The sequence below is a fragment of the Natrix helvetica genome (assembly GCF_964273705.1).
Source record: "Natrix helvetica genome assembly, chromosome: 2".
Taxonomy (NCBI): domain Eukaryota; kingdom Metazoa; phylum Chordata; class Lepidosauria; order Squamata; family Natricidae; genus Natrix; species Natrix helvetica.
The window spans coordinates 102,324,691-102,386,928 of record NC_138552.1 but is presented as its reverse complement, the minus strand read 5'-3'; the positions used below and the strand labels follow the sequence as shown (position 1 = coordinate 102,386,928).

General features: G+C 42.0%; 2 protein-coding genes across 5 annotated transcripts; one reads left to right on the top strand and one right to left on the bottom strand.

Annotated features, from left to right (window-relative positions):
* The first annotated feature begins 10,328 nt into the window (after nt 1–10,328).
* Nucleotides 10,329–61,365, top strand: SLC49A3 (solute carrier family 49 member 3). Of its 4 annotated transcripts, XM_081943507.1 has the most exons (12): nt 10,329–10,461; nt 13,508–13,667; nt 18,917–19,168; nt 39,453–39,611; nt 42,895–43,114; nt 44,993–45,069; nt 45,184–45,321; nt 47,261–47,377; nt 54,385–54,537; nt 56,186–56,343; nt 58,014–58,126; nt 60,198–61,363. In XM_081943507.1, the coding sequence occupies exons 3-12, from the start codon at nt 19,043–19,045 to the stop codon at nt 60,347–60,349; spliced, it is 1,413 nt and encodes a 470-aa protein (XP_081799633.1). In that variant the 5' UTR covers nt 10,329–10,461; nt 13,508–13,667; nt 18,917–19,042; the 3' UTR covers nt 60,350–61,363. The 4 variants fall into 4 exon arrangements, with proteins under 4 accessions (XP_081799633.1, XP_081799636.1, XP_081799635.1 ...); XM_081943510.1 differs by lacking the exon at nt 18,917–19,168 and having other exon boundaries at nt 10,330–10,461; nt 60,198–61,365; XM_081943509.1 differs by lacking the exons at nt 10,329–10,461; nt 13,508–13,667 and adding an exon at nt 16,180–16,305.
* On the bottom strand, nt 31,091–37,622 carry LOC309385723 (uncharacterized protein; the record flags this gene model as incomplete). The annotated part of the gene is made up of 11 exons (XM_081940422.1): nt 37,437–37,622; nt 34,682–34,965; nt 33,030–33,106; nt 32,744–32,825; nt 32,553–32,626; nt 32,349–32,412; nt 32,197–32,249; nt 31,952–32,015; nt 31,788–31,850; nt 31,448–31,573; nt 31,091–31,180 (listed from the first exon to the last, which is right to left on the bottom strand). The coding sequence occupies exons 2-11, from the start codon at nt 34,763–34,765 to the stop codon at nt 31,091–31,093; spliced, it is 777 nt and encodes a 258-aa protein (XP_081796548.1). The 5' UTR covers nt 34,766–34,965; nt 37,437–37,622.
* Nucleotides 61,366–62,238: the final 873 nt, after the last annotated feature.

The window sequence follows — 62,238 nt, the reverse complement described above, 5'->3', positions numbered from 1 at the left end:
ATGCAAAGAAGGAGTCTCATCTTCTGGATCCCAGGAAATTTGCTTCCTCTGCTGCTGCCTTCTGAAATGGCAATTCTCAAGCCATCTGTTTTGGGTTCCACCTTGCTAATATTCTGAAAGGCTTTGAAAACGTGGCTGTTCTCCCAGGCCTGGCAGTAGGTTGCTTTTTTTTTTCAAAGTCCCTGTGGGTTTTCTCTGGCGTGTTGTGTTTGTTTCTTCCAGACGTGATCTTTTATTTTTATCTTATTATTTATTCTTGACTCCTTTAAAGGGTAAGCTGCCTGGAGTCACTTTTAATCGAGCAGCCTCTCGTTTCTTTTTTTTTGTTTTTGTTTACTTAACCGTCTTAACGTACACAATTAACAAAACAATATTTGATTTTTTAAACATTTAAAAATAGAAAAGAGACAACTCCAAGCAAATTAAATAAAGCTTTGGTTTCTAGTTCAGCAAGCGGCCTTCACGTTTAATAAGATAAATAAAGTGGAATGCATTAAAAAGATCTTCAGAGTTGATTCCTGGTTGATTTGTTAGTAGATTAAGTCCGCAAAGGTTCAATGTGTCAATGAAAACTCAATCCTCCAAGGCCAAAAGTATCTTAAAAAAAAGGTTAAATCCTGGCAACTGGACCAAAGTTTGTTAATCTGAGACGTTTCCATACTCATCCAGGTAACGGCACCAGTCAAAATAAGACACAAAGGTTAAGTATTTCGAAAAAGAGGATGTACTTGTTTAAGCCAAACACGTGTACATATAAATACAAAGGAGAAATTAAATCAAACACCTAGCAAAGATACTTGTGTTTATCAATGAAAAAAAAAAGATTGGATGGGTAACCCCCACCTGTGAAAAGCTTCCACTTCAGGTATCACAAGGTTCTGCATTCCACATGGAAGGAACCAGAATAAAATTACCTTTGTACTTAAGGAGGTTCTTATGGGAGAAGGCATCTTTTCAGCTACTATGAAGTGAGGTCTATAAAGGGATATATTTTTTCCCACAGCAGCGTTGGAAGGCTGATGTAAAAAAAGAGATCCATCCCAGCTGAGACTGTGCCCTTGTGGACAAGGGGCTATCGAAACTACAGTATATACCAGCGATGGCGAACCTTTTTTGGCTCGTGTGCCATAAGTGGGGGGAGCGCAGGGGGGTTGTGTGCGGGCATGCCGCACCCATAATGCAATGCACGACCCCCAGTGCGCATGCACGCACTACAGGCACTCCCCCTCCCATTTTTCCATGCTTTTTTCGCCCTCCTCAGGCTCCTTTATAGGAGCCTGGGGAGGGCAAAAACAGCCTCCCCCGCCCCCCCGGATGCCCTCCGGAGGCATCAGTGAAGGCTTCAGGGACCGTCCGGGGGGGCGGGGGAGGGTGTTTTTGCCCTCCCCAGGCTCCTATAAAGCCGCTGGAGCCTGGGGAGGGTGAAAAATGGCTTTAAAAAAGGGTGAACTCAGCTGGCCAGGGCGTGCTGGCCAGCTGACGGCAGCGCCTTGCGTGCCCTGACAAATGGTTACACGTGCCACCTGTGGCACACGTGCCATAGGTTCGCCATCACTGGTATATACCCTACTATACTGCACCTTCATGGACCTACTCATAACACCTCACCTGATAAAATACCCAGGAAACACTGATCTCTTTGATGTACAATTGCTTTTATCAGATCAGCGCAATGCAGTCTCATGAATGTAGCTAGAGTTTGTTGTACCATCTCCAAAATTAGGCAGACTTTGACTACCCATTGGCAATGAACTAATTGTAATACATTATATTGCCTTTTGATCCATCACACCCTCGGGCAGATGTTCAGATTGCATGTGGCATTTTTATCCACTTTTTATCGAGGCCTTCCGAAGGACCTGAGATAGGCAGAGGTGGATGTTTATGGTGTTAAGAGGTATCATCGCAGGATGTAAGTTGTTCTGAGTAAAGCTGCCTATTGCAATAGAAGTTGTTGTTGTTGTTGTTGTTGAAATTTAATGCTTATTTTTAATGTGACTATTAAAAAAAATGCTATAGGGATATTTTTGTCACCACCCTCTTAAACCAGCTCCTTCTGTGGAAGCCAGTGCTAATAAGCCTATCCTATCCCAGTCAAGATCCTGATAGCAATATATTGTACAGTGGAACCTCCAGTCATGACTGTAATCCCTTCCAGGACTTGGGTCGGCACCCAATTTGGTCGTGGTCAGAAGCGTTTGTGACCCGAGGTTCCACTGTAGGTCCCCCAGGAGCATTTGAACCATCTTCAGAAACTGTGCCTATGAAGTTACATGCGTGTGAGTGTTTTGTTTTTAATTTAAATCCCAAAGAAGTCAGCATCTTATGAGGGATAGGGACAGGGTCTTCTACTCAGTGGAGTATTCAGTTTGAGACAGTACAATATTGGAATTTACTGAGATGACACCCTACATCTGAGCCCATGTGAGTTTGCTGTCCACATGGATATTAGGATCTCCTTTCTAGTGTGAATGCCCCGGATTTCAGGCAAAAAGGCTAACTTGGAAGCAGAGCTGCATGGCAGAGAACACTGCATCTTGTTGGGTGTTTAGAGCTTGGTTGTTTTCTTGCAGACATTTCATTACCCAACTGGGTAACATCATCAGTTCTAGGTTGCATAAAGGATATTAAACTGTCTTCCAATACCTTTCCACTATTCCTCGTCTTTCTCCTCCAGTCACCAGTTGCTTTGGTCTGTCTAACAGTGGAAGGGAGCCACGTCTGTGAAGACACTGAGAGTACACCGCTTCTAAGATCCCTCCTGACTCCAACTAGGGCATGACATCAATATGATTTATTTTAGACATGGTTTGATTTTCAAAAGTGCAGATCTGGGCAAGGCAAATTCAGCTGCCATTAGTTATAGCACAGAGAATACGATAAGTTGCTGATCAAAAGCTATTTGGGTGCGAAGGCAGGCCCAGAAGCGTTGCCATACTGTGCGCTTATCATCTTTAAGGGAAGTAAAAACTGACTTGGAACCTTATCTGGAAGCTGGTAATTGAATGTATTTCAAGTGCTTGTCAAGTATGAGTCATTCTATCCTTAGAATGCAATCATCCTCTGCCATATTAGTATTTGATTAAGGGGTGGAGGCTTAGCAAGCACCTTTGGCTTACCTGGGGCCATCCAGTGACTGGGGAGAATGTTGAACGGAGGGCTTTTCACACTGTATTTGAATGTATCTTGTCATTACAGTGTCAAGAAGTATGCCAATTTGAATTATTGTACTCGTATGTCCACAAGGGGAACAAGGAACAATTGTTAAAAGAAGAAAAAGGGGGAAGAGGGAAGGGGGAAAGGGGAAGAGAAAAGTTAGCTTTTTAAAAGCTTGCATTTTAAAAATTGAGCTGTAATTGAAGATTATAACAGGAGGGGAGGGGAGGGGAGAGGAGGGAAGGGAAAAGTTAGCTATTTTAGAAACTGAGTTATGGGACAAAACATATAGTCATTATTCTTCCCCTTTGGGGGAAAAAAGAAAAGAAAGTTACATCCTAGATTTTAGTGCTTTTAGGCAATGAATGGACTCTGCTATGACTGACTTGTTTATTATCTGGAGAAGAAAGTTATTTGAAGACCTTTTCACTTAACAACAAAAGCTACTCTGGTAGAGATGACATTAAAAAGTAAAGTTGTTTTGTGCTGAGCTCAGTTCTTAGTGATAGTGTGGAAACATTTGATATTTATCAAGATTTGATGACAACAATAACTATCTGGGAAATGGTTTTTCAATGCTCTTTTTGGAGTTTTTAAAAACTTCCCAGTCTAGGCTACAATCACTTCGACAGCTTAATTTTTTGCAGATCCATTGAAGTCTCGTAAGTACTGCCATCCAGCTAACTGGGATGTTATTCCAGCCCCTGCCTATATTCAGAAATCTGGTTTGAGGATAGCCATGAATAGGTGATGGTGTATTTCCCCCAGAAGAAGAAGAAAATAGGAGTAAAGTTAGGAATTCTTAAGATTCCTAATTCTTTTTTTTTTTTAAGAATTGGTGATTTGTAATCTGAGTTGCTATTTTTATTCTAATAGATATGCATACAGGACATCATTTTAGAATGTATCTTGCCGGAAACAGAATGATGGCTAAGAGATGGTGATGATATCTGCAAATTTATCAAGTTTTCCCTTTCATTTCCCCCTAAAATTAATTGTTAAAATTATGAACACCCTGGGCTGAGGACAGAGCTCTGGAGGATTTCACTTGGGACACCTTTCTAAGCTGATACAGAACCACTTGCAAGCATCTTTGGAACGTGACTCTTGCAAATCCCAAATTATGGCATCTATTAGATATTCATTCCTCTTCATCTCCACTCCACTCATCTTATGCAAAGAGATGAGAAGAAACACAAACCAAGGAGATGATTCTAGGTTGTCTCTCTCTTTGATAAACTTCCATTGGTTGCTTCTTATCCTGCCCTTGTATTTTGGAGAATAGTTTGACCCCTTCTGTGACATCCCCTCAAGTACTAGAAGACTGCTGTCAATACTATCTTTGTTATACTATATATACTTAATTCCCGCAATTGTTCATCATACAGTTTAGTCTCCAGTCCCCTAATCATCTTTGTTGCTCTTCTCTGCACTCTTTCTAGAGCAGGGGTGTCCAAACTTGAGAACTTTAAGACTTGTGGACTTCAACTCCCAGAATTCCCCAGCCAGCAAGTCTTAAAGTTCCCAAGTTTGGACACCCCTGTTCTAGAGTATCAATGTTAGATCGGTGCGAATGCAGCAGGCAAGAGTCGCTAGTGATTTCAGCACTTTTTATTTCCAGCAAAATGTGACTGCGCTCTGCCGGCTGGGCTCCCAGAGCTCGCCCTTTAAGGAGCTCCAGACAGACCAGCCAGCCAATGACAGCAGTTTAAATTAACCGCGGTTGGGACAGCCAATCCACGGTGAGCATGACAATTTATGTAGATTCTAGCCAATCCGCGGCGAGCATGAAAACTGATGTAGATTTCTGACGTACATCCGTACGTAACAGTCAACTTCTTTTTTGCATCATGGTGACCGATCAGGGTGGGCTGCTCCAGGTTCAGGCCCCGGGTTCAGGCGATCCTCTAGTGAAGATTCTGTGTGGTTCGATGAACCCCCCACTCATGGCTGGCTCTGCCCCCCCCTCCTCCCAGGAGTCTCCACGCAGCCCATTTTGGGTGCCAGGTAAGTACAGGGCCCACACGGAGGCTTGGGGAGGGTGAAAAACAGGCCTCCCAGAGGTTCCAGAAGGCCAGAAATGGGCTCGTTTCCAACCTCCAGAGAGCTTCCGGAGCCCTGGGAAGGCGAAAACGCCCTCCCCTGCTATGGTGCAGGAGGCTGACTAGGCCACACCCACCATGGTCATGCCTACCCAGCAACCCGTCAGAGAACCCATTGCTAAAATTTTTGAAGCCCGCCCCAGGATGCAATATTCTAAGTATTGTCTTACCAGTTCAGTATAAAGCAGTACAAACTCTTCACGTGGCCTTGATACCATCCCTCTGTTGATGTAGCCAAGTAACATTCCTATTCAGCAGCAACTCTGAAGTTTCTAGAGGAAGCAAATTGTCCATCCACATCTGTCTGGGATGGTTAGATTAGCTATAACCTTGATATCTGCTATTGCCTGTTTTGTAGGCCTCAGAAGAGAAGTAACTGAGAGTAGGTTTACCTCTTTTAGAGCCTTGAAATCCTTGAGGTTTAAAGATGAAAGCCCATCAATGTCTTCAGTGTCCTTAGGAGGTGATGATCAGTAATGGTAGGACCACGTCTCTGCTTGCTTCTAACGACAGCACATATATGCCCTGGAAGCATCTGTTTTCTTCTGCTTTCCCACAATGTTGCCTTCATCTCATCTGCAGCCTATGAAGCCATCCATGCTATGCAACTGCTGCTACTGTAGTATTTTCTCTCCCATTCTGATACAGTCTAACTATAGCCAACAATGCCTAAAATGGGTTAACTTTCTAGGGCAATCGGGTGATTGGGAGCGATTGAGGACAGGGCCAAAAGAGGCAGAATAGGAATCAGCATGGGGACAGCACATAGATTTTGTTTCTGCAGACTCAAAGTGGGTGGTTAGCACTTTAAACTCAACAGCAAAGAAACAGCCCACTTACTGTTTGCTGAGGGCATCTCATAAGCAGCTCCCTGCTGAGGCAGACTGAAGCATCCCAACATGTTCCAGTATGAAAAATAGTGTTTTCCCTGAGAAAATGAAAAAGCCGCAATCTGACAACCCATGAGGGATGAAATGAAAAAGGATTAGGTTTGAGGCAGTTGGGGGGGGGGGGATCTCTGTGACTAGCCATTGTCTCCCAGATCTGCTGTGGAACTGTTCCTTTTGTCTGGTTCCTGAGCTCAATGTATATTCTGCAGTGTTGCTGTGGCTCTGAGGAAGCCAGATGCTTGGCTTCTGTTCCACAGCTGCTTCCCTTTCCTCTTTTCTCCCTTTTCATAAGATTGGGTAAAGGACTGAGCTCAAAGATAAAGGATTTCCTTTTCCAGTCGTATCTGACTCCAGGGGCAGCGTTCAGCTCCATTTACAAGCTGAGGGAGCCAGCATTGTCTGAAGATATTTCCGTGCTCATGTGGCCAGCATGACTATCGCTGAGGCACAGGGAATGATGTTGCCTTCCTACTGAATTGGTACCTATTTATCTACTCCAGAGGTGGTATTCAGCAGGTTCCGACCAGTTCTGGAGAATCAGTAGCGGAACTTTTGAGTAGTTCGGAGAACCGGTAAATACCACCTCTGGCTGGCCCCGCCCCCATCTATTCTCTTCTCCGGAGTCACATCTGATTGGGAGGAAATGGGGATTTTACAATATTCTTCCCCTGGAGTGGGGAGGGAATGGAGATTTTACAGTATCCTTCCCCTGCCACGCTCACCAAGCCACGCCCACCAAGCCACACCCACAGAACCAGTAGTAAAACAAAATTGAATCCCACCACTGATCAACTCCCATTTGCATGATTTCAAACTGTTTGGTGGGCAGGAGTTGTGGCAAATAACAGGAGTTCATCAGTCACGTGGCACTTGGGTCTTGAACTCGGGCTGTCAGCTGACAAGCTCAGCATCTTTAACCCCTGAGCCATCGCGTCCCCTTCAGACGGAATGTAGATGTGAAACCTTGAAACTGACTTGCTTGTGCCTGACGTTTTCTCGGCAACAAAAAAGCAGGGCTTCCCAGATGGAGAACATCAAGAAAAGGAAGACGTGGCTCCCAATTTCTCTTCTTTGAAAAAGTTCACCCCATCCTAGAATGCCACCCGGTGTAGATAAGACTTCTAAATACTGCTTCCTTTGCCTGCTTTTTTTATGTATGTTCCAATGTAATACCAGAATCAATAGAAGTGATTTCTCATGTTGCAACTCTAATCTAGTAGCTGTCCAAATCCAGATGGCCACTAGATGGCAGCCTTGAGAATCAAACTCTTTTTCTCAACCTTGGCAATTTGAAGATGAGAGAGATTTTCTGTTTGCTGCCCTCTTGTGGTTGTTAGGGTTGTAGAATGAAAGTCTTTTGGAGGAAAAAAATAGGGGACAAAAATCAATGGACGGAGCACTCAGACCTTACAAACATTATCCCATCGCCCATTCTATATAGCAATTGGTGGCTGCTTTTTCCCGTGATTGGTGACATTTGGATTTCAGGTGATGTAACATGGAACGGTGCAGCTCCATGCTTGAACAGGGGTTTGGACTAGAATCGGATCAGTTGCTCCTTGCATTGCTGCCGTTTCGGTGCTGGCAAAAAAATGTGTGCACGCACCTTCGCATTTGCTCATAAATAGGTCTGCGCATGCGCAAAACATAAAAGAATGAAAATGAAATTCAAGATGGTGCCACCGTAGGAGGACCGGTTCAGGGGTGTGGCAGGCTTGGGTCACTGCCGGTTCCATCGACCCAGGCTGTCAAATCACTACCGGTTCGGCCAAATCCGTCTGAACTGATAGGAACCCACCACTGACAAGAACACCTCCAAGGTCCCTTCCAACTTTTTTATTCTGTATTCTATTCTTTAGCTAGCCTTAGCACACCCATCTTCCTGTTGCACAGTAAGGGCATATGTAGTATTGGTGTAGTAGTATGAGCTATACCAGAGATCTTATAAGCCGTACATTACTTCACTCAAAGATTCTTTCAATCGGCTGTATGTCTTAATAAGACTGGATTATATTTAATACATACACACACTCACACATATATTAAAACTATTTAAAATTTAAGTCCTTTGGCAAATCTAAGCAAAGTATCTCCTACTTCAATTTTAAATAGTTTTAATATATCATCTTTTTTTTTTCTGGAATCTTAATGTGTTATATGTTACTTAATTGGCAATTTTCCATATTCATGTTCATCAGATATTCATGAACCTCTTGTATTTATATGCGTTTCTCACAGAAACTATAAAGAATTACCAACTCAGCATATTTAAATACTTTCTTTAATATAACATCCAGGTAGTGAGGGGTGCTTTTAAATACTATTTTAATACTATTTTGGGTTCTAGGATTCATCGCGTGTTCTACCCACACCTTTTCATCTTTCACAGAGGCAAATTTGGTTTTGTATGCATTTTAAAAAATACAGACCTGAGACCACTCAACTTGAAATCTCCGCTCAGCCATAAAGAGATACACATGGATTAGGCCATAGTGTTGCTTAGCTGGCATCCTCATACATTAAAACAAAAATCTGAAGATGTCACAACGTCAACAGAAAAAGAAGCAATAACTATGTAGCCAAATATCAGAGCCACAGGCATGTTGATTGCCCCAACATTTTCTGTAATAAGCATTTATTTAACAAACCAGAAGTGCTTGACACATGAGTTTCCAGGGTGTGAAATTATTACGGTAGTGGAAAGCTTGGATGGGGTGATCAAATTCCAAGGTGATTCCCTTAACACTCCCCCCATCCTCCCCAGTAAAGGAGATCTATAAGGCAACGCAACACTTCCATTGATTGAACCTGAATAGCTGTGGCATTTTGGGCACTTCTCTGACACTTTAGTGCTTTTCTACATAAGCCTTTTTTTAAAAAAGCTGATCAACGCAAATCAACCCTACTTCAATGCTTCACTGCAGACTGCCGAGGGTTTAGTTTTCAATGGTGTTCAGGTGCAGAGAAAGATAGGTTAAAAAAAAAGTAACTGGAACCACACAGCAAAAGATGGAATGTGAAAGTGAATTTCAGGTGGTCCTCAACTTACGACTGCAATTGAGCCCCAAATTTCTGTTGTTAAGTGAGTTTTGACCCATTTTACAACCTTTCTTGCCACGGTTGTTAAGTGAATCATTGAAGCCGATAAATGAGTAACCCAGTTGTTAAATTAACCTGGCTTCCCCATTGACTTTGCTTGCCAGAAGGTCACCAAAGGTGATCACATGACCTTGGGACTTTGCAATGGTCATAAGTAGGAACCAGTTGTCAAACACCTGAATTTTGATCACATGAGCATGGGATGCTACAAAGGGTCTAAGTGAGAAAAATGGTCATAAGTGACTTTTTTCAGTGCCATTGTCACTTTGAACGGTAACTAAAAGAAGGGTTGTAAATTGAGGATTACCTTTAGGTACAAGTGATGATGCAGTTAGAAAAAAATATATGGTTTTTGTTAAGGTTTGAAAGAAAACTAGAACAATTTAAAGACTGGGTGATAAAATGGACTATGAATTTTGGTTATAAAATACAGGTGGATAAATGGAAGAGTGATTCACTCTCAGCTCAACCCACCTCATCGGATTGTGGTTATTGTGGGAGGAAATAGGAGGAGGAAATTGTGTTGGATATGTTCAACACAGTGGTGAGATTCAAAAAAAATTACTACCGGTTCTGTGGGAATGGCTTGCTGGGTGTGGCATGGTTTGGTGAGCGTGATTTAGTGGCAGGGGAAGGATACTGCCAAATCCCCATTTCCTTCTGATCAGTTGGGACTCAGGAGGCAGAGAATAGATGGGGGCGAGCCCAGCCAGAGGTGGTATTTACCGGTTCTCCAAACTCCTCAAAATTTCCGCTACCATTTCTCCAGAACTGGTCAGAACCTGCTGAATATCACCTCTGATTCATCACCTTGAGTTATTCACAAAAATAATAAAAGTGGCATACAAATAAATAAATAAAGCTCCTCTGTGTTTTTCTTTCCTTTTGTCAGACCTAGTCAATAGTTTTGTTTGATGTTTATTCTTTTTCTTTTTATTCCAGAAAGGTAGAAGTAGCCTTTAAAAAAGGAGAAAGAATGAAGTATGAGCTTACAACTGAGTTAATAGATATGGCCTTCTAAAGGCAAGGCTATAAATATTTGATGATAACGTGATATTATTGTCTCCATCCCTTGCACAGAGCACCAGATTTGGTAGGAGGTTCATGGGAAGGAAATGCTTTCTCTTCAAGTCTTCATACTTCAAGGTTGAAGAACACATCATGTGACAGGTTCCACAACAACATGACATCAAAGCTCCGTTTGGATAAGTACGGTATGTATGGAAGCACCCTGATCCTTATTGTGCTAAAGTTCTCTAGCAAATATGTGTGCAAAGTTCAAATCTGGCATAGGAAATAGGAGTGAACCTTTAGACTCTGGTTTTGAAGGAACGTTGGATTCATTGCTATAGAACAGCAACATCTTTTTGTAGGTCAATAAAGTTGTACAACCACATGCTATACAAATAAGGCAGAAGGAAACGAACAATGATAATGGCTTTGGGACAAAAGCATGCAAAAAGGACTCAAAATAGTCGGCTGTGGAAGAAATTTAACTCAAACCCTGAACCTCAGACATACTGAATTAGATAGGACTTGTACTACCCTGTTTCCCTGAAAATAAGACCTCCCTACATAATAAGCCCAATCGGGCTTTTGAGCGCAGGCACTAAAATAAGCCCTCCCCCGAAAATAAGACCTCCCCCAAAATATTACAACCCAGCAACAGCCATGAGGTGACCGTGCTTGCTACCTCCTGCATCTCAAAAATAATAAGACCTCCCCAAAAATAAGGCCAAGCGCTTATTTCAGGGGTCAAAAGAAAATAAGACTCTGTCTTATTTTCAGGGAAACACGGTAGTGAATACAAAGCAGTTTGGTGTCTAGATCAGGGGTGCAGAATTGATTTATGGGAATTGCTGATATCCTGCTAGTTTCCCCTTCAAGATGGTGGGGCCAAACATTTTAGGGTTTTTTTGTATCTGGGGGGAAGGGAAGTGGGCAGTTTAACAAGCAAAATGATTGTTGGATGGCCTTGTTAAAAACATCCATTTTACTCCTTAACATTAATGACTTCCTGCACTAAAATATATGGTATTAGTCCACCTTTGGAGTATGATCCTCAATATACTAGTAGTTTCTAGGAAATCTGAGTGGGTGTTCTATGTTTTCAAAACTTAAGTGGCCCTTACTTCTTTGTGCATGTTTCTCATGTTACAATCTGAGATCTATCTCCCTATCCATCAGTTACTATTTTATTCTGTGCTTTGTACTTCATTATAAATAAGCATATATTAAACTATTAATGCTACAAAAGCCTGATGCAGCTCTTCAGGTGCTGACATTTATACACCCAGGATCTAAGGAAATCTCTTACCATATGATCACAGACAAACTTAGTTTGGGAGTGTTAGGGGGTATCTCCGTTGGGAGACAGAAAGTAGCACAGCGGAATGTGCAGCCGGAGAGAAAAACGTTGCTAGTAGAAACACACGAATAGAGTCACAGACACTGCTAGTAAAAACAAGTAGCTTTACTACTAAATTTGCTTCACAAGCAGTGATAGTAGATAGTAGATATTAGTCCAAACACAATTCAAAGAACAAACAATTGTTTACAGTCGCAGTTCACGTTCCAGTCATCAAGTCATCAATCATGGGACAAGCAGAGAGAGACTGAGCTCTCCTGACTCCCTCTTATAGCAAAGATAATTACATCTGTTAAGTACATCCACTCATTTAAAGTAACAGCAACCTTTTGTCATTGTAGATAGATATATATTGCCTGCCCAACACTAGGAGTATACTCCCAACAGGGAGGAAAGGGGGGGGGAGTAATCAGGTAATTTCAGTCTTTCCAAATGTATAAAAGCAAATAAAAACTAATCTAGGGGAGGGGTGTCAAACTCACATCATGATGGCGGGGTCATGTGATGTATTGGGACTTTTTTTCCCCCCTTCGCTAAACCGGGCATGGGCATGGCCAGACCAGGATGCATCCGGACTGTGGGCCAGGAGTTTGGCAGCCCTGATCTAGAGTAAAGCCTCAGAGTACAAATTGTCCTCAGGGACATCAGTGGTGGGATTCACTTACCTTCCCTACTGGTTCACAAATGTTGAGTGTGGGGACTTCTGCGCATGAACAGTCCTCGCGAATTATGTCAGGGCAGGTGGGTGGAGCCTCCCACAGCCGCCACTACTGGTTTGCCAGAACCAGAGAGAACCGGCTGAATACTACCTCTGAAGGACATCCACAAACTCTCAGGTGAGATACCGTTGGGTTCACAGATTGGGCAAAGTCAGGATGGTTTGGCTTTTGTTTACTATGATCAACCAAACTGTGGTACATATTATGGACTATGGCATTAGGAAAGAATTCATTCCGTTAAGAGGTATTAGGAAACCCTAACTGGTGCAGCAAATTTGGGCACAGAATGCTTCAGCAGTTTAAGATGATATTGATCGTGCCCTACCAGATAAGATAGCTATAACAATAATTTTATTACATAGTACAAAATGTACCGTAAAAATTAACATAAACCTTATAAAACGGCTATAGGGCAATTGACTTAATATACATGAAACTCTTTGGTCAACTTCAAGGGCTAATTAAAAACAAAAGTGAATCAGAGCAGCATTTCCAAAACTGATGTAACGCAGATACTTTTGGGAGGTCATTAGCCATGCTGACTGGCAATACTGGTAACTATAATCCAAACACAACTGAAGGGCAACAGATTAAGGCAGCCTTAACTTCAAGAGATGCTCTTCTTTTCATCAGTAGCTTTGTCTGAGTTGCTTATGCTGACTCATACACATCCACCTCTCCCTGTTAAAGAAGACCTGAGGTTATATTTTAACCATGTTTGCAGGTGCCAGGCTAGATGCTCCTTCAACATGGAGAGTTGGAATGGAGAAGACAAAGCCTGAAGGCTCATCCTTGCCTTCCCACCACACTTAACAAGGTGTAACACTTGAAAAACATCTGCACCATTCTTTTAACGTGTTACATGAGGATCAAACTGTATAATGGCAGAGCAGATATGAATTCACCAGAGTCAGATGTGGCCACAAGTCAGAAGAACAATGGAGAAAACAAGAGGAAGGAAGGATCAACAGCTCCACAATATGCAACCACAGCACATCTGCTATGCTTTTCTAGAATCGCCAAGTTGTTTGTTGAGCAGTGGGTGTGTTTGTGGGAATTGAGTCATTGGTCATGAGATTGCTGCATTCCCACCTCTCTTTGTCAGACCATAGCTGGATGAAACCAAAAAAAGTTATACTGCTTGAGATAAAATACTTTTCTTCCATTTCCCAGCTGAATCTACAGGCAAAGCAATGGAAACTGGTCCTTGGACGGTGTTTTCTACCACATCAGAGCTCTGATGCAGCCAGACCAGGAGTGGGATTCAGCCGGTTCAGGCGAACAGTAGCTCCAACGATCAGCTGAGAGTGAACCAGTTCACTCCGACGATCAGGTTGGTCCTTGCGCTTTACTTACCTGTAGCTCTCAGCTGATTAGCAGAGGTCAGATTGCCGTGCTTCAGCTGTGTTACTCCCCAAGAAGCAATGCGGAAGGTAAGTTTTGGTAAAACCGCGCAGGCATGCGCAGCACACAAAACACTCAATCACCGAACCAGTTGTTAAACCGGCAATATCCCACCACTGAGCCAGACACTTTTAGATTCTGGTCCTCTTTTTCTCTCATCTCTTTAGAAGGCAAATCAAAATACGATTTTGAACAGGAATAGCTCTGTTCATCTTGCAAATTGGAGTCTGGACTTCTTCAACTTTCAACCTACTCAACTGCTGAGAGCAGCAAAAAAAAAACAGGGGACATCAGGCCAGCAAGTTGACATGCAAAAATCTGATCTTTAAAATGCTGCTGTCGCTTCTTTCTTCCACCCCCAACCTGGGCACCTCATTCTGCCTAAGAGGCCTATGAGGGTGGCCTTAACTCCAGTGTGCAGGAAGCGGAAGCCACATCGCAAGACTTATGCTATGAGATGGCTGAGGAAGTTATGGTCATAGGAGGTCCTTACAAACTTGTGCAATCTTTGCGAGCAACAGCAGCTGGGACTGCCAGAAATACTCTTACTAAGCAATGTGATCACGGTACATCATATTTTACAACTGTGTCACTTAGCACTGGAATTCCTGGTTCCAATAGCTACTTAACTTGGGGACTACCTACAGAAGCTCTCAAACTCCCAGCCCACGGGCCGGATGCGTCATGCGCTGGCCACGCCCATGCCCAATTTAACAAAGGAGGGGGTGTCCCGATACGTCACGATACTGTCATGACAACATGAGTTTGAAAAACCCTAACTTACAGCATCCACCATTTTTTACTTTCTAAGAAGAGGCATGTGTTTTACATCAATTTGACTCCATTCAGTTCAGGTGCAGCAGTGATTTAGTAAATGCTAAAAAAGAGCCACTGTGAAATTTGGGGGGCACAGCCAGCCCTGGCTTAACCATTAAGCAAAATAAGTATGTGCTTTGGGCACCAAGGGAAGGCAGCACCACCCAGTATTTTCCTTGTGGCTATATATCCTAACTATTTTACACAACTGTAGCTGTCAGCACTTACTGAATCTTAAAATCTTGTCCATTAAGCAAAGGAAGGTGGGAGGCAGCATTGGTAAGCTGTGTTTCTGTTGGCATTTATCTAGTCCTGCAGAGAGCCACCATCAGATGCCCACTCTCTGGCCTAAATTCTGAATTGCATTTCCACTTCTTCTTCTAGGGATCTCCCATTCAAATCCAGAATGTTTATTATTTTTATCCCACTTTTTTTCCATATACAAAGCGGCAAATGTACCTAATAGTCTTTTCTCCTCCTATTATTCCCCACAACAATAGCTCTGTGAATTGGGCTAAGAGAGAGAGAGAGTGACTGTCTCAGAGTCACCCAGCTGGTTTTTCATGCCTAAAATGGGACTAGAACTCACAATCTCCTGGTTTCTAGACCTGCAGCTTAATCACCCTACGAAACTAACATAGCATGTGATCTGTATGTATTCTGAAATAAGTCCCATTGTCTGTCTTCACTTCACTTCACTTTTGGATGCGTTGGTGAATATTAATCTTAGGCTATATCATAGGGACGTGGTGGCTCAGTGGCTAAGATGCTGAGCTTGCCGATCAGAAAGGTCGGCAGTTCGAATCTCTAGTGCTGCATAACAGAGTGAGCTCCTGCTACTTGTCCCAGCTTCTGCCAACCTAGCAGTTCAAAAGCATGTAAAATAGGAACCACCTTTGGTGGGAAGGTAACAACTTTTCATGTGCCTTCGGCGTTTAGTCATGCCAGCCACATGATCATAGAGACGTCTTCGGACAGCGCTGGCTCTTTGGCTTTGAAACGGAGATGAGCACCGCCCCCTAGAGTCGGGAACGACTAGCACATATGTGCGAGAGGAACCTTTACCTTTATATCACTTTGGGCAACAGAAGGGAAATAAAAATTTAAATGTACACATATTCAGAAAATAATAAAAGAACTGAGTGGAGTTGAATTGATTTAAAACACATATCTTATTTTCTTAAAAAGTAAAAAATGGTGGACACTATAAGTAGTCCTTGAATCAGGCGGCTATTGGAACCAGAAATTCCATTGCTAAGTGACATGGCTGTAAAATATAATGTAACATGATCACACTGCTTAGTAACAGCAATTCTGGGAGTCCCAGTTGTTGTTGCTTGCAAGGATCGCATATGTTTTTAAGCAAGGCAAGGACCTCCTGTGATCATAATTTTCAACTTCCTACCAGCTTCCCCATTGACTTTGCTTATGGGAAGCTGGTAGAGAACGTCAGAAATCAACATCTTAACTTTAAACAGTGAGTGGTTGTAACCCAAGGACTACTTGTAAGCCAGCTCATCCACCAGCCTGGAGAGAAAGCAAAGTCCACTGTGGGATCCTTGGTGCTCTCTGAGCTTGATGGTTTTCTTGAAGACATTTTATGACCACACTAGATTTACATCATCAGTGCTAGTTTGCTAATGAAATGTCTGCAAGAAAACCACCCGTCTCAGAGATCACTAGGGACCCTACAGTTCAACTCTGAGCTACAAATATCCTCTTCTAAAGTCAACTGCAGAATACAGGAGAAGGTATTTAGAAAAGAGTCAAGAACGTTTGTTTTCTGATAAATGGACAAATAGGCATATGATTGACCATGTTTACTACAAGGACTTCTTTTTAGTTTCCTCCTCCCATTGCAGTCAATTTGTGAGAATCCCCACAATATGCTTCCTCAAATCCATGAGAATCCATGGGCTGTTAGTTTCCAAAGCTAGTGATGCTTTGGGACAGCAGAAGATGTCTTTTTACCCAACACACAGCTGCAAGTGGTTTCTTCTTGCAGATGACATCTCAACCAAGATTTTGGCACTGACGTAAGTAAATAAATAAATAAAAACCCCAGGGCTCTATCCCAATCCTGGGCAATCATACAGCAATAGTGGTTAAACCAATTAGAGGTTGTTTGTATATTTAAAAAATAAGAAAAATCCTTTTTTCTTGTGTGATTCAAACTCTGATGCCTTGGGTGGCCACCTGCTTGTGTCAAATGAAGTAGGCTGCTAAATGATAGCACCTGTTCCTTTTCTGACTTCAGAAACCAGCCTCAACTGGTTTGGGAACTTTTCTGTGTTTTTGATTTAAGGTGGGGGGGGGGGGAGCAGGATCTTGATTTGCCCAAGGCACCCTTTTTCTGGAAAACCATCCTATTTTAGGACTCTGCCTTCCTGGATGATTGAAGTGTCTGCACCAGTGGTGAAATTCATTTATTTATTTTTTGGCTTGGTGGGCATGGCAGAGGAAGGATACTGCAAATTCTCCATTCCTTCCCCACTCTGGGGTCAGCCAGAGGTGGCATTTGCCGGTTCTCCGAACTACTAAAATTTCCACTATAGGTTCTCCAAACTACTCAAAACTTACACTACCGGTTCTTCAGAACCTGCTGGATTTCACCTCTGGTCTGCATCCATCTGGGACTTTTCAGATGCTTTGGTTCAAATAGTTCCTAGCTAGCATAACCAAAGCCTAGACTAGTTAACCTTGGTTGAACTAGGGTAGCTCCTAGTTAAATCCCCACCCCCGCCCCCAACCTCACCTCCACTTCCCTATTTGAGTAACAGGTAGAGAATGTGTAAGGGAGATTCTCAAGCATCCAGATCATCCCAAAAAAAGCTTTTTCCAAAGGCAACTGGACTTTGTTGCACTTCGTCAAAACTTCTTCCAGAAAAAAACAACAGCTCCAAGTTGCCTTTTGGAAAAGCTTCTGTGGGACAACCATGACTGGATGACTGAGACTCTCCGTAGACAGCCAAGATCCTGGTTGTCCCAAAAAGCAACTTGTACTTTCTTAGTTGTTGTTCTCCCCAGGGCCGGATTTTCCTATCGGCTAACTAGGCTTCAGCCTAGGGCCTCAAGATCAAGAGGGGCCTACATTCAAATTGTTAGCAAAATTAAAATTACACTATTCTAAAAACAGTGAACACTAAAACACTAAAGCAGAATAAGGAGAAATTCTACACATATGACTAATAAACAAACATAAAAATGTATTGGTTAAGATCAACGCGTTCTGCTCATTGGGTCTGTTCGTTTGTATATACTAGATTACACCAAAGTATAGTTCATACGTTCACTGATTGCTATGGCAAATATTGACGTACCTTATGCTACTAAGCTCTGGTTTGTTCCTGCATAAATAAAGTGCAAATTGGTGTAGATTGGAACAGACAAACGAACAGACCTATTGATATCCCGACGTTCGGTTATATTCGTGTTACTTCGATAATATGAAAAAAATATATATGGTGCTGAGAATAAATGTCCAAATAAGTGTTCTTGACCTTTTTTTTATTTATTATCCATGCCACTTTTTTTTATAAAGGTTAGTACCAATGACAACATGTTTCATTTAATATATTGATATATATCACAGTAATGATGTATTTTATTATCTCTCATGTAATTTACAAACTTAAAAATGGGAGGTGAAAGGGCCCCATAAGTGGAATAGCCTAGGGCAGGGGTGTCCAAACTTGGCAACTTTAAGACTTGTGGACTTCAAGTCCCAGAATTCCCCAGCCAACTCTGCTCTGCTGGCTGGGGAATTCTGGGAGTTGAAGTCCACAAGTCTTAAAGTTCCCAAGTTTGGACACCCCTGCCCTAGGGCCTCTTTTCATCTAAATCCGGCCCTGGTTCTCCCCCTCCCCCGCCACCTCAGAAACATTCTGCTTCTCATCCATCAAACCCGTTCTGAAGAAGCTTCTTGGGTGAGAAGCGAAACGTTTTCAAGGGGTTAGTCTAAGTTGTCTCGTGAAAAACAATTTCGGGACCACAGGCCAGAACTTGGGGGGGGGGGGAAGCCCCTAAGAAAAATCCAAGTTGCCTCATGAAATCCACTCTCGTGACAACAGGCCAAAGGAACAGAGCTCCAAAACAAGGCCGGCGGTTAAGCAGACGGCCGGGAAAACGAACCGGGCAGGCGCTAGGATCCCGCGGACCCGTTTGGAAGCGGCGAAGTCGCCGTTTCCCATTGCGAGAAGTGAGAGGAGCCTCCCGCGGGCAGCCGCCGCAAAAGCAACGGAGGCGAAGGGAACTTCGCTCGGCGGGGAGGAAACCTGCTTTTCAGGCCCTGCTAGCGCGGATGTGGCAATTCCCCCCCCTCCTTTTTTTTTCTTCTTCTTTTCGCCGACTCGGCTGTTGCAGGCAACGTCGCATGGGAGACGGCGATGAGGATGGCTCAGAAAGTCTCGAGCAGCGCGGCGGAGACTTTCCCCTGAGCAGCCTCGGGACGGCGGAGGGAAGGACGGTGCCAAGAAGGACGGCGCTCCGATGGACAACGACGGTCTCTCCATCAACCATGAGCCCCAGCCTTCCTCGGGGCAAGCCTTCAAGCTTTACAAGCGGCGCTGGTTCATCCTGACGGCCGTCTGCGTGGTGAACTGCTCCAATGCGATGGTAGGCACAGTTGCCCGGCGACTTTCGCTTTCCTAACCCCGCCGCTTCTCCACTCCTCTGGCAGCGCCGTTTGGGAGCCGGTCGGGACTTCTATTTTTTCTTTTTTTAAACTTTTATTTGGCTGCTTTCCCATTTTCCCGAACAAACCGTCCTGGCTCATTTGTACACATTTCTTTGCAAATGCCTTTCTGGTACACCGTACAAAGATGATCCTAGGCGGTTTTAATTGTAACCCCGCGGCGCCCTTCCAGGGTGTTTGTGTGTGAGAGGGAGAGAGAGGTAGGCTTGGGTTTGTAAGAGATGCGTGAAGATCCTCATACCTATCTCTGCTTGGGGTGGGTGGGGGGAAAGCCCCTTACATATTTCCTTAAGCGGGGTTGCATGCAGGCTGATCTGACGTGTGATTCATTCATGACTTCATAGCAAGTGGGATTGAATGAATTGGGTGTCTCTTTAATTAATTTCATTGCTTCCCCCTAATACAGTGGTTCTCAACCTGTGGGCCGGGACCCCTTTGGGGGGGTCAAATGACCCTTTCACAGGGGTCGCCTAAGATCATCGGAAAACACATATTTTCAATGGTCTTAGGAACCGAGACACCAATTTTATGGTTGGGGGTCACCACAACATGAGGAACTGTATTAAAGGGTCATGGCATTGGGAAGGTTGAGAACCACTGCCTAATAGTCCCTCTATTTATCTTTATAACAACCCTCTGAAGCAGTCTGAAAGATTAGCCCAAGTGAAGATCATAGCAGAGTTACCCTGATAGTTTTCACCCCAATCAGATAATCCCCTAATTCAGATAACCCCTTAATTCAATGCCCCCCCCCCCACCTTTCAGGCACCAGGGACCAGTTCCTTGGAAAGAGGATTTTCCATGTACCAGGGAGGTTTCCTATGCTGCTGGCATCCCGCAGATAGGATTTCACTTGTTTATGCAGCCCGGTTTCTAACATGTCACAGACCTGGGGATGGGTATCTCTGCCCTAATTTATAATACAATAATACAATAATACAATAGTAGAGTTGGAAGGGACCTTGGAGGTCTTCTAGTCCAACCCCCTGCCTAGGCAGGAAACCCTATACCATTTCAGACAAATGGCTATCCAACATCTTCTTAAAGACTTCCAGTGTTGGGGCATTCACAACTTCTGGAGGCAACTTCTGTTCCACTGATTAATTGTTCTCACTGTCAGGAAATTTCTCCTCAGTTCTAAGTTGCTTCTCTCCTTGATTAGTTTCCACCCATTGCTTCTTGTTCTACCCTCAGGTGCCTTGGAGAATAGTTTGACTCCCTCTTATTTGTGGCAACCTCTGAGATATTGGAACAATGCTATCCTGTCTCCCCTAGTCCTTCTTTCTATTAAACTAGACATACCCAGTTCCTGCAATCGTTCTTCATATGTTTTAGTCAATCAAAGGTTAAGAATTTTGAAAAGTGGAGATGAAGAAATCTTGGAAGGCAGTAGGCTTGGAAAACAATCCAACAAGAGGATTTCTTCTGAAATTTGGGACAAAGAGTGCGGTTTTAGTTTATTTATTAATGTACTTATTTATTACATTTGTTTGCTGCCCATCTTGTCACAGGTCTTATTAGTGATATGCAGGTTCACTTCATTCCCTGAAAAATGTAAGACCCAATATTTTTTTAGTTTTTAAGTAGTCTAAATTAGCAGCTCTTTCTGCAGCATACAGTTTGCAGTCCAAAAGGATATGTACAACCTCTTCAGTGGCTCGTGTGCCACAAATACGCAGCCTTCCCACAAATGAAACTCCATGAAAACATTCATGCCTTATCGTGGAGTCCAGTTGTTGGAAGTGATCTCTAGAAAAAGCTCTTATGAGATGCTGAGGCCGTAAGCTGTTAGATGCTTTTCTAACTGGAAAGCAAAATTTTGTTGAGCCAGCCACTTCAAAGACTTAGCATATTTAAGTGCTTTAATATCATTTTAGGCAACCACGTCAATGACAAGAGCTTATCTGAAATATCCCTTATCGGAGAGGCAGTGAAAAAGTGCATTTTCCCTCCTGTTTGGTCCATGCTTGCAAACTTCCTTAAATGCATAGAAATGTAAGCCGCGTTTTCTGGCTCAAGGCAATAGCCCATCTAGCCCAGCCCTCTGTAAAATGTGATGTCCAAGCAGATGAATTTAGGATTAAACACATTGGTAGCTCTCCAACACTGCCAATCCCCAGCAGCTGCCTTTAAAGGCCGGTGATTTTGGAGGCAAGATACAGCCACCCAAAGTCAATTCTCCATGAATCAAGCCTTTGAAACTTATTTTAAACTGATGACCATCATCAGATGGTAGTAGCAAATTCCACTGTCAATGCCCCCTTGTGCAAAGAAGAATGCCCTTTTATTAACGCTGCATCTTCCCACATGGTTGCTGCTATTGCTACCAACCTGCCTTCCATTGAGGACCTGTATACTGCACGAGTCAAAAAGAGGGCTGTGAAAATATCTACGGACTCTTCACATCCTGGACATAAATTGTTTCAACTTCTACCCTCAAAGCGACGCTATAGGGCACTGCACACCAGAGCAACAAGACACAAGGGCAGTTTTTCCCCGAATGCCATCACTCTGCTGAACAACTAATTCCCATAACAATTGTCAAATTATTTACTAAGACTATTGCTATTATTCTTCTCATCCTCCCTAGTGCCTATCTCTTCCCCCATATGACTATAACCATGTTGCTTGTGTCTTTATAATTTGTATTAATTGTTTCCTAGTATGATTTGATTGCTTATTAGTAATCTTGACTGTCACTAAGTGTTGTATCTTATGATTCTTGATGAAAGTATTCTATTTTATTTTTCTTTATGTACACTGAGAGCATATGCACCAAAGACAAATTCCTTGTGTGTCCAATCACACCTGGCCAATAAAAAATTATATCTATCTATCTATGGTTGCAGGATGTACTAAATGAGCCCAAGTTCTAAAACTACGGAGGAGGGAGAAAAACACTATTTTCCATACAGCGATTTTTTGGGAAAGATCCTACACAACCTTTTAAATTTTCTACCTTGAATGGTTTGAGAGCCCTAATATCAAGAACAATTAAGGTAGAAGCTAGGTTCCTTTAGAAGGCACACTCCAGATCCTTCTAGATTACCAAGAGTTCAGTAATTATGAGATCACTGTACAAGAAGCTTTCTTAATCTCCATTGTCTCTTTCATCTAGTTATAAAAATAATCTGTGTAATCAGGTCTGTAGGATCATTGGCTTACAAGGATACATAATATTGCTCCTTGCTTAGCATATGGTTTAAGTATTTAAATGTGGGTTTATTTTATATCAATCAATGTGTTCTCATTGAAGTATGCCACAATTTAATGTATAAAACAAGGGACACCATTCTGAGGGTGAGATGGTGTCCCTTGATTTATATAAAAGAAACCCACGTTTAAATACTTAAAACCATATGCTAAACAAGGAGCAGTACTGTGTATCCTTGTAAGGTAGTTTCCTTTACAGGTCTCTCTAAACAGATTACAGGGTCAGCATATTGTCCCCAACAATCTGGTTCCTCATTTTACCAACCTCAGAAGGATGGAGGCTAAATCAACCTTGAAACAGCCTGCAATACGCATTCCAACCACTGCCCCACCATGGTTCAAGACTTAAAGGATATACAGTAGAACCTCTGGTCATTCCCACCACTAGCCTTGGTCACAGGCATTCACGGGGGACTCCTTTTCTGCTTTCTCAGATGCTTTCCCATGTCTGCATCCTATTTTTGGTAGGAAAGAATATGGAAGCTGCTACATTGTTTTCTACGACTACTGCTCTACAACTTACCTTCTCCTTTTCCTTTCTGCCAAGGTGTCAATCAGCTGTCAGGATCAATAGCTGCTGAACACCCACAACTTGCTTTGTAAAGTTTGTTTTCACGTACAAATATGAGCATGCGACTCACTTGTCAATGGCACGTTCAATAGAACTTGGAGCTTTTCAGATATTGCTTGACTATAGTTCTTAGCAGCGTGAACTAGCATAGCCAATGGTGAAGGATGCTGGGAGTTACTCTCAAATAATTCCTGGAAGCTCACACATCTCCATTGCTATATAGAAGCAAAATAAAATATATTAACGTAGTTTATGACTAGGGAGTTGGGAAGGTTTCTCTCCCGTAAAGATACTATCCAGCTTTTCAGCTTTCTCTCGATTCATTGTAATGGAAAGAGGAACCTTTTAACATCCTGGCTGGGATGAAAAAAAATATGGAGATTTCCATCCTTTACTGAAGGGTCAAACAGCAGCCCTTCAACCTAGACCTGACTAGGGTGCCAGATTTATGAATGCTAATAGTACTTTATTATAAGGTTACAGTAACAGAATCTTGAAAGTCTGATTATACCCTATTTCTTTATCTTCTAAAACACTAGGGATGTTTATATCTGAGACATTTCATCAAATTATGTTTCTGCCCCAGACTCGGATTTCTTTTATCTAACTTGGTTCTATTTTTCCTCAAGGTCATTCTGACTTCCCATTCCAGGCAGATGTGTATTTTGAAATGGCCATAGATAACATTTAGGTCAAATCTTTATTGCAGTCATAGACCAGCTTATGTAACTTTAGGTTTGCCTTAATGGTTCAGACCCACAGGTTTTGCTATTCTCGTTCTAACAGCAAGCAGCTCAATGCTCTAGGGGTATTGGAAGCAGGGTGTGGTGGCAAATCCCTTATGTTCTGACATTTATTCCAGTCACTTCACATCTCTTAGACCGCCACTCTTCAATGAAACTAATTAAATGCCATAATTAGTGTACACAGAGGAGTTGCCTTTTTCCTTATTCCCACAACTAACATCTCAAATGAAATGCAGATATTGGGAAACGCCCAGGCAGGCAGGGAGGAGGACTGAAATAGGGAATTAGCCTTGAATCATTGCATGGCCACAAGAGATCCAGGACTCACTCTCCCCCCCCCCTCCCCATCCCCCTGCTGAGCTCCATGAAACAGATAGAACAAGGAGAGCAAGCTGTTTGGGCAGATTCTTGTATTACAGGCAGGAAACTAGTTAGTTTAAATTCTACACGTGTGGTTCTGGTTGCTTGAGCCTGACGAAAGACCAGTGATGAAAGTAGCAGGACCTCTTCTAAGGTTATTTTCTGAGTCTGCTGTCACCTGTGAACTCATCCAGTGATTCTTTCTAACTTCTCAAGTTTCTTTGGAGGAAGAGAAAAGATAAGATGTCAGGGTTCCAAGTAACATCCCCAACCAAGTAAGACTCCGAGGCAAGCAATTCTTCAAAGATCCATTTTATTAGAGATGTCATATTGGCACATCTTGGAAAATCCGAATCTGAAAGCTCCCAGGTTTTCCCCACCCAAAAGGAAGTCAAAGTCCCTTCCCCTGCACCCCACATGTCCATCACACGGTCCCGTCAATCCACCTTCCCAACTGGAGATGTCACCCAGTCAGGCTGAACGTCCTGGACTCTCAGAGAAAAGAATGTTGTTATGACTAAATAATTCTACCAACTCAATGCAACCCCCCCCTCCCACTTTCCCACAGCACTAGGTATGGCAGCCCCGAAGGGCCAAAAGAAAAGATGGCCTCCAGGGCTGACAATAGACACACATGCCCTTTCTGACTGGTTTCAACATTGCAGGAACTAACCCCTCATTACAGAACGTAGGGAACCCAGTTACAGAACATACAGAACATAGTAGAGAACACAAGTTTGCAACATTTTTTAAAAAATCGTTTCAGTACTAAAGACCTAGCAATAGGGATTCCATCCATTAATTTTAGAAAGCTTCTAAAAACCTTTATGTAAATCCTGTGTATTTTAAAAGTCTTTGGAAGTGTTCATGTTTTCAAGTATTCACTAGCCACAGTTTCTGTAGTCTTTGGTAGAAGTGGGTTTGTCCTTCCCATTCTTCTCTTTAATTGTTTTAAAACGTTTCTGTAGATACCAATTGGAGTATCAGTGATACATTAGATCCTGCTAATCCAAAGTTTCACTAGTGTATTCCAAGCACTACACAACTTCCCTATTACTCACAGAATACTACTTGTAGTAAATCTGCTCTGCTCAGTTTCCTCTAGAAAAGGTTCTCAACCTTCCCAATGCCGCGACCCTTTAATACAGTTCCTCATGTTGTGGTGACCCCCAACCATAAAATTGGTGTCTCGCTTCCTAAGACCATCGAAAATATGTGTTTTCCGATGGTCTTAGGCGACCCCTGTAAAAGGATCGTTCGACTCCCAAAGGGGTCCCGACCCACAGGTTGAGAACCACTGCTCTAGAACATCCTTCAACCCATTACTGGTCACCAATTGTAGGATAATGGAAACCTATAAATATTAATTCAAAGGAAGCTGCTCTGATTTTATCAGAATTTATCAGATTTTTTGCTAGGCAAACGAAAATATCCTGAGCACTTTACCTGTTATTTTTTTTTTTTTTATGATTTACCATATAGGTCACCAAATCTCACCTCTTGATTGGGAACAGCCCCAAATTGGTTATAAGATGGGCAATTATATAAATATTTTAAATAAATAAATAACAGAATTGGAAGGGACCTTGGAGGTCCTCCAATCCATCCCCTGCACAAGCAGGAAACCCTATACCATTTCTGACACATGGCGGTCGAATCTTTTCTTAAAAACCTCCAGTCAGGGAGCACCCTACTGAAGGCAACCCATTCCACTGGTTAATTGTCCTTATTGTCGGGGAATGTCTCCTTAATTCTAGGTTGGTTCTTTCCTTGATTAGTTTCCATCCACTGCTTCTTGTCCTTCCTTCAAGTGCTTTGCAAAACAGGTTGGCCCTCTCTTCTTTATAGCAGCCCTCAATTATTGGAAAACTGCTGTCGTGTCATTCCTAGTCCTTCTTTTCATTAAACTAGACATGTCCAATTCCTGCAAATGTTCTTCATATGCTTTAACCTCCAGTCCCTTATCATCTTCGTTGATCTTCTCTGACTTCTTCCTAGAGTCTCAACATCTTTGTTATATCCTGGTGACCAAAACTGGATGCAGTATTCCAAGTGTGGTCCTACCATAAAGCAGTACTAACATTCATGTGATCTTGATTCTATCCCTCTGTTAATGCAGCCCAGGACTGAATTGGCTTTAATGAGAAATTCGGTTCATCTAGTGGTAAAGGCACCAAGCTAGAAATCAGGATGATATGAGTTCCAGGACTGAAAAAACAGATGGATGATTTTGGGCCAATCCCTCTTTTAGCCCACAATATCAGGCTGATCCAATCGGTCATTTCCTATTGCAACCAATGGATTAACACTTGGTTGTTAGCCCCCTCCCCCCCCCCAAAAAAAGAGCAGACCTTGCACTGGGGGAGAGGAGAGGAAGCTAGAAAGAAAGAAAAACAATCCACCTGTTAAATATTTCCTCTTTGCAAACTGTTTTCCCAGTTTCAAATGCTGCATAGTTGATTTGGGGATTATGGTACTTATACAATAGCAGAGTTGGAAGGGACCTTGAAGATCTTCTAGTCCATCCCCCTGCCAAGGCAGGAAACTCTATGCCATTTCAGACTGATGGCTATCCAACATCTTCTTAAAGACTTCCAGTGTTGGGGCTTTCACAACTTCTGGAGGCAAGCTGTTCCACTGATTAATTGTTCTAACTGTCAGGAAATTTCTCCTCAGTTCTAAGTTGCTTCTCTCCTTGATTAGTTTCCACCCATTGCTTCTTGTTCTGCCCTCAGGTGCCTTGGAAAATAGTTTGACTCGCTCTTCTTTGTGGCAACCCCTGAGATATTGGAACACTGCTATCATGTCTCCCCTGGTCCTTCTTTTCATTAAACTAGACATACCCAGTACCTGCAACCATTCCTCATATGTTTTAGCCTCCAGTTCCCTAATTATCTTTGTTGCTCTTCTCTGCACTCTTTCTAGAGTCTCCATATCTTTTATACATTGTGGCAACCAAAACTGAATGCAGTATTCCAAGTGTGGCCTTACCAGGGCATTATAAAGTGGTATTAACACTTCACGTGATCTTGATTCTATCCCTCTGTTGATGCAGCCTAGAACTGTGTTGGCTTTTTTGGCAGCTGCTGCACACTGCTGGCTCATATTTAAATGGTTGTCCACTAGGACTCCAAGATCCCTCTCACAGTTACTACTACTGAGCAAGGTATCACCTATACTGTACCTGTGCATTCCGTTTTTGTTGCCTAAATGTAGAACCTTACTCTTTTCACCATTGAGTTTCATTTTATTAGATAGTGCCCAATGTTCAAGTTTGTCAAGATCCTTCTGTATCTTAAGCCTACCTTCTGGAGTGTTGGCTATTCCTGCCAGCTTGGTGTTATCTGCAAATTTAATGGGGTTCCCCATTTATTCCCTCATCCAAATCATTGATGAAGATGTTGAAGAGTACTGGGCCTAAAACAGGGCCTTGGGGTACTCCACTGCATACTTCCCTCCATGTAGATGCAGTTCCATTGAGGATGACATGTTGAGTGCAGTTGGTCAGCCAGTTATGAATCCATCTGATGGTGATGCTGTCTAACCCACATTCTTCTACTTTATCTAGTTGTAGGTTATGGTCTACTTTATCAAATGCTTTACTGAAGTGCAAGTAAATTTTATCGACGGCATTCCACTGGTCCACTAATTTTGTCACTTTGTCAAATAATGCAATAAGATTAGTCTGGCGTGATCTTTTTGTGACAAACCCATGTTAGCTTTTGGCTATTACTTTGTTTACTTCTAGGTGGTTCGCTAATTCGTTGCTTGATTATCTTTTCCAGACTCTTTCCTGGTATTGAGGTCAGGCTGATAGGTCTGTGTTTCCTGGATCTATATTTTTTCCTTTTTTGAAGATGGCAACCACATCAGCTCTTTTCCAGTCCTCTGGCAGTTCCCTGGTGCTCCAGGATCTCTGAAAGATATAGTTCAGTGGTTCTGAGATCTCGTCTGCCAGTTCCTTCAGAACCCTGGGGTGTAATCCTGGTGATTTGAACTCATCTAGGGTAGACAGGTGCTCACTTACCATTTTCGTCCCTATCTCAACTTGGGTTCCTAATCTGATTTTTGTGGTGCTGTTTTTGATAGGTTGGACCCTTTGTGTAAAGACAGATGCAAAAAATGAGTTAAATAGTTCTGCTTTCTCCCTGTTGCTTGTCATCTTTTTGCAGTGGTGGGTTTCAAATTTTTTATTTATTTATTTATTTATTTATTTATTTATTATTTCTTTAGATTTCTAAACCGCCCCCTCTCCCAAAAAGGGACTCGGGGCGGTGTACAGTCAGATAAAATGCAGATAAAATACATGAATAACAATATAAATAATATAAAACAATTAAATACTAAACATTTAGGTGGAGGAGATGAGACTGCACAAGAAATAAATATGCTATGGAAACCCTAAAAAATACATCCCCAATTAAAATACCCAAACCCAGTTAAAATATATCCCCGGGAGGCAAAACTAAGAGAGTGCCAGGCCAGCTAATTGAAACAGGTGAGTCAAAAGAGAGTCAAAAGAGATTTTAGAATCTCTTCTGTAGGTTTGGCCTGCTTTGTGGGGGTGGCTTGCCGGCCATGTGACCAGGTGGGAGTGGCTTGTCAGCCATGTGACTGGGTGGGCCTGGCCAACTTGTAAAATGTGGTGAAACTCACTTAACAACGCTCTTGCTTAGCAACCAGAATGTTGGCTCAGAAACTCTGGCATTGAAGTTTGTAAACCTTAAAGCTGTCAAGTTACAAGACCCTTGCACCCCTAACCCTTTAGGAAAAAAAAACACCCAGGGGTGTTCAAACTTGACAGCTTTAAGACTTGTGGACTTCAACTCCCAGAATTCTTCCTCTTGCTCTTCATCTTGATGATGTGCGGACAGGCGGGGGGAAGGAGCTGGAACCGGTTCTAAACTGCACCCTGTAGATTTGTGGAACCTCTTCTATTGAAGAGGTTAGAACTAGCAGGAACCCACCCCTGCCTTCTTGCCACTTTTTCCCAGCAATGGACCAGTTGTTTCCTTAACTTTTTTGTTGTTTTGAACATGTTACAAGCCTTTTTTGTTATTTTTTACTTTTCTGGCAAGCCTTTCTTCATCGTGAGCCTTAGCTTTCCTCACTTCATCTTTACATGCTCTGGCTATTTGCTGATATTCTGCCATACTTATGTTCCCCCCCCCCTTCCACTTTTTATACTTATCTTTTTTTGTCTTTCAATTTATCAGAGAGTTCTTTATGCAGCCATGCTGGTTTCTTCTGGGAGCTGTTATTCTTCTTCTTCATTGGTATTGTGCTATATTGGGCTTTTGAAATCTCATTTTTCAAAATTTCCCGAGCTTCTTGAGTTGTTTTCCCCTTGAGGATTTTCATCCATGGAATTTTTCCCAAGCTCTCTCTGAGTTTAGTGAAATTAGTTCTCTTAAAGTCCAAGACCTAGTTTGACTTTGTTCTACTACTTGTGTTTGCATAATGTTGAATTCCAATATTGCATGGTCACTTGTCCCCAGGGTTCCTATGGCTTCAACACCTTCTATCATTTCCTCTCTGTTAGTGAGAATTAAGTCCAATATGGCCGATCCCCTTGTTCCCTTCTCTACTTTTTGGGAAACAAAGTTGTCTGCTAGGTTTGTTAGGAACCTGTTGGATCTTCCACTTGGTGCAGAGTTTGTTTCCCAGTTGATGTCAGGGTAGTTAAAATCCCCCACTACTATTGTGGTGTGCTTCCTACATACCTTAGTTAGCTGACTAGCAAAAAGTTCATCTACTTCCTCTGCTTGGTTGGGTGGCCTGTAGTATAGACCTATGGCAATGTCATTTCCCCCACAACCTTTAATATTGACCCAAATGCATTCAAGATTGTTCTCATCATTGTTGTGTTCTATTTCTGTAGAGATGTAGTTATTTCTTATATGTAGTGCAACTCCGCCTCCTCTCTTATTTGGTCCATTTCTTTTAAATACTTTAAATCCTTCTAGCTGTATGTTCCATTTGTGGGTTTCATCCCACCAAGTTTCTGTAATGGCAACAATATTGTATCTGCCCTCATTTTCTTGAATTCCTAATTCACCCTGTTTATTCCTCATACTCTGTGTATTGGTGTATAGAGTCCCTTCGGGGAGAGGGGGCGGTCTATAAATTCAATAAAATAAATAAATAATAAATAAATAGAAATTTGAGTCCTTTAAACTTTATGTAACAATTGCTTTTATTTTTTTTACACTTAATAATATAAATAAAATTACAAATAAGAACAAACAATAACAACAACAATAACAATAGCAACAACAACAACAATAATAATAACAACAATAACAATAAAAACAACGTTGTCCCAAGCAGGGCTTTGTAGGTGGGGGGATTTGTCCTCCAGCTGTATAACCTCCGTTACTGAAGGCGTCCTGTAGGCAGACAGAATAACAGAATTAAAAGGGATCTAAGAGGTCTTCTAGTCCAACCCGCTCCTCATGAAGACATTCCCAGCATCACATCTGTCTGCCTGCTGGGCTAAAGAGACAGCTTCTGGTGCAGCCCATCAAGAAGGGGGAGACTGGCTCCTCGCAAGTGATGCAGCTGACCTTCACTACTCCTGGCTTTTCTCCCCCCTAAAAGTTCTTGGTTGAGGTGCAGAAGGCAATTCCTCCTCCTCATCACTAACAAGCTGGCAGCTGCCTACTTCCCCACCTGAAGCCTCAGGGCTGCCATGCGACAGCTGTTGTTTCAGCCAAATCACTCATGACAGGCTGCTTGGGACCACTGACCAACTCACCTCCCAGGGTGCCTGGGGCTGGTTCCTCCTCCTCCAAGCTGACCTCTGGAGGGGAATCTGAGGAAGCATCTGGGGAAGGAATCAAAGACTATTATTAGTACCATGTTGCTCTTTCTGGAGCTACTTGTACTTGCCCTCCGCTCTTCCCAGGTAAGCATGTTGGACACCTTCCTGTCTGTGGGGTTCATACCTCTTCTCACTGCAGAAGATGGTCCAGGGAGTCCAGGATGTCCTCTTCCAGGCTGCTGAGATCCTCCAGAGTGTCTTCTCCATCCTCTGGAGAATCCTGTGAACAACAATGATTCCTCTTTAGCAATCAGGGAAAGGAAACCCAGAATTTCTAAAAGAGGGTCTACTGAATGGGGATCACATTCCCCATTTAGAACACTGGTTCCTGATGCTTTGCAGCAAAGGAACCAGTCGTACCAGAGCTTGGGTGCATAGACTACATACCTTGCCCCAAGGGCCGAGTGTCCCCTTGCTCCACTGCACAATTCCCTCAGGTTAGAGGGACTCTATCCCTGCCCAACTGAAAACAATTTGTCCTTCTTACCCATGGACTGGAAGAGGCCTCCCCATCCTGGTCCCAGCTGTCCTCAGATTCCTCCTCCAGAAGGTCAGCAAGGGAGTCTTCATCCCAGAGGCTGGTCCTGGAGCCCATCAGGACGGTCAGCGAATCCTGCAAATGACAATAAATCCTAAGCTTCCTGCATCCCCATTGGATTGCTGGAAGGTAGGGTGCATTCAGGCCCTATGGGCCAACAGCAAGAGAGCCTTTGTAAGCCTTAAGCTTAGAAAGATACATGCCACAATTTCTCCCTCTCCCATCAGGAGTCGTGGCATAGCCCTAACCCTAACCCTAGCCATCGGCCCCATTGCCAAAACTGTCTTACCTCTGGGGAAGACAAGTCCTGCCTGGGAGAGAATTCCACCTCCACTGGTTGGTCCTGTGGTTCCTGGAATCAAAAAAAACAAGATTTTGTCTGTGGGTATATTAAGAAATCCCCAGAGACAGGGCTTCTTCTTTTCGCATGTGGAGGAATTCTCCAGTCCTTACCAACTCAGTGGAGGTCTCCAAGACAGTGGACAGCCACGGCCTGCAGGGCTCCCGCCTTTCCTCTCTGGGGGGAGAAAACAAAAGGGTCAAAGATCAAAAGAAGCCATGGGCCCTTTTGTAAGAGTGGTCATGTTGAAGCTCTAGGAACCCTTCCGGTTGGCCTGCCAAGGGGCTTGGCCTTCCAGTGGGGTTCCCCTGAGATGCCTCCCCTCCGCAAGTGTTTCACCCTCCAAAGTGATACTTACCCTGAAAGGCAGTCACCGCTTCCCTCCTGCCGAATCCCTGGGCTCAGAGGATCCTGCAATAAGAATGCAAATGTTCTGTCTCTTGGCATTTTAACCAATGCAAAGAGTCAGAGCTTCTGCCACTAAAAGGGGAGGAGCTGGTCTGGCCTTACCGATTCAGTGCAGGACTCCCAAATTGTAGCGAGCCGTGGCGTCCACCTCTGCAAGCTCTCATTTCTGGGGAGAGAATGAAGGGCCTGGGTTATTCTTCTGTTAGCAGAGTAAGAGGCAGAGGGTAGAAAATGCCTGCCCTCTGCCATCCTTTCTCCTAGCCCTTCTCTTGGGGGCTTCAGAATCCCTCAGCTAAGAATACTAACCTCAAAGAAATGAGAGGTGGCCTTACATCTTCCTTCCTGGGACTCCGGGTGCTGGCAGGAGCACCCATCACAACCTGCAAGAAACAATTATTGTTGTTGTAGGCTGGCCAGGTTCCCCCCAAGTGGGAATTCTTCCCTTCTCCCACCCGGTTTTGAAGTGTGAACTGGGCTTCTTGCAGAAGCATCCTTACCCCAGGAGAGGAAGATGTGCCTCCCTCAGACACACCATGTGTCTCCCATTCTCCCCGCTGGTCTTCCAGTTCCTGTGCCGTCCTGAGCAAAAGAAGAAGATAACATGTCAAAAAACATCCATCTAGCTCAGCCTCTCCTTTCTCAGGCCAGCCAGTCAGCCTGCCCATCTTTTTGCCCTGAATCCCCTTCTGGACAGAAAGCCATTTGGGGAGAGGCTCTTACAGACTCCGCAGTCCATCAATTGTGCCCCACCATGCCCAGGGTTTTAGGAAAGGGGGGTGGTACCTGTCAGGAGGCACAGGAATGTCTTCAGCATTGCTCTTCAGGCAACAGAAAAGGTGCGAACACCTTTTCCAGATGTTCTGTGAAGAAAAGAGAAATAGTCATGAGTCAGTCAAAAGAGTTGAGAAGCATGACTTTTTCCCCTGCTGCCAGTTTCTTAACAGCTGAGATGGCCATACTTACCCTGAAGAGCCTTCTGATAGCCATGACCACTCCTTTCAATGCACGAAGGGAGAATGGGCAGCTGGGCATTGGCTAGTGGCTTTTCAGGGAAACTGACAATCTCGTTCCCTTGGCAACCAAGTAAACAATGGCTATATTTATACCCACCCAAGGTGGGCAGCTCACCTGGGTCTAGGAGTGGCCGGTGGCTGACTCCCTTTGTGGCCTTTTAGCCTGTGTGTTTCATGTGGGAAGTTGTTCATGAACAACAGAGAAGCACCATCATTGTGGCACAAAGCACAGAGGGAATCATGGCATCCTAGGGCGGAAGCGACTTTTCGTCTAAGTCCCTGCCCAAGGAAGGGCTCCTCCTACCATCTCAGGCAAATGATTGGCCAATCTTTTCCTGAAAATCTCAAGAATGGAGTACAAACAAGTCTTGGAAACAAACTGTTCCACTGCTTAATGGTTCTCACTGTGAGGAAACTCTTCCTTAAGGTAGAAGGAAAGAGGAAAAGTGGACAAATAGCAGCAAAATAGATAGATTTAATTATGATTGTTAGATCATTGGAAGATCTGATGCTTTAGGCTAAAGACAGATCATCCATAGATAATTTATCTGTGTGACTTCTAGGAGCTCATATTGACTTGCTGGCACATACTTTCTTAAAAGGGGGTTATTTGGTGGCTAAATGGACATGGCACTCTAGTTTTGATAATGTGGTTTTTGTCACTGTATGCGACCAAAACAATAGAAAGTGGTATTAACACTTCACTTGAGGCACAATTAGCTCGGCTGGTCCTGTCATTTTGCCTGACCCATTTAAAACTTCATTAACTTCATTTTATTTACAGTAGCAGTTTCAGTTCAGAGCTGCTTGTGCTTGATGATGGAGAGTGTTGTGGATGTAGGATTTATGCCTAAGAAGGGGTTGTGGATTGTCCTTGGAAGGGCAGAAGCCACGGTGCTCATGGACATATCATTGCTGGTTTTTGACAACTGATTCAGACAAATGCAGATGTTGACCTTGGGATTTGTTGTACTTCTCAGATCAGATATGTACCATTGTATAAGTCCCTAAGCTTTTCAATCTGATATCATGTGGAGAATGAATTTATATTAAATTTATATGCAACTTTACTCACAGCAGCTAATTACTAATTTCTTGAAAGAAATAACCAATTAAATGGAAGGTAACCAATTCAGTGGTACCCTAGCAAGGCAATGTACCTATCCTAGGTCCTGTACCTATATCTCTTGAGATTCTGAAGCCAATATCAGAAGCCCTGTTCCTTGTGCATCTTGTGTTTTCTCTTCAAAAATACTTACATGTCTTTCATTAAAAATCCGCTGCCTTAAGGGTAGAGTCCAGTCTGTATCTTCTGGAATTCCAATTAATTAGGATCCCCTCTGGCACCAGCCACCTGAAATTGATTTTTTTTTCATTTAGCTTTGTGGTTAAGAATTGCTATTGTGTTCTTAGGTCTCTTACCTTCCAAGGGATCTCTTTCAGCACCGTAATTTCCTTTCCTCTGTATTTCAGTAGTTCGTCTCTCACTCTTTTCAATGCTTCCATCTCTTCTTATTGTTCTCCTCGCAAACCTAACATTGACCTCCCTAGGCACTTTGTGTCTTCTTGCATAGCTTGAGTTTAATCTGTAGGTTTGATCTAATTCTTCGTCTATTATTTCTTTCTCAATTTACAATGCTTCAGCCAGCAGGTTTGTAATCAAATCCATTAAGTCTTCCACCTTGTCTTCTGATATATTCTGAAATCTTAATATATAAGAGCCAAATTACCAAACATGTGGATAGAAGCGAATATTACGCTAATACCAAAAGAAGATGCAGATCTAACATGGACAAAAAATGATAGACCAATATCCTTATTAAATGTAGATTACAAAATCGCAGACACACTGAGAAGCTTTGTTCCAAATATCTTTGCATGCCAACTAGCTGTTCAAAATAAGGCTTTTTCAATCGTCTATATCTATATCTGTCTGTCTGTCTGTCTGTCTGTCTGTCTGTCTGTCTGTCTGTCTGTCTGTCTGTCTATCTATCTATCTATCTATCTATCTATCTATCTATCTATCTATATCTCTATCTATCCTATCTATCCTATCTATCTATCTATCTATCTATCTATCTATCTATCTATCTATCTATCTATCTATCCATCTTATCTATCTATATCAGGGGTGTCCAAACTTGGGAACTTTAAGACTTGTGGACTTCAACTCCCAGAATTCCCCAGCCAGTAACTCCCAAAATTCCTCAGCATGGCTGGCTGGGGAATTCTGGGAGTTGAAGTCCACAAGTCTTAAAGTTCCCAAGTTTGGACACCCCTGATCTATATTGATTTATTGATTACCCTATAGGCCATATCAAAGCACAAAGTTCAAAACATATCGCCAATAAAATATACAAACAGTTTAAAAGAAGAGTAAGGTAAACTACAATAGTTGTAGGATAAGATACAATATGATTTAATTCATAAATGTATAAAATAAAATAAAATGACAAAGTTATATTTCGGTGTCACCCTTACAATCTGCCCCAATCAGTCCCACTTATGCAGATCTCAATTGAACCATTTTGTTTAAGTCCTGTGTGTGTTAAATGTTATTTTCCTGTTCTGGCCGCACATAAGGTAAATTGTTTTGATATGGGGATCCCAATGGGTCATTTGTTCAGTATACTGACCAAGGTACCTGTTTCTTACCCTCTTATGCAAGCAACAGTCAGATAGGATGTGAGCCAGGTCTTCTACCTCTGCCACTCCACAAATGCAGAGAAGCTCGTTGTAGGGTATAGAATGGAATCTCCCATATCTGTCCATTGTGTCAAGCTGTTCGAATCTCACTCGCGTAAATATCTCTCTAAGATGTTTGGGCAATTGTAACTTCAAACAGCTGTCTACTTGAAAAGTATGTTTGTATTTGCTCAGCCAATTCAGGTTACACACCTTACTAAGGATAGCTATATATTTTGGTCTTATCTTTTAATTTGAGCATTTAAACTCAGTATATCATTTTACTGGCAACTTATTTTTTTTTTTGGTATCTCACACTCTGAAGTGCTTCGTCCCTGATTTTTTTTAAAAAAATATATGTATTGCACTTTTCTCCATCTCCAAAAAACACATCCTGCTTTTCATTATGACTACCTTCGGTGACCTTCATTATGTTTCCTATGTGATTTTCCTATGTTGCCCTGTGGGTCTAGGCTGCAGGGAAATAGCAAGGAACCAGGTCTGATTCAAAAGCTTAATCCCAGGCCAAGCGTGTTCCTTGGAGCCAGATGACACAACCAGGGAAGCCCAGAGTTGTGCCTCCTCTCATGGATGTCCTCCAGATCCCAAAAAGAAACTACACGAATAGCCAGGAATATTTCCAGCCAGAGATTGAAAATATTCTCAGTTGGAAATACCTTGAAGAACAATGATTTTGAGACCTGGCTTTGCTCATTACAGATCTTTTTTTCCAATATGGTGTTCCAGGGGTAGTGGTCAAGGCCAGAATTTTGGCCAAGGGTCCTGGAGATTAGATGAGCTGGCTTTCACTTGGACTAAAGACCCTCATCGTTGTTCTGAATAAGTTAACGGTGATTTTTGAACCAAAAAAGATCTGAACTTTTGGATGTAAAGCAAATGAGCAGCTCTAGAATATAACCAAGCCATCATTGTAATGCTCCAGCTTTTGAACGTAAACATAACAGCTGTCTGCCTTCAGAATCAGCATTCAGAACCCGGTTATATCTTACATTAAATCTGGATTTTTTGTTTTGTTTTAAGGGCTGTATTGCTGAGGTTAGAGGAATACCTATTGCACAATGTTCTAGAAATATTATTCTGTCTTCTGTGATGGAGTGTAACTTTACAGATAAGTAAACTTTAATGCTCCAGGTTTTAACTTCTGAACATGAAGATGTCCTATTTTGAGATGGATATCTTCATTGGTGGTAAAATCACCCAAAACTTTACTCTTTCGGATTCTATTAGGGCAAAATAATATAAAGACATAGAAATGTTCTGATTTCAATGATCATGTTGTCTTGAATCTATACATGTATCAAATGGAATGATTTCAGATCATTAACAAAGCATTTCAATTTTAATAACGCTTTGTCAACTCTTCAAAATACATTTGGTCTGGAAACCAACACCACAAGAGTCAGCATAACTCAACTTTATTGCTTCATGGTATAATAACAGAATCTTGAAACTCTGAGTGAGTTTCTCTCACCTCTATATTATACCCAAGAGTATCAAAGCAAGGCAGCTTTGAGTTTCTTACTCCTTCCTTACATTGCAGCTATTGAATTCTTTCTTCTTTAAGGCCACCTTCATTCTTCTCTACCGTAAATTTTGTTGATGATACAAGTAGAATTCTTCTGTTTTGACGAATCAACAAGAAGTATTCTACTCTTGATAAGGAGATCTGATTTCTAGAAAAATATCTGGAAAAGATATAGGGATATTTGTTCATCGATATGATCTTAGTTATTCAGTTGTCCCCTGTGGAGCGGGCGCGCAATTTGGGCGTCCTCCTCGATGCCCGGCTGTCAATGGAGGACCATGTGGCAGCCGTGGCAAGGGGGGCGTTCCACCAGGTTCGCCTGGTGCGCCAATTGTGCCCCCTACTGGACCGGAGTGCCCTGCGCACGGTCACTCATGCGCTGGTGACGTCTCGCCTGGACTACTGCAATGCCCTCTACATGGGGCTTCCCTTGGGACGCATCCGGAGACTGCAGCTAGTTCAGAACGCAGCCGCGCGGGTTATTATGGGAAGTACTCGTTACTCCCACGTAACACCTCTCCTGCGCGAGCTGCACTGGCTACCTGTGGCCTTTCGGGTGCGTTTCAAGGTATTGATTACCATCTTTAAAGCGCTCCATGGCATAGGACCTAGGTATCTGCAGGATTGCATCCTACCACACACGTCCCTGCGACCTATCCGCTCACACAGAGAGGGGCTCCTCCTGGTGCCGTCTGCTAGGCAATGCCAGCGGGCGACACCTAGGAGTAGATCCTTCTCTGTGATGGGCCCAACCCTCTGGAATGACCTCCCCCCTGACATTCGAACTACCACCGACCTCCGTTCCTTCCGGCAAAAGTTAAAGACTCACCTATTTCAATCAGCTGGCCTGGCACTTTCTTAGTTTTACCTCCCGGGGATTTATTCATTTTAATTGGGTTTGGGGTTTTAATAAGCTTTTAATGTACTATATTTATTATTCTACATACAGTCTTGCAACCTCCTCCACCTACGTATTTAATTATTTAACTGTTTTATGTATGTATTTTATAACGCATTTTAGTGACTGTACACCGCCCCGAGTCCCTTTCGGGAGAAGGGGCGGTCTATAAATACGAATAATAAATAAATAAATAAATAAATAAATAAATAAATAAATAAATAAATAAATAAATAAATAAATAAATAAATAAATTCGTTTAAAGAAATACATTTCTGTGTAATGGCTTAGAGACCTGCCTATTTTCAGATTGCAACTATGGTCTAGAACCAAAATTCTGATGCAAAAATAATAATAATAGTGTGTTGGGTATGTCATATCTGAGTTTCAAAATCTGAATGATCACCATACTGTATGTAGCAACAAAATAGAGACACTGCTATTCTTTGGTTCCTTTTAGCAGTCTTTTAGATTTTTTGCTATCCAGTCCTTTGCCAACTAATTATTGAAAAGGGCATCGATATCAGTCGTTTCAATATAGGCTTCCGAAATGCTCAGTGACTGTTTTATGTTTGTAATTAATACATTTTAAGCTTGTTGAAAAGTTACTTTTAAATACTTTTTCCAGTGTTGTATTTCCTTTTTTGTTGTCAACTGTCTTCAGCACTTTCTTCAGAACTGTTGGATATTCATCCAAAAGAGGCTGGTGATGATGGTGATTAAATGATATAGGGTGGTTTAAAATGTTAGATTATATTTTATTATGTTGTTATATTATATGTAAGAGGTAAGAAACCATAGTACACATAGCTTAGAACATGGGTGTCAAACTCAAGGCCCGCGGGCTGGATCCTGTCATCGATCTGGCCATGCCCAGCCTGGTCACACTCACCTGGCCATGTCCCCCCGACACCCCCCCCCGAAGTCAAACACAACCCCGATGTGGCCCTCAATGAAATTGAGTTTGACAGCCCTGACTTAGAAGGTGCCTAAATTTTAGCACTCACAAACAAGGATGCCTGGATGTTTGACAGTGGTTTTTTCTTCTCATTTCCTTTCTTTAGCTATGGTTGACGTTTGCTCCAGTGGCTGACATAACAGCTGAACGATTCCATACCTCACTGGATATGGTCAATTGGCTCTCCATTGTGTACTTTGTGGTATCAGTTCCTGTGGGACTTCTAGCAATATGGATTCTGGACACCATCGGACTCAGATGCGCTGTAAGCAGAATGGAGATGTATACGAGTCATTTTATTCCTATCAAGTTCTTCAGAATGGGTTTTAAGGATTTTTCCAAAAATTGGTGGGGTCTGCTTCACTAGAAAATCAGAACTGGCCAATGAGCTTGCCTCCCACCCCCCCACCCCCCAAAATCAGATACTACACAATTGGAAGCCATGGCTGAGGGTCATTGAGACATGTGGCAGATTGCAAGGCAGGGGGACAGCAGTGCACACCATGAGATGTTTGACATAAAGGAAGAGAGAGACAGATGCAACATTAAGTGAGGCATCATTTGTGCTTTTTCTTTACATTAAGAAACAAAAGCAAAAATTAAATTCAAGATGTGGTTTGGATTTTTTCCTCCACTCAATTTTCTGATGAAACATGTCTCTCTGCGTGTGGTTGTATGCACACCTGCAAACATACTGCAATTTAACTTGGGGGGGGGGTGTCTCCAAACCTGGCAACTTTAAGACTTGTGGACTTCAATTCCCAGAATTCACCAGCCAGAATTCTGGAGTTGAAGTCCACAAGTCTTAAAGGTTGCCAAGTTTGGAGACACCTGATTTAGCCCAAGAGAAGAATGTGGCACGGATTTTCATTGCAACTGGGGGGGTGGGAGAGAAAGAGTTGTCCACTCCTGCACTTCAAACCTGAATCACATCAAAAGCAGCTGACTAAATACTCAAAAACTGCTACTTTAAGACTGGGACATTAAAGTATCTAGTTTGTAATTTCCCAGCCTGGTGGTTTTTATATATGTTGGGATTTCTGTTCACATAATCACAGTCAGCATAGGGTGGATAGACATTCTAGGAACTAGAATCCCAAGATAGGCACAGAGCAACATACTCAAGAAAATGTTAAAATGGTGCATTAATTTATTTGTATATTTGGTTGATAGGTTTATGCATTTAAAGTGTTCACAGCCTATCCCATGTTTATAGCCTATACTTCAGAGGGTACAAATATGGACATAATAATTGAAGACATCACCTAATTTTGGCCTTCAGTGTACATCCTAAAAGATATGATAGGATCTTTTTTTGTACATGGATCCTTCAGCAGCAAGGGATGTGGGGATTTTCTCATGGAGCTGGAAAATGCGAAAAAAAAGGACACAGTGCTGCACAATCACTTTAAACAACTTTAAGGAAGTTTTGTGCGGATGTTTGCTTAGCAGCAACATTGTGATCTGGGTTTGCTGTCATTTCTTTTCTGCCCATGGGTTTGGAGTTGGAGCCTTCCCATTTGATTTCCTTGTGTTTGAAACCGATCTTTGATAGTCAACGTATAACTTTGCTTGGAGATGCCTTGATAGCTGTTCTTAGTCCCATCCACTTCAAATTCGATATTTGTGGACAGATCCCGCTTGCAGCGAACACTATACTTTGGGGTTCATTTACACAATTACAAATGGCGTTGATCCAGATTCAGTTGAGCAAGGATTCCTGCATTCGTCTGGTCTCTTTTTCACTAATATCAAAAATATGTCTGTTGAGAATAAGCTGGGAGTGTCTTGACATTTTAGGACCATGGACAGCATCCAGCATCTTACCAATTTTCATGTAATTCTGTGAGTGGGATGTCATTCCTTGAATGCTTGACATACGCTGGTGTGACACAGCCGGCTGATACTGGCTTGTAAAAGGCAATTATTAAAGTTTCTGGAATTTTACAAGGCAGTTGAAAGCAGAGTTAAGCTGCACAGCCTAGGATACCAATCAGTTGTTTGGCAACTAGAGACACGGCAGTTACAGAGCTCTATGTTGTTATGCAAATTATCGGCATGCCACTTATTTAATTGGCATCACCTACTGAAATTATACTGGGTGAGACTTGAGCCACAGAATATCCCTGCCCATCCTCCAGATTCTCTGCTTCACCATGGGCTAGCAGTCTCAGGTTATTTAATACAAAGATTAAGCAGCTTTCTGTTAAGTACCATGTTTCCCCGAAAATAGGACAGGGTCTTATTTTCTTTTTACCCACAAAATATGGCTTGGGCCTTATTATGAGGGGAGGGTTTATTGTTTTGGGGTTGCTGGGTGGCTGCTCTCTTGCAAGTGGGCTCCCAAAGAACCAGGCACAGCCTCGTGGGCGAACAGCCATGAAGCGACCACGCTCATGAGCAGCCACCCGGCAAACCCCCTTTCCAACTAGGCACAGTTCCATTCACTGACCTAGGGGTATTGCCAAGCCGTATGAATGTCTTTTCGCCGCCGCCCGGCTCCCGCGGCTTGGCGCCTTCAAAATGCCAGTGAATTCCGCTCTTGCTCACGCACCTCCCAGCCTCACGATGCCCTGGCCCAGCTCTACCCGCAGAGCCAGGCCACCTCCACTGCCGCCACCATCCCAGCATGGCTTTTTTGGCAGCTTCCAAACTGAGTCTTCCAGCAGTGGCCGTTCTGGGCGTACGCTCTATAGTTGTATGCTCTACCAGCAGTTGACCCAGAGCTGCCGGAAGACTTGGTTTGGGAGCTGCCGAAAAAGCCATGCTGGAATGGCGGTGGCGGCAGCAGAGGTACTCTGCCTCTGCGGGGAGAGCTGGGCTAGGACATTGTGAGGCTGGGAGGCGCGGGAATGGAACAGCCGCTTACGCAACCCCCCTCTCCAGCCATACAGAGTGCCTTTCACTGGCATTTCGAAGGTGCCAAGCCGTGAGAGCCGGGCAGCGGCGAACAGGTACTCACGCGGCTTGGCGATACCCCTAGGTCAGTGAATGGCACTGTGCCTGGCTGGAAAGGGGGTTTGCCGGGTGACTGCTCATGAGCATGGTCGCGTCATGGCTGTTGTATTGCGCTGCTGCAACAGCACAACACAGCCATTCGCCCATGAGGGTGTGCCCGGTTCTTTGGGAGCCCACTCGCAAGAGAGCAGCTGCCCGGCACCCCCCCTCTTCAGCTGGGCACAGCGCTGCTCACCAACCTAGCAGTGTCCCGAAGGTGCCAAGCAATGCAATCACCTTTGCCTCCCCCCCAATTCCTGCAGCTTGGCACCTTCAGGATACCACTAGGTTGGTGAGCAGTGCTCTGCCTGGCCGGAGGTGGGGGGGTTGTCCAGGGAGCTTATTTACAGGGGAGGGCTTATATTTTTCCCCACCAGAAAAATGTGGCATGGCCTTATTATCAGGACATGTCGTATTTTCGGGGAAACACGGTACTTGGTTACACAATATAAAACAGGAGGTGATTTTTAGCATCTTATGATCATGGATAGCATCAGGTCATGGAAGGCTGATTTATGTGAACCCTGATTGTGTGGCTTTTTCTCTTGCAGGTGCTACTCTGCGCCTGGCTCAATATGGTGGGCAGCATCATTCGTGTTTTCAGTGTTATTGATAGCCTGAGCTTAGGCTCCTTAAACTACGTCTACCTTCTTGTAGGACAGTGCCTCTGTGCTGGGGCCCAGCCACTCATCATCTTTGCACCAACCAAGCTAGCGGCCCTATGGTTCCCTGAAGACCAACGAGCCACAGCCAATATGATTGCCTCTATGTGTAAGTAATTGAGTTGGTGTTCGTTATTCCAAAGCTTATGAAGTAAGATGGGAAACCTGGGTTTCAGATGTCACTTTTCTTGGGGAATACAATACTTTCTCTGTTGAGGCTCCCATCGTCAGTGCAAGAGTTTATTATTAGCTTACTAGACAGGGCTGTTTTGTGAAGATGTATGTACTAAATATTTGGACTATATAAGTAGGGTGGAGATTCTGTGGCCCTCCAGATGTTGCTGAAGTAGGACTTCCAGCATTTCTCGCCACTGGCCATGCTGAGAGATGGAAATTACAGTTCAGTAATATCTAGAGCAGTGTTTCTCAACCTCAGCAATTTTAAGATACGTGAACTACAACTCCCAGAATTTAAAGTTGCTGAGGTTGAGAATCACAGGTTTCAGAGGGCCACCCCAAAGAGAAAGGTTAAGCATAACTCCAGAGGTTACATCTATCGTCTATATTCATGAGAGAGATACTGTATTTTCCATCTAGGGCAGGGGTCGGCAACCGTAAACACTCAAAAGAGCCACAAAGGTCCTAATCAGAAGCCCCCCCCCCTTCAATTCTGGAGCCAACTGGAAGTCCGGTTTCCCCACCATAGAGTTTTCTCCTAGTGTGGCATCCTTTTTCCTCTGCTGACTAGAAGTCCGGTTCCCCAACCATAGAGTCTCCTCCTAGTGTGGCGTCCTTTTTCCTCTGCTGACTAGAAGTCCGGTTCCCCCACCATAGAGTCTCCTCCTAGTGTGGCATCCTTTTTCCTCTGCTGACTAGAAGTCCGGTTCCCCCACCATAGAGTCTCCTCCTAGTGTGGCATCCTTTTTCCTCTGCTGACTAGAAGTCCGGTTCCCCCACCATAGAGTCTCCTCCTAGTGTGGCATCCTTTTTCCTCTGCTGACTAGAAGTCCGGTTCCCCCACCATAGAGTCTCCTCCTAGTGTGGCATCCTTTTTCCTCTGCTGATTAGAAGTCCGGTTCCCCCACCATAGAGTCTCCTCCTAGTGTGGCATCCTTTTTCCTCTGCTGACTAGAAGTCCGGTTCCCCCACCATAGAGTCTCCTCCTCGCTCAGAATTCCTCTTTCCTCTACCTGTCCTAACCAACAATCCTAACAATTGTGTAGCCAACTAATGACAGGGAGCCCTAGCAGAGGGCTGAAAGAGCCACATGTGGCTCCAGAACTGCAGGTTGCTGACCCCTGATCTAGGGCATTCTATGTAGACTTATACTGTATGGAAATCATGCTGCTAATTCATTTGAGTTGAATATTAATTTTATTTAATTATTTCACAGTATCTTACCTAAGCAGTTCTCGTTGACTATGAATAAATAAATAATGCTCCTTAGAAAGAAAGAAAAAAAAACACCCCATGATATATCTATGTCTTGATCCATTCTGCAGATGGGATCTCACAGAATTGCCACACAACACTTGAATGTGAAATCATGACTAAAATTAAAAAAATATTCTTCCTCCTTTGCTAGTTGTCTGTGGTTGTGCTCTCCCTGATTTGTTAGCCTTCTACCTGAGAAGCTATTGTTTGATCACAAGGGCTGATTTGATGAAATAGATGCATGAACCCCTTTCCCACGTGCAGCACAATTCAGAAAACTCTTCACCTTCCATTGATGAGAACCTTAAAGCCCATTTGGAGAGGTTTTCGAAAAAAGGAGGCATTTATCTTCATTTTTCAGTTTGCTTCTTTTTAGGAAATAAAGAAGTCCAACAAAAGGCTTCTGAAGAAATTGGGACTTCACGTATGGGACAGATAGGGCTCCTACCTGTTCTCCTGTCAATTCACAAGCATGTTGAATGTGTTCCAGTTACTTTGGTGAAATCATACCCAATCATCTCTTTTCTTTCTTTCTTTTTGCGTTTCCATTTAGCCAATCCATTGGGCATGCTCATAGTTAACCTATTGTCACCGACAATTGCTCCAGAAGCGAAAGATATCCCTTTACTGGTAAATGATCATAACATTTCACTTAGAATTCAACACAACATTATCTGTTCTTGGGAGGCAACTTTATACAACTGCTGATGTTCTTAAAAAATTGGCCGGGTGCCTGTTTTACAGATTGGCTTGTCTGCAGCGCCTGCCATCCTTGGCTGCCTCATGTCCACGCTCGGTGTTTGCAGTAGTATTCCCCCAACTCCACCGTCAGCAAGTGCCGATCATTTAAATTCACCAACTTTCTGTCAAGGTTTGAAAATGGTAAGCCGCAAGCAAAGCAAAGGAGTAAACTTAGGGATTGCCCCTATAATTACAGGTACTTCTTGATCAGCAAATGTTCCAAGTTATGACAGATTCTTCCCCTCCCTCAAAAAGTACTTTGGACCTGTTACAATTGCCACTCCTCCATCTTGTGATTACGCAGTATAGGTTCTCCTGCTTGAGAAGGGGGTTCGACTAGAAGACCTCCAAGGTCCCTTCCAGCTGTATTCTATTCCAAACATTTGTATACTTGGCAAGCAGCTCATATATGCAGAGTCTCATGGTCACGTGACTGCAATTTATGAGCCTTTTTTTTTTGCTGGAAACCCAAAAAGACTGTTCATTGTTTTTGCTGTTTTCTTCCAGTTTTCGGGGGGGGGGGGGGGGGAGAACGCCCATTGCAAACAGTGGGTTCACTTAGGGACCATGGTGTTCGTTAATGACTGCTATTCTCATTTAATGATCACTGCAAAAAAAGGTTATAAAATCAGGTGGGGTCACATGATGCCCCCCTGAATGACTGGCACAACTTACTACTGTAATTCTGGGCTCTATTACAGTCATAGGTCAAGGGCTATGTATATATAGTTGTCCTAAATAGCAAGTTGGATGGTATATAAACTGTGTGTAAAACCAAACCTAGGTTATATGGAAACAAGAAAAGTATCTTCTTGCTAGGTAGTCTGGTTGACTACCTATGTCAATGTTTGAGGAATCAGGCAATACAATACAATAGCAGAGTTGGAAGGGACCTTGGAGGTCTTCTAGTCCAACCCCCTGCCTAGGCAGGAAACCCTATACCGTTTCAGACAAATGGTTATCCAACATTTTCTTAAAGACTTCCAGTGTTGGGGCATTCACAACTTCTGGAGGCAAACTGTTCCACTGATTAATTGTTCTAACTGTCAGGAAATTTCTCCTCAGTTCTAAGTTGCTTCTCTCCTTGATTAGTTTCCACCCATTGCTTCTTGTTCTACCTCAGGTGCCTTGGAGAATAGTTTGACTCCCTCTTCTTTGTGGCAACCCCTGAGATATTGGAACACTGCTACCATGTCTCCCCTAGTCCTTCTTTCTCTTAAGCTAGACATACCTAGTTCCTGCAACCGTTCTTCATATGTTTTAGTCTCCAGTCCCCTAATCATCTTTGTTGCTCTTCTCTGCACTCTTTCGAGAGTCTCCACATCTTTTCTACATCGTAGTGACCAAAACTGAATGCAGTATTCCAAGTGTGGCCTTACCAAAGGCATTATAAAGTGGTATTAACACTTCACGTGATCTTGATTCTATCCCTCTGTTTATGCAGCCTAGAACTGTGTTGGCTTTTTTGACAGCTGCTGCACACTGCTGGCTCATATTTAAATGGTTGTCCACTAGGCAATGGTTAGAAACTAATCAAAGAGAAAAACATTTTGGAATTAAGGAGAAACTCCCTAATAGTCAGGACAGAAATCATGGGTGTTTCATCATTGGAGGTTTTTAAGAAGAGGCCATTTGTCTGAAATGAGATAGAGCTAGAGCAGGGGGCTGGACTAGAAGACCTCCAAGGTCCCATCCAACTTAAATTCTATTCCAGCCCTAGCCCTATTGTTTCTTTTTCTATTCCTATCTGTGCTGGATGAAATGCTGATGAAGTCCTTTAACTGTTTTCAGACAGGAAACAATTCAATGCCTGGTGGTGTCTGCAGTAGAAGCAGGGTGATCAGCACAATGGAAGCAGAACTGGCACGCCATGTGCCATGATATCCCTTGCGCACGTTAAAACCCAGCAACACCTTTTCATAATTTCATATTTGTAATGGTAATAATAAGTTGCCCAGAGCCACTTTGTAAAGTGAGATGAGCAGCATATGAATTTAATATTAAAATAAACGAAACATCTACTGGCACCTTGCATAATGTGCTGTGTTTTCACAACTCTTTCTTGCTGTGCTTGCTTTAGCTCATCCGAAATAAGCCTTACATCATCCTGGCTCTCTGCTTTGCCACGGGGATAGCACTGTTCACATGTCTCACTTCTCTGTTGGAACAGATCCTATGCGTCAATGGATATTCCGATGTAAGTCCCTTCTTCATTTTATGTGTCTGTGTCAATGAGATTGAATGGCAGGAGAAGCTAAGACAACCCAGGAACTTTGTGAGATTGGATTGTAAGACAAGGAGGACAAGCTATCACATGCTACTTGATGCAGATAACCAGACCCATGCATGTAGTATTCAAACTGACTGCTCTATTGTTGTATGCTTGATGCACAGGAATTTATGTTTTACCGACAAAGAAATAAAGGGAGACTAGCATAGATCTATTACAAGCTATTTAGCTCTCATCAGCCATACATACCCTTCTGGGATTTGGACCCGGGCTACTTGCAAATTAGGTAGATGTATTAACCTCTAAGCCATGGGCTCTCCTCACTTTGTCAGCTATACCAGGGGAAAGATTGTTTTTTATCAGGACAACCTGGTCTACCCAATTATGGGATGGACTGTACTGCACAGGAATCTTCCCCAGACTTGATAGTTTTTGCCTGTGAAAGACTAGATAAGGTTTAAAGGTATTCAGTGGGAGTTAGATCTTGCCTTCTTGTATTTACCTAATGGGTCCAGACTAATTCCCTGCTTCAGCCCTCCCACCAACTTGGAAGGTTTCTTTCCAGCACATGGCACTGAGAGAAGCAATGCAGATGGAAAACTAGGAAGTGCCTTTTTGTCATGTTAATCTTTGGTGCTTGTGATTAATAGTTGCACAGGCCATGTCCTCTCCAACCTGTCCATGCTCTTTCTGGGCATTTAATTTGAAGAGTCTGGTGGGAGATGGAGAATGGGAGACACAAATATTTAACTTACCCTGACCAATGAAAGGCATTTCTTAAGTTTGGTTCTGTTCTTATGCTCTTATTCTTATGTCCAGTTACATAATTGGTCTGCCTCGAACTGTAAGATGAGTGGCATATAAATACAATAAGCAAACAACTAATTTCTTTAGGGTGATATATCAGCAGAGAGCAGCCATTATGAGTAGAATTAGATAACTTGTATCCCGTTTCCCTGAAAATAAGACTTCCCCGGATAATAAGCCCAATCAGGCTTTTGAGTGCATGCGCTAAAATAAGTCCTTCCCCGAAAATAAGCCCTCCCTGAAAATATTGCAACACAGCAGCAGCCATGAGGTGACCACGCTCGCCGCCTCCTGCACCTCAAAAATAATAAGACATCCCCAAAAATAAGGCCAAGTGCTTATTTCAGGGGTCAAAAGAAAATAAGACCCTGTCTTATTTTCAGAGAAACATGGTATGTTGGTAATAGTTAATAGTGCCAAATTGCTCAATAATAAAGCAAACCAAAACTGATTAAGTCTTCCACTGGAAAAAAAGGTTCTGTTTTATTTTATTCCAAAAATCATCTAGGTTTCCCCAGTTCCTTTTTTTCACGTAAAAGGCAGGCAATCTCCACAGTTCTAAAAGTTATTTGCGGTCAAATCGTTGGCTTGTTTGCTTTATGGATTCCCTATAGGCTTTCCTAAAGTATAGGCTGATGGAAATAGGACACACAAAGGCTATCCGAGCTGGGTTTCAAGCTCCAAAATGTGTATCCGAGGTTATTCTGAGGCTAAAAGCTGGCCAAATGAGGGTTGAGGAAACAGCCTGCTTATTAATTTTCAATTACTGGCTTAAATGACATGATTTCCCAGTAGAGTTGATATCATTTCTTTTACTGAATAAATTGCAATCCATCTGGGCTCAGACAAGTGTTAGAAAACTTCCATTGTCCGGCCTCCCTCTTTTTTTTAAAAAAAAAAATTTAATTTTTAATTTTCAAAACAAACACAACACATCCTTCTTTTGCATACTGTAGAAAGTGTATCAGTTGGTTACAAAAAGGCTTTCGTGCATCTCTTCCACTGTCAACAAACATAATTCACATTAACTCAAGTATTTTAACTGAGATATTTATACATGTTACCATCATCATACCTCCATTTTCATTTAAACATCCTTCATCATAAAATATACCAAGATTTAATACATAACCACATACTGGCATTTCATTTACTATTTCTAAAATCCTCCAGTAACACTGAATCCTTATATCCTATTCTAGCTAAACATCCATAATATTTAATAACAAAGTTTTCTAATCCTCCTTTCCAAATCACTGTTTACAATTCACATCCAGTTTCCTTATGTTGTACCCATACCTGTATATACGTTGTTATCATTATTCCTCCTTTATTTAACTATATCCTGCATTATTACATTTTCCCCCTAATAATTAAGACTTAACTGTATCTAACTTAGTTCTTTTTTATTAACCTTTATATATAATCCAAAAGGATTTCTAATCTTCCTTTCATGGGTACCATTCAATATTCATATCCAATTATTACTTATCATAACACTACACATTTTATACATTATTATCATTATCAGTTATTTATTTAACTATATCTATTGTCATTAAATTTCACTAAGTTTAACTAGTTTTAAATTATACTCTTCCATCTATCAACCTGTATCTTTCCAGTAGCAAAACAGTCTCATATCTTCTGCCATTTGTGGTGTCAGTCCTCTAATCATCTCCTTAATCAACTTTGTATGGACTCCTCTTAGCAACTCCTTGCTTATAAAATCTCTCATGTAATTTCGATGCCCTTCTTCTGTTTCCTTAATCAGCTTATCTTTGATTGTCGGTAGTGTTATCAATGATATTGCTAATAAAATTTCCCTCTTTAAATCCATAAATTCTTTTGTCTTCTTCTGTATCTTGCCATCTGGGGTAGATTTCCCCTCCATTTAATTTCTCTTTCAGTATTCCACACTTTCTATTTTCAGAGACAAACCAATCACCATAAATATCAGCAATTTTAATTTCTTTATATTCATTTTCCTCTTCGATTTTTAGGATTTTAACCACCACTTTTTCCATTTGATAAACATCTCCAACTTCTATATCATATTTTACTGTTAGATACTCTAAGTCTTCCAACTTCTTCTCTATCCATTCATATATGTTTGATAATTTCTGTATTTCTGAGAATATCTTTTGCAGACTTAAAATTTCTTTCTGCTGTTGAAATTGTGCCATTATCTCCAGTTAACAAACACTGCTGCTCTAGCTTGGAAGGTTTTAACAAGATTAAGCATAGATTAACAATAACGTTTTATTTTCACCTTTCTCTGGTTAAAAATATACTTCAAAGGGACATCTGTATGCTTTTCTTCTTATCACTCTCTATAAACAAGCAGTGAGACCTTGGAGTGCCAAGCCAGGATAATCAGTGAAAAAAGTAAGAGTGTTTTATTTCCAATACACAAACCACCAGCCTCCAAGTAGAAGTGTTATTGTTGCAATCGTCTTTGTTTCTTTTTGTATCTTTTTTGTATTTCAAGTTAAAAAAAAAAGTCCGATTCTTGAATGAGTTAGAAGAACACCCACAGTAATGAAAGAGGAGAATTTTAGTCCATAGGTTACAAAGAATAATAAAAGAAAAAAAAAAGAAGAAAACTTAATCCATTCGTTTTAAAAGGCTTGCATAAATTCCATCCGTGAAGATAGCATTTAAAGAGTAAAATAACCCACTGTCCAAAATCATTCCAAATTTAATTTCACCGCTTATTTCTTCTGTTCTCCAATTTAAATTAGTTTAAAGTTTTTTATAGGCAGTCTCATTTAAAACGGTAAAAAATCCTCACCAGCTAGAAACACTTTCTCTTTCCGTATCCTTCCATTTTGGAGCCGCCCTGACTTCATCAGCCTAATGGCTGGATTTTTTGTTGCCGGCCTGAAGAACTTCTCTTGGATCAATCAGGGACTTTGCGATGTCCCTGAGATCAGCAAGACATATTCTTCCTGTTCACCGTCTCTGTGGGACGGTTTAGGTCCGTTTGGACTAACCAGCGGCAAAAGTATGGCCACATACTTTGGCTCCTCCTCCTCCATGCGGCCTCCCTCTTGATTTCCTGCATTCTGTCAAATTTGCACAAGCTAAGAGAGTTATTGGAAAAAGGCTTTTCAATACTGATTCTTATAATAAGAGGCCTTATTCCAAAGTATATCCAAGTACACTTTGTAGAAACCAGCCAATTATATCCACTTCAGTGGTGGGTTCTGGATCCTGTTGCAACCGGTACGGTGCAACGGGGCCAGGCGTCCACCACATGAATGCGCACGCACAGCATGCATGCAGCGCGCACATGTGTACTTACCGCCTGCGATGCTCCAGCTGCTGTACTCTCCGTGCGCAGAAGCCCCGATCAACTCAAATACAGGTAAGGACACCGGGCGGGTAAGTGCTCCCTCTAGAGTACCATACTGGAACGGTACCTGGTGCTCCCAGCAGGCACCGGTACACCTGTACCAGGGCGTACCTGTTGTATCCCACCACTGATCCACTTACTAATCTCTCCATTTCAACAAAGTTTTCCTTCAGATTCAGATAAAATTGCTTGTCTTTAAGAGATTTAAGAAGGTTCTCAAACAAGTCAAACCTGTTCTAATGGAGAACAGGTTCAGTTCAGTTGATGGACTCAGGTGACTCTAGCTTCAGGCATGGTCACAACATTCCTTCTGTAAAGATCCTCAAGTATTTATTTTTCCTTTTTTCTTGCTTGTTAACTTTTTCTTACCATGTAAGAAAAGCCCTACAACCAGGTGGCACGCAGAGCCCTCTCTGTGGGCATGTGCACTGTCGCCAGCTGCTCTTCTGGTTTCAGAACTGCACATGCTGGTTTTCACGGACACCGGACCTCCAGAAAACAGCCTAAAAACAGCCCGAAAAATGGCCACAAAACAGGCCATTTGGAGGGCTTTTTCCAGCCATTTTTCATGCCGATTTTTGGGCTGTTTTTGGAGCCTTTTCATGACATTTTTCATGGCGTTTTTCAGACCCTTTTGTAGGGCACTTTTGGCCTGATAAATAGCCAAAAAAACAGGCATGCACACAATGGAAGCCTGAAGATCAGGTGGCCTGCATGCACATGGGCACCAGCCAGCTGATCTTTGGTTTTCCGGCACTCCAGCACACCTTTTAACTTAACTTTAACTTTTATTTAATTTATAAACCGCGCCCTCTCCCAGAAGGGACTCGGGACCCACATGCACGCACATTCTGGTTTGGGCACTTGGTGCCGAAAAGATTTGCCATCACTGCCCTACAATATTATAGATACTATAACAAGATTTTGATGAGTTCTGGTCTACATGAGTAACATCTTCATATTTACTCTAATATTTGGTCATGCATGAACGAACTATTAACTGTAACTTACTACTGATCATTAGGTTTTATAGTGCAATTCATTCTTATATTGTTAATTCATTAATTTACAACAGACTGAGAATCTAGTTTTAGAATTTAAAATTGGAAGTTTTAGAATTCACTTATGATTAATTTGGGGGAAAGTTTTTAGACAAACCATGTCCTATAGTTACTAATTTTCATTTCAATGCAGTTCTGCATTGTTTTACAGACTTAAACATTTACATGGCTGAATTTTGTTGTAAGCTGGTCACATTCCCTGGGTGAAATAAAATGCATCCTCTCATATTGATCAAGCGATTTTGCCGCTGCCGCCCGTCCCGTTCCGTGAATTCGGCCCTCTGATTTTAATTGATGACTTGTTTCACCCAAGAGTAAGACCTTGTATAAGCATCTGAAATGCTAGTTTTTCACCTGCAGAAGTTCTAGTGATGGAATAGAAACATCCATCTTAATCAGGTCGTAATCAGCACACTGTATATCTGAAAGCCGATTACATCTGTCTGCCCCTCCTCAAAATTTGTTCTTTCGCAGTTATCCCCCCCCCCTTTTTTTTTTAAGCTGGCAAGAGATCTAACTTCAATAACAGCTTCCAAATTCAGAGAAGACATTGGAAGCCAGAGAAGACATCCATCTGTCATGGAATTCTGGGAATCCATGACAGATGGATTCATCCATCTGACGTTCACACATCTTAAAGTTGCCAAGTTTGAGAAAACATTGATTTAAATAAATAACAACTTCTTTGCCATTGAGGTGAAGTTGTTATCGAAACATTAAGCCATGTTTTGTTAGATTGCCTTTACTGCCAAGATTCCTGGTTACAACCAATAGCCCACCATCTACTAGCTGAATTCATTTTATTTCCAGGTATTATTGTCTGATCAATCTGACTTTTATTTCTCTGGATGTGATTAAGTTTTGCTTAACTAATGTGTTTGTGAAATAGAATTCTGATAATATTGGTTTTATAATTATTGGATAAGCACTTTTGTTACCAAGTTTTCCTCCTTTTTTGTCAATGGTCATAAAAAGCTATTGTATTATGTATTGTATTATATTGTATTGTGCTCTGAAATTGTGCCACAGGTTTCAGCTGTGTGGCCTGCATTTCAAAACCACTCATAAAATGAAGATCCAAAGTTTGCCTAAAAAGATAACATCTAGCCTTTCCAATTCTTAGGACATTAAAACTGAGAGATTAATCACAAAGCACTTAGCTGAACCCAGGATCTCTCTTGATAATAAGTTATAAGACTTATGAGGCTTCTATTTTCCTTTTGAAATTTCCCTAATTTCCAGATTTCAATATATTACCCAATATCACTAACTTGAATTACTGAACTCATTCTTCTAGATGTATTAGATACATACAGAGATGGCTACACACATTTTAAATAGCAATAGCACTTAGACTTACATACCATTTCATAGTGCTTTGCGGCGCTCTCTAAGCAGCATATTGCCCCCCACAATCCAAGGCCTCATTTTACCAAGCTCAGAAGGATCGAATCAGAATCGAACTCCTGGCAGTCGGCAGAATTAGCCTGCAATACTGCATTCCTTTCACTGCGCCACTACAACTCTATACTTTCTCAATACTTCTCAATACTTTATCTCAATACTTTAGAAATGAAGTATTATATATAATATTTGTGTGTGTGTGTATCCTTCAATGTTTTTAAAATTGTTACCAGCTTGGTGATTATTATTTTTAGTCATAAATTTAGTGATTAAGAAAAAAAGAGTACTACTCTTTATTCCTGAAGTTGTTCAACTATTTGCCTTTAATCCAATATCTTGTACAGTTTTTTGCAGGTTTGACCGGAGCCTTGTTCATTATATTTGGGCTCATTGGTGCCTTTTTCCTTGGACTATATGTAGATAGGACAAAGAAGTTTACAGAAACTACCAAAATCAGTTTTGCTCTATCTTCTTTGACTTGCATTGGATTTGCAGTGGTAAATATATTTTGAAACTGAAATAATGCTTCTGTCTGCCCTTCTGTAGAGATAATGAACTTTTCAGCTGAATAAATCCCATCCTCTAGGAAATAGTTAATCATCTAAATCTTGTAATGTGGTTATTAAGAGAAGTGTGTTTTCCATGTAACCATAGATGTTTAAGTAAGGGCTGATTAACACTTAATCCCTCCAGTGCCAAGCGATATAATGAAGGTTGTAATATTTTCACTTTCATTCTGATACTGGAGAAGGAGATCAGAGGAATATTTTGAAGACAGAATAAGTAGAATCATCTCACTTCTTTGATTCCACTGAAGTCTTAGGAGAATAAAATAGAATGAATAGAAATCAGGAATAGAGAAAGAAAAACTGAACCCATGTCAACATTTCGTAAGATCATCTAATCATTCCATATTATTTACAAACTTTTAACTAGTATAAAAGTTCTCATGAGTGTATTGGTGGTTAAAATAGTGCCAAGACACATTTTGGGGTTCTTAATCACTTGTTATTATTGCTTTAAAAACTTTTTTTTAAGAACAGACTTCCCAATTTTGCATCTTCAAAAAGAAATGGGGCTTCAGTTCCCAAAATTCCCTATTGAAAGTTCCATAGGATTTTGAAGGATTTTGCAATAGCCTTTTCCCAGGAGTGGGGAGGGAATAGGGATTTTGCAGTATCCTTCCCCCAGGAGTGGGGTGGGAATAGGGATTTTGCAGTATCCTTCCCCCAGTATCCTTCCCCCAGGAGTGGGGTAGGAATGGGGATTTTGCAGTATGCTTCCCCCAGGAGTGGGGTGGGAATAGGGATTTTGCAGTATCCTTCCCCCAGGAGTGGGGTGGGAATAGGGATTTTGCAGTATGCTTCCCCCAGGAGTGGGGAGGGAATAGGGATTTTGCAGTATCCTTCCCCCAGGAGTGGGGTGGGAATAGGGATTTTGCAGTATCCTTCCCCCAGGAGTGGGGTGGGAATGGGGATTTTGCAGTATGCTTCCCCCAGGAGTGGGGAGGGAATAGGGATTTTGCAGTATCCTTCCCCCAGGAGTGGGGTGGGAATAGGGATTTTGCAGTATCCTTCCCCCAGTATCCTTCCCCCAGGAGTGGGGAGGGAATAGGGATTTTGCAGTATCCTTCCCCCAGGAGTGGGGTGGGAATAGGGATTTTGCAGTATCCTTCCCCCAGTATCCTTCCCCCAGGAGTGGGGTGGGAATGGGGATTTTGCAGTATGCTTCCCCCAGAAGTGGGGAGAGAATGGGGATCTTGCAATATACTTCCCCCAGGAGTGGGGAGGAAATGGGAATTTTGCAGTATCCTTCCCCTGCCACGCCCACCAAGCGTTGCCCACCGAACCGGTAGTAAAAAAAAATGAATTTCATCACTGCAACAAACCACTTTCAAAAATGTTGCATAGAAAAATGCACGGATTTGTTGACTCCAGGAGTCGCCAGACACTCAAATGAAATATTATCTAAAGAACTAAATCTAAATGGATGCATTAGCATCAGGGAGAAACTGGAGAACAGCCTAATGTGCCATGCTCAGATATAAATGTGCAGCATGGCTCTGGGTGGCAGGAATATCTGCTGAACATAATGCTATAGAGACTTCCTCATTGGCTATGGGTATGTTCCCTTCTCTTCCTGCAGGTATCTCAGATGAGAGAACAAACCTACGCTGTGGCCATATTAAGCAGTCTTTTTGGGCTTTTTGGATTTTCTATCTATCCCATCGCGATGGAACTAAATGTTGAATGCTCTTATCCTGTAGGAGAAGGAACATCATCTGGGATCATTTTTGTGATCAGGTAGCTCAGCAGATTCATTCAAGTAATTGAAATTGGAAATGGAAAATGGAAATTGATCTTCTCTGGGCAATAACTGGACTCATTCACTGGGTTTTGTTTTGGGTGGGGTTCAGTGTGATGTTGATTCCAGCCATTATGGTTAGCCAATCATAGTTTATGGCCCAGCATCACATGTGAACCAAGACCTTTGGGCTTTAGGCTATTCCACAAAAAACGCTGGTTGAGAAAGTCATCTTAAAAGTTGCCAAGATTGAGAAACACTAAATCAGAGATCTAAATCAGTATAGCTGGCTGGAGAATTCTGGGAGTTGAGGTCCACAAGTCTTAAAGTTGCTACCTTTGGGGACTTCTGCACTAAATTAATATAGGATTTCCAGGAGGAGCGACTGATGGATTATTTTCATTTGAAGCCAGTAGGAGTCAGAATTGCTCCAATCCTAGGAAAGCACTAATAAATTTAAATAACTTGGTTTTTCTCCCACGCTTTGGAAGTGAAGCTAAACAAAATCATTTCTAAGGAAAGAATTTGTGCGCAATAGTGCAGGACATTGCAGAACAGAGTGCAGGACATTGCAGCATAGAGGCAATTAAATGTTTCCCAGGAGGGAACGGCTCTTTCATCTTTGCCTTCGTTTAAGCTCTTGTTTCTTATCCCTCTGCTTCATGCCAGTCAGAACGCAATAAGCTTATGTTACAAAACAGGTACTTTATTCAAGTCACATAAGAGTGAAGAAAAGAGAAGGCTGTGTTCACTCAAGTAGAAAAAACATTGCAGAGGGACAGTGCAAGAATTCTTATTAGGAAAGTACGCTGATTCTTTGGTCACTGTAGTTGCTTTGTATATATGTTGTCTGTTTTGTTTAATTACAGAGTCGCCAGTTCCAGCAGTAATATACCCACCAACAGAACAGTATTCTTATGGCTTAAGAAAAGCTATCTTTTTCAAACTCTCTCCCGGCTCCATAAATATAGAAAAAGATTCCTGGTAAAGAAGGGAACAGGAAGATTTCCTACTTGTTCCTTTCAAAATCTGACATCTTCAGTGCGTTCTTGTTTGACTGTGGTAGCTAGAATTTTTTGGACACACAGTCTTATTGATGCCAATAAGAAATGATGCTAAGAAAAAAAACTAGGTTAGATTCTACAGTAAATCAATAGCTAGGTCACCCTGAAGGTCTATTTTAACCCCCAAAGCAAATCTTGGTTGTTAAAGCTGAAAATCTTGCTTCAAAATAGGTATATTTTAGATGTTACTAGCCGATAACCCGGTGTTGCCTTGGTATTTATTTACAGGGGGGAAATGTCCGGACCAAATGTAATTTCTAATGTTGGATTTTCCCCCTTACCAGAGGGAGCCCCCTTGTGGAGTACTGTGAAGTTGTTACCATGGCAATTCACTGCGCTTTACAGTAGAAGCCATTTTACAGCAGTACAGTAGAAGCCATTTAAAGGCACAACAGGCTGCATCTTAACAGAACACACACCCCAAGGGGTGTTAGGGATGTCTTACCCCCACAGTATTTTTTTCCAGAGAGTAAGCCATCTGTGTTCCAAGTTTGAAATTGCTCGAGGCGTTCCAGAATTATGCTGGAACACACACACACACAGAGCCATTTTTATATACTGTATATAGATCACAAGATGGGTAACAGTCAGTTTTGTTTCAACAGCCAGATCCTAGGAGTTCTCTTCATACTACTCTTCCAGAACTTGGCTGTGGAAAAAAAGAATGCTCCTTTCTCTACCTGTGCTCCATCCCTAGGTCCACCAATGGATTGGTCAAGTAAGTATGTTCCTTGGAAAGATTTGTTGGGACGTGAATGGTTGGATTAAAGTCACCAGCTGATTCTTCACCAGCATCAAGGTTACATAAAGTTGAATGAAATCCTAGAGTTGCTTATGAGCCATTCTTCTTCTTCTTCTTTTTTTAATGGCTTAGTTTATTCACTTTTATTTGGGGATGGATGAAGTAACCAAGGATCTTATCTGGAAAATAACTATGTACCCCAAATCTACTTTGACATGTATTTGCCTTGGATTATCAAGTTTTTACGGGTTCAATCCTAGAGGAAATGTAACGGTGTGAGCTGTTTCCTCAAACCTGTTTTTCAAGGCGTTGTAGTTTCTTAGATTTTTAATTGTTAGTTTTGTATCTTTTTATACAAGAGCATATGGTGATATATTTAACACCCCCTTATCCCTTTTCTCCCTGCAGTAACAAACCTGTGAGATGAATTTATGTTTACTGACAAAGAAATAAAGGGAGGCTAGTATACATCCATTTCAAGCTATTTAGCTCTTATCAGCTATCCATGCCCTTCTGGGATTCGAACTCGTGTGCTTTTGGCACCCGAGATGAAAAAGGTTTGCCATCACTGCTATAGGGAAAATAGAAGGAGGAAGGATTATATTCGCTGTCTTGAGTTGTTTATAAAAATAATAAAGGTGGGATATAAAATAAATAATATATCATGGTTGTTATCAGGACAGAAGGCAAACTCATCTTATTGTTTAGACCATGTGTGTCAAACTCACGTCATCATGGCAGCATCACGAGATGCATCAGGAGTTTTTCCCCCCTTTGCTAAACCGGGTGTGGGCATGGCCAGTGCGTGACACATCCGGTCTGCGAGTTTGACAGCCCTGCTTTAGACCATCTGTGGGCAATCATTCTAGTGTGCCCCCAATTCTTTTTGAGGGTCCCAGCAGCTTTTTTGTTCAAGCTACTTAAATTTGATGGTTCAAAATAGTTGTATGATATTCTATTAAATTGTTGTTTAGGGTTTGCTTTTTAAGCCCTCCAAGATCCTTATAAGAAAAAAAAAGTGGAGAGAATTGTGACCCTGTGATGTTCTCTGATTTTGGTTATTTAGATACAGTGGCTTGCCCTATCAATGTTGACGGGAGTTTTGTTTTCTTCTTGGTAGTGGATTAGGTTGGTGTTTACTGTTTGTTTGTCTGACGTGGTAATTCCTTGACTGAGGAATTGTTGGCCACAAGTGGTGAGGCCAACATTTATTAGGCCTCACCAGCAGCAGCTTTTGGTTTGCCCAAAATTAGGAAAGGTGGCCTTGCTGCCAAAATGTTGCCTCGTCTGTCAACTCTGAAGCGAACCTGGCTGAAGCGAATCTTATGCTGCCTCATAGTTTCCACAAAGCCTGAGAGAGTGGAGGGGGGAGTAGATAGCCCAGCTAACAGTCAAAATAAACAGTTTTCCTGTGGTAACCAAGGTCATCGTGACAGGTGGCGGGTGAAGGAGAGGAGCCTGCCAGCTGTATTCATTGGACAATGTGACTGGTGACACAACGGGGGAGGGGGGAGTTTTACTCTTTTAATTAGATGAAAACCACAGGAACTTTTAGAGTTGATTTTCACCAGCTGTGGCCGATATGATGTATCCAATAAACATGTCCTTTGAGGACTCTACCTGCCTCGGAGTTCTGCTTTCAATGGGTGCGTTACTCAGAACACCGACATAGTCTAGGTTTAGTGTCAGCGTTGCAGATGTATATACTTGCTTTGTGTCTTATTTGATGAACTTAATTTGATTTGTTCCTCAAACCTCAAACAGGATATTATCGTGTATCATTGTATCTTTGGTTAAACAACTTTCTCATTATGCAATTTTGGTAAACTTCTTGAGACATATGTTGTTTTACAAAATACTAATATTAATTCAGTAATAATTCAGATTTCAACTGATTTGCGTAAAATCCCCATACAGTGTTGTATGCATTGCATATTTCTAAGTGGCTAAGTGAAACTTAATTAAATATAGTTTAAGAACTATTGGGTTTTGCTTCTATATATTTCAAAATGAAGTGCTGGAGAATATCCATTTTTTTTTCTTACAGATGCAATGCTGGTGATGGCTGGAATCAGCACTGTGGCATCCTGTCTCTTTATCATTACATTTCACACTAATTACAAGAGGATCTCTGCAGAAACATCTCAAGACTCTTCCACCAACAAAACAGAAGATGGGGATGTTGTAGTAACAGCATGAGATGGAATATTTCTAAATGAACTCTGGACTAAGCCATATGCCTTAAAATCAGTAGACACCCTAAGTGCCATAAACTCAATAAATTATAACTTTGTGATAATTGACTGTAAAACATTGGTTCTTTTTATTCCTTCTGATAGTTGAATGGCGTGGAAGCATTTCAAACAGCCCCACCTTCTTCCAAAAGGAAGACATCAGTAAGGAAACATAGAGGGAAGGAGGGAGGGAGGAAGGGTTGGTCAGGATGTAAAGGCTAAGCTGTTGCACTGTCTTAATGGAGAACAAACGGACAATATTGGGAGCAGGGAGAGAAAAGGATAATAGATATTCATAAATATTCATAGAGGAGGGAAGACTGAACCATGCTCTGTGCTAATAGGCAGCTTCATTCGTTGCCATTATTGGATACACTTTTTCAGATTTTCACTTAAATAGAACTTAATCTTAGGCAATGGTGCTAAATTGCAGCACAGTTCTGGGTAATCACTCCTTTTCTTCCTAGAAAGCTGTGTAGAGGTTTGGGTTCACCCAGGAGAGTATAGAAATTGTTTGGCTCCACTTTGCACTATACCAAAGTTTATGGTTTAGTATGATTTATGTACTTGGCTAATTTTTGCAAAGAAAGCAGATGCTTGAAACAGCAAAATATTTCAGGTCTTCCACCACGCCTCCTTGTGTCCAGGATGGTTCAATAGGAGCATCTACGTGCAGCTGATATAGTTGCTACAAAGGGCAGAATTTGGCTGTGAAGCTGGGTATGTACTGTTTGAGAACTACCATCCCAACCATGGAACTAATAAGCTTATGAAAACTTCATGGATTGCAGAAGAAGCATCAACACATCTAGCTGTGGGATATTATTTGATGGGACAGTGGAAGGGAACAAAACGGAAGAGCTCTGAAGAAGTAGCCCTATGCCGCACATTATTTGTTACAGATCATTTGTTACAGAACTTACTTGAAGTGTTTTGAATTGTAAATGGAGTTCAAGAGTTCTGTTTAATTAAACCAAGCAGAACATGGATGAGGCCAATGTATAATATCTTCTACGAACATAATCTTATGGATAGGCTTTAGAAGAGTGCATGCATTTATTTGCTCATGATTGTCTTTTACCTATTTTGACCAATTAGATGAAGGGTGCTTATGACTGTTCCTGCAGCATAAAAACACAATGGACAAGCATAACTAGGTACAACAGAAATTTAACTGTTATATTTGTAACAGAGAACTCTAGGCATATCCAGTAGTCACAATGTACTTGATACAGAATATTTTAAATCAATGCAAAATATACAATCAAAATGCAACCAAACATAAATACATAGCAAAAATATATACAGATCTCTTTTAAGGTTAGACCCTGAAGACAAACATATTTAAATATCGAAATGAAAAAGAAAAGCATAACCTTATAAATAATGTTTACAGTCATTGCATTTCAGGACTGCTACTTCAAAGAGAAGAAAAGGAGTTTGCAAGGCAGATTAAGTAGAAAACTAGGCACACCACAAAACTAATACAGAAGAAACAAGTAAACAAGTTGATGTGCATTGCTAGCTTCTGTTTAAGCACACTGTGGGGACACTCTCCTAATTATTAGAATTTCACTATTGTTTGGGAGCAAGTTGTTAAGCGCATATATTGCAAAAAGCAAGCACGGCATGCTACTCCGTTGGCCACACATGATTTGTATGTTAGAAGTAGGCCTTTGCCACAAAACCTTGCTCAGCTTAATGAATAAAGTTCAATGCATTAACCCCATAGCTTTCAAAGGAAGGCTCCCTTCTGTGCCATCTTTTAGACAATGAATACCTAAATGTTTCACTCTGCCACCCTGTGACTGAGTCACTAATCCAATGCTGATGTCAGCAAAGGCCTATCACCAC

Excerpts from the sequence above, each read along its gene's own strand:
- SLC49A3 (XM_081943507.1), top strand. The coding sequence starts at position 19,043 with ATGGACAACGACGGTCTCTCCATCAACCATGAGCCCCAGCCTTCCTCG. Across the intron at positions 19,169-39,452 it reads TGAACTGCTCCAATGCGATG|CTATGGTTGACGTTTGCTCC; the intron begins GTAGGCACAGTT and ends TCCTTTCTTTAG. Across the intron at positions 54,538-56,185 it reads CTTGCATTGGATTTGCAGTG|GTATCTCAGATGAGAGAACA; the intron begins GTAAATATATTT and ends CTCTTCCTGCAG.